General features: G+C 47.9%; 1 protein-coding gene and 1 pseudogene across 1 annotated transcript in view; both read left to right on the top strand.

Annotated features, from left to right (window-relative positions):
* LOC138667646 (EKC/KEOPS complex subunit TP53RK-like) overlaps nucleotides 1-504 on the top strand; it is a 749-nt gene extending 245 nt beyond the window's left edge. The window contains exon 1 of the mRNA XM_069755771.1: nucleotides 1-504. This exon is cut by the window's left edge and continues 245 nt beyond it. Within this exon, the coding sequence (XP_069611872.1) occupies nucleotides 1-415 (415 nt within the window). The 3' untranslated portion in view covers nucleotides 416-504.
* A 48,942-nt stretch (nucleotides 505-49,446) lies between these two features.
* On the top strand, nucleotides 49,447-50,389 carry LOC138666755 (EKC/KEOPS complex subunit Tp53rkb pseudogene; annotated as a pseudogene).
* Nucleotides 50,390-72,089: the final 21,700 nt, after the last annotated feature.

The raw sequence follows: 72,089 nt of genomic DNA, 5'->3' as shown, positions 1-72,089 counted from the left end.
GGAGGATATAGAAGGATCAGTCACTGTTCGGGACTTCATAATGACAGCGCAAGAACATGGCAGCAGCCTGTACAGCCTTGCAGAAAGGATTGGTCAGATATTGGCCTGGATGCATGATGAGGATGTCGTCCATGGGGACCTGACCACCTCGAACATACTCCTACGGCCTCCACATCCGGACTTAAACCTGGTGCTGATCGATTTCGGCCTGAGCTTCATCTCTGCTCTCCCAGAAGATAAAGGTGTCGACCTTTATGTCTTGGAAAAGGCTTTCCTCAGCACTCACCCCCAGACAGAGGACATGTTCAGAGCTCTGCTCCAAAGCTACACAGTCGCCTCCAAGAAATCCAGCCCCGTCATTAAAAAACTGGACGAAGTCAGACTGAGGGGCAGGAAGCGGTCCATGGTTGGGTAGACCGTCGTATATAGGACATCCTTTGGGTTGCATTTGATATTCTGTTTATGATGGTGATGAAAATACTATTAAATCTTGATACTTTTTTATGCCAGTGTGATATAGGACAGATGCAATGTTCCTCCAGCCAAAAAGGAAACTCCAACACCGCCATCCATAATCCCGCCCCTGATTTTCTTTCTTAATGGTTTATACTCCAAAGTACTGTTTCTGCCATCAACCATTATTGGCCATTAGGTCATTAAGCAATCATTGACCTGTCATCTGGTCACTCAGTTGTCCCGCCGTCTCTCTCAGCTGTCCCTAGAAGTCAGTGACAGTAAGGGTGTCTATTCGTCACTCATCTCTTCCTGGCAGATAGTCACAGTAGGAGGTCACCCCCTCATTCTTTCAGCTCTTTCTGGTAGTCAGTCATCCATCTTAGGCCTCCTTCACATGTCCTAATATTTACGGTACTGGAAAAAAACAGTATCAGAGATGCCCTGTGTTTCATACGTGTGCCGCATCAGTATCACGCGCATCTACACCTGAGACAAGCCAGCACACTTTGCTCTGTTCTCAGGCGCCGGGTGCTGAAGACAGCTCACATTGTCCTCTACTCTCCCTACAATTAGGCTAGGTTCACATTGCGTAAATGGGTTAACGCTAACGGACTGCGTTGCACGGCGAAAATGTCGCAATTAACGCTGTGCAACTGGTCCGGCTATATTCACCTGTCCCGTTCCACCGATGCACGCCACTCCGTCCTCCACATCCTCTGCCTTTGACGTTCAGTTCAGAGGGTGCGATGACACGCTTAATGCGCACCGCCCTCTGACTGAACAGTCACAGCCAGAGGACCCGGAAGACGGAGCGGCACGCAGCAGGGGATCAGGGCCAGGTGACTATAGCAAGTGCCGGGGGCCTGAGCTAGCGGCGACTCAGGCACCTGACCCCCACAGCTCGCCGGTGTCCCCGCCTGCTCAGGCCCCCCAGCACTCGGCACCCAGCGACGATAGGGGATTATGTTATTTTTTTTTTATTGCAGCAGCATACAGGGCATATAATACTATGGAGCATCTTATGGGGGCCATCAACCTTTATGGAGCAGCATATCAGGCATATACTATGGAGCATCTTATGGGGGCCATCAACCTTTATGGAGCAGCATATGGGGCATATGGATGGGAGCAGCAAATTACAGATCGGTGGCGCAGGATGAGAGCAGCACATGACAGAATAGGGCAGCACATGACAGAACGGGAGTGCAGGATGGCAGCAGCACATGACAGAACGGGGTGCAGGATGCAAGCAGCACATGACAGAGTGGGGGCACAGGATGGGAGCAGCACATGACATGATGGGGCGCAGGATGGGAGCAGCACATGACAATAGAGCAGCACATGACAGAACAGGGGTGCAGGATGGCAGCACATGACATGATGGGGCGCAGGATAGGAGCAGCATATGACAGAACTGGGGCGTAGGATGGGAGCAGTACATGACAGAATGGGGGCTCAAGATGGGAGCAAAGCATGATAGCATGGGGGCACAGGATGGGAGCAGCACATGACAGACTGGGGGAGCAGGATGGCAGCAGCACATGACAGGATTGGGGTGGAGTATGGGAGCACCACATGACATCATTTGGGTACAGGATGGGAGCACGTGACAGGATGAGTGCTCAGGAAGACAGTAGCACATCACAAGATGGAGGTACACAAAACAGGATGGGGGCTGCACATGACAGGATGGGGCGCAAGATGGTAGCAGCGCATGACAAGATTAGGGCCAGGATGAAAGCAACACATACCAGGATGGAGACCATATACCAATATAAATGCTCACCACCCAGGCGTAGAACGGGTTCAATAACTAGTTATGTGTAACCGCTTTAAGCTGTGGAGAGTCGGGAAGTTCCCGTGTACATTAGATTACCTATTGGCAGGTTTAGCAATTTAATCTATTAGTTATGAGAACTGTTACTGAGATATTAAATGTCTATAGCCAATTTTTTTACTTTGAACTATAAACAAGTGGGGGGGCTGTAATAAGTGCAGTGGGATTGGTTCAAAGGGGATAAAACGGGGCGGGTGCTTAGGCTGAGGAGGGGGTGGGTTTTGGGGCAAAAAGTGCGGGAAGGGACAGTGCACGTTGCATCCCACCCACCCACCCTCCTTTTTTGGGGTTGGGGCTTGGGTGATTAGTTTGGGTTGGGGCATCTGGGATTAACCGGGTTATTTACTTCTAGGGAGTTCATGTTCATATTGTCATCACAGTGGCTGGTTTGGCAGGGGGTGGGGTTCTTGGAGTTGAGGTTTTATGGGGTTGATCTGGCTTTGGTTTACGGGCTCTGGACGGAGAGTTTACCTCGGGAGCTTTGGAGTTTGTTTGCCCGGAAACGGGTTACATGGTGCCCTCGAGCTGGTGGTTACGGCTGAGGGTAAAGAAGGTTTTTGTTAAAAGTTTGTGGGGGGATGGGGGCTTTTGCCCATGGTGTGCCAGATTTTTTAGTTCCAAGAACCCTCCCCTCAAGTTTTTTTTTTTTACACAATTGTATAATTGGTGTTATTTATGTTTGATTTGTCAATAAAATGGCCGCTGTGGCCAATTTATCCAAAGAAAAGAATGGTCATGTCTTAATTCGTTCGGTACTAAGCATTGTTTATGGGGAATTTGGTATTGAGTGGGGTGGATGATGTCATTAGAATGAAGGACCAATCTTAGGCTACGTTCACATTAGCGTTGCGCCGCTGTTGCGTCGGCGACGCAGCGGCGACGCGCCCCTATGTTTAACATAGGGGACGCGTGCGTTTTTTTGGTGGCGTTTTTCGCCACGTGCGTCGTTTCCGAAAACGCTACATGCTACATGTAGCATTTTCTGTGCGTCCGATTTTCGTCCAAAACGACGCACGCTTTGCAAAACGCGCGCGTTTTTGCGCGCGTTTGCGCGCGTTTTTCCGTGCGTCGCGCGTTGCGTCGCCGACGCAGGGCGGCGCAACGCTAGTGTGAACCTAGCCTAAGTGATATGCAGTCAAACGTGGTGCTTATTTTGCATGCTAGACATGGGGAGATCACTGTTTGACTTGTCACATGTGCTATCACTTAATATAATTATCTCCTGGTAAAAGACAAATGTTAAGTGTGTTGGTGAATCAGGGAGACTGTGTACATTGCACAGACTGCTGAGATTGTGCACAGCAATATACATAAAGGAATTAAGCTGGCTCCATATCCATTATGTTAAAGTCTGCTAAGTTGGGATGGTGGCCTCCTGACTCTCCTACATTGGAAGATATGAGAAGAATCAGCTCTTGAGTTGAGCATTCATGTGTATGATGGAATCATTAGAGACACTATCAGAAGGCATTTTAACACAATTCTATGAGTTTCTGAGGAAGACAAATATAGCCTTTTGATAAAAAAAAATTCAGTTTCTTGAAAAGCAAGAGTTGAAGGGCGTTCATGTAATTAAATGCAACCTGTCACTTGATTATAGCTGCGCAAACTATGCACAACGTGAATCACTGCCTAAGTTTAAAGATTCGGCTGACAGAGATGGAATGAGTCTGATGCAACGTCTCACCGCCACACTACAGGAGATTGAGCAGTGTGGAGGGGTAATCCCATCACGTCTCACCTGACCGAATCTTTAAGGCTACGTTCACATTAGCGTTGCGCCGCCCTGCGTCGGCGACGCAACGCGCGACGCACGGAAAAACGCGCGCAAACGCGCGCAAAAACGCGTGCGTTTTGCGACTCGTGCGTCGTTTTTGACGAAAATCGGACGCACAGAAAATGCAACTTGTTGCATTTTCTTGCGTCCGACGCTAGCGTCGGAAACGACGCACGTGGCGAAAAACGCCACCCAAAAAACGCACGCGTCCCCTATGTTAAACATAGGGGCGCGTCGCCGCTGCGTCGCCGCTGCGTCGCCGACGCAACAACGGCGCAACGCTAATGTGAACGTAGCCTAAACTATGCTTCTTCTAAAACACTGAAAAGATTCAGAGAAAAAAAAAAAACCTGGTTGCAATTGTGCAGCTGTTTTCAACTGTGGAGTTGATTGGATGTAAGGCATGAACTGGCCGAACAGCACAGCTCTGTTCAACGTGTTCTGTCTATACCCAACTACTGTGGCAGAGATCATATTCACTTTTAATAGGAGGTTGAGGGAAGGTTCTGAAGTACCATGCTGAATGATGGTGAAGTCAGAGGACTAAGTAAGGGAAGACAGAAAATGTGTAGGAAGACGTTCCATGTATTAAGTGAAATGTTCATGAAGTTATGCACCCACTATCTTTTGTACATAATTCCGACCAAGTTATTGTTCGGTAAAAGACCTTTCCATTTTAAGTAGTGGTCTATCTCATTGAAGTTTGTAGGACCTGGTCCTGGCCAGCCAAAGTCACCGGCAACCATGCTGCCTGCAAGGGTGTGACATCCCGAAGCTAAGGTCCACACACCCAGCCAGGACCCCATCTTCATGTATTATGCCAGGGCAGGAAAGACTTCTCACAAACTAAATAACCAACAAGGGAAGAACACCGGTTTACAGGAAAAAAAACCCTGTAAAAATGTATATAACCTTTATTAAATATCGATTAAGAACAAATAGGTAGAAATACCCTAAAGTAGAATAGCCTATATGGTTTGGGCTATAGAAAATTATAAGGGAATATCTTCCCCTGGTATGACTAGGATGATATCTACCCAGGCACTAATAACCTCTATTAGAAAAGATAGAGATGTAAGCCCACCTTAAGATATCATGTAGTAGTACCTTGAACCAGTGACAAGAGAGTGCTGCCGCTTACTCATTCAATAGATGTGTAGAAATGGGTGATATTTCCCTAGACACTACAAAAGACAGCTACTGTATATATCTGCCTAGCTAGATGCGGAGGCTGGCACCCTAAGAAACACGAGAATGGCGCCCCCGCTTGTACGGTGGCTGTCCCTAATCTTCTGCTTATACCCTATAAGATGATAGTTGGAAATAGAAGGCCAGACGGCCTGTTACAATCGTGTAATGGTATATTGTGTCGTATAACATGAATGGGACCAACCAGAAATGTGATGTAAGAGAGGAGACAGAATATGTCATTCATCCCCCATGTACACAATATCAGGTGTATAAACACTTAGAGAATAGGCGTCTAGGGACTCAGCAACATCTTGATAGCACCATATCATTGGCCCCATATAAGTATTGGGTATTTACTGGTACTACTATAGAGCAACATGCTCAAAAAATGATATAGGTACCTTGCTATATCTCACCTGTTATGAACCACAATGGACCTAGTGGTTAAGAGCACACAAGTGACCTGATAGTTACTAACATAGCACGAGCTCTGAGACGTGGGAACTCTGCAGACCGCAATTCCTAATCCTATCATACCACACTAAAGGTAGCCGTGGAGCGTTCCTGACCAGACCTAGACGCCTCGGCACAGCCTGAGAAACTAGCTAGCCCTGAAGATAGAAAAATAAGCCTACCTTGCCTCAGAGAAATTCCCCAAAGGAAAAGGCAGCCCCCCACATATAATGACTGCGAGTTAAGATGAAAATACAAACACAGGGATGAAATAGATTTTAGCAAAGTGAGGCCCGACTTACTGAATAGACCGAGGATAGGAAAGATAGCTTTGCGGTCAGCACAAAAACCTACAAACAACCACGCGGAGGGAGCAAAAAGACCCTCCGCACCGACTAACGGTACAGAGGTGCTCCCTCTGCGTCTCAGAGCTTCCAGCAAGCAAGAAAAACCAATATAGCAAGCTGGACAGAAAGAAATAGCAAACAAAAGTAACACCAGCAAAGCTTAGCTTATGCAGGGCAGACAGGCCACAAGAACGATCCAGGAGAAAGGAAGACCAATACTGGAACATTGACTGGAGGCCAGGAACAAAGAACTAGGTGGAGTTAAATAGAGCAGCACCTAACGACTTAACCTCGTCACCTGAAGAAGGAAACTCAGAAGCCGCAGCCCCACTCACATCCACCAGAGGAAGCTCATAGACAGAACCAGCCGAAGTACCACTCATGACCACAGGAGGGAGCTTGACCACAGAATTCAAAACACTCACCCTCGGCTACCACCATTTGCCACGTTACACATGTTGCCCAATCCGTAGGCAGCATGTATCAGACACTGGTTAATTTAATTCAAACAGGTATGTCTGACTCTGAAACACTGCGGCGTTTCAGAGAAAAACATTCTTTAAAAGCCGATGGGGACCAAGTCCTCACTGTAGACTAGTCGGACATCACAGTGTTCCAGAGTGAAACATACCTGGCCGAGTGGATATATCTAGTGTCTGACACATGCTGCACACGGTGTATGCAGTACGTATCAGCTGAGGTTTACGTTAAGTTCTGAGAATACTATTTTCTGAAGCTAAAAAGGTATTAAATCACTGCTTTTAGTTTCATTTTATGTGTCTTCTAGCTTTATATGATTTTCTGGACCCAATTAAGACTGGCATTGTGCCCAGTATTGGCAGAGCTGGCAGAAACTAGTGTAAAAACAACAAACATCACAAAAGTTTTATATAACTTCGAATTGCGCAAAAGTTTTGTGACACTTCAAGATATGCATACTCCCGACTAGTGTTGAGCGATACCTTCCGATATCGGAAAGTATCGGTATCGGTTTGGATCGGCCGATATTCAAAAAATATCGGATATCGCCGATACCGATACCCGATCCCAATGCAAGTCAATGGGACCAAAATATCGGAATTAAAATAAACCCTTTCTTTCCTTGTAGGTTCATTCTACATGAAGGAAAACAACTAAGAATAATGCCGGATGTATTTGGGGAGGTGGCGGAGACATTAAAGTCATAGAGGTTTATCCCAATCAAATAGAATAGCATGTTTTTTGTTTTTTTTTAAGACGTTCGGAGTGACAAAGATATTGACTATGTAAATTTTTTTTTTATTTTGTCAGATATTGATGTTTCACTATTCCACGCCCTTCCCCTTCTTTTTTTTCTTTTTTTTTTTCTTTTCCCACACTTTCATCTTCATCATCATCAGCATCTTTGACATCAACTTCTTCACCTTATTCATCTTCTTCTTCATCTTCTACCTATTTTTTTTTTTTTATTACATTCTTCATATTCATTTTATTCAACTATTATTATTCTTCTTATTCTACATATTCTTTTTATTCCACTGTTATTATTCTTCCTATTCTACTTCTTCATCATATTCTCATTTGTGACAGGCATTCCCGTAGTTGTTATCTATAAAAGTTTGAAGATTACACCTTCCGTTCTGCCAGTCACAAAAGTTACATTTGTCCGCGTTCAGTTTGGCCTGCAGCATCAGGCTTTATCCAGGGGCACCACGAGGAGGAACGGACTCACCCCCATACACTGCTTAGTCTTCTTCTGCATATAATTTAGATAATATCTTTTGCTCTGATATTAAGTCTTATGCTTAATGTTCTTCTGCTCTTTGTTCTGCAGCCTCTTGTTCTTCTGCTTCTCGGTCTTCCATGTTGTCGTCTCCAGGGTCGTCGTCTCCAGTGTCGTCATCTCCGCCGTCGTCGTCTCCGCCGTCGTCGTCGTCGTCATCGGGGTGGTCTTCCGTGTCGTCGTCATCGTGGTGGTCTTCCGGGTCGTCGACGTTAGGGTCTTCAACTTGGAAATGTAGCAGAAGGTACAAGAAGGCTGAGAAAATGCCAAGAACCAGCTGATGGAACTGGAACTCGGATGGCTACCCGAAGGTTCAAGAGCCTATGGAACTACCGAGGACCAGCTGACGTTACTGGAACCCGGTTACTAAGCAGGAGGTACCCGTGCTAAAAAGCACTACCAAGGACCGCCTGACGTTGACGGAACTCGGATACCCAGAAGGAGGCACCTAAGCCAAAGGCTCTGCCCGGAACCAGCTGACGTTACTGGAACCAGGATGGGGAGCAGAAGGTACAAGAGCAAAAGACACTGCCGAGAACCAGCTGACGGTACTGGAACCCGGATGGGTAGCCGAAGGTCCAAGAGCCAATGGAACTACCGAGGACCAGCTGACGTTACTGGAACCCGGTTACTAAGCAGGAGGTACCCGTGCCTGAAAGCACTACCAAGGACCACCTGACGTTGGTGGAACTTGGATACCCAGAAGGAGGCACCTAAGCCAAAGGCTCTGCCCGGAACCAGCTGACGGTACTGGAACCAGGATGGGGAGCAGAAGGTACAAGAGCAAAAGACACTGCCGAGAACCAGCTGACGGTGCTGGAACCAGGTGGTGGACCCGAAGGCCCACAGGAGAGGAGAGAACAGCTAGGCCGCGAGGCAGCCGCAGTTACCGAACCCCAACAGTCCTACAGGGGGAGCTGGGCCTACTGGCACTACATAACCAGCCTTGACTACCAGTTCACGCAGCCCACATAGGAAGCTCCTAAACTGGAGGCACCCTGGAGTTGGCTAACTCGACCGCACCACGACGGGGCAAGCATAGGCGTCTCAGTGAAGTTGACACAACCCGGAAACAGCTGACGGTGCTGAAACCAGGCTTGGCACGAGGGAGTACCTGTGACAAGAACACTGCCGAGAACCAGCTGGCGGTGCTGGAACCCGGATGCGTTGCCCCAGTGTGCAAGAGCCAATGGCACGACCGAGGACCAGCTGACGGTGCTGGAACCCGGTTACTAAGCTGTAGGTGCCCGCGCTTAAAAGCACTACCAAGGACCGCCTGGCGTTGGCGGAACTCGGATACCCAGGAGGAGGCACCTAAGCCAAAGGCTCGGCCCGGAACCAGCTGACGGTGCTGGAACCAGGTGGTGGACCCCAAGGCCCACAGGAGAGGAGAGAACAGCTAGGCCGCGAGGCAGCCGCAGTTACCGAACCCCAACAGTCCTACAGGGGGAGCTGGGCCTACTGGCACTACAGAACCAGCCTTGACTACCAGTTCACGCAGCCCACATAGGAAGCTCCTAAACTGGAGGCACCCTGGAGTTGGCTAACCCGACCGCACCACGACGAGGCAAGCATAGGTGTCTCAGTGAGCTTGACACAACCCGGAAACAGCTGACGGTGCTGAAACCAGGCTTGGCACGAGGGAGTACCTGTGACAAAAACACTGCCGAGAACCAGCTGGCGGTGCTGGAACCCGGATGCGTTGCCCCAGTGTGCAAGAGCCAATGGCACGACCGAGGACCAGCTGACGGTGCTGGAACCCGGTTACTAAGCTGTAGGTGCCCGCGCTTAAAAGCACTACCAAGGACCGCCTGGCGTTGGCGGAACTCGGATACCCAGGAGGAGGCACCTAAGCCAAAGGCTCGGCCCGGAACCAGCTGACGGTGCTGGAACCAGGTGGTGGACCCCAAGGCCCACAGGAGAGGAGAGAACAGCTAGGCCGCGAGGCAGCCGCAGTTACCGAACCCCAACAGTCCTACAGGGGGAGCTGGGCCTACTGGCACTACAGAACCAGCCTTGACTACCAGTTCACGCAGCCCACATAGGAAGCTCCTAAACTGGAGGCACCCTGGAGTTGGCTAACCCGACCGCACCACGACGAGGCAAGCATAGGTGTCTCAGTGAGCTTGACACAACCCGGAAACAGCTGACGGTGCTGAAACCAGGCTTGGCACGAGGGAGTACCTGTGACAAAAACACTGCCGAGAACCAGCTGGCGGTGCTGGAACCCGGATGCGTTGCCCCAGTGTGCAAGAGCCAATGGCACGACCGAGGACCAGCTGACGGTGCTGGAACCCGGTTACTAAGCTGTAGGTGCCCGCGCTTAAAAGCACTACCAAGGACCGCCTGGCGTTGGCGGAACTCGGATACCCAGGAGGAGGCACCTAAGCCAAAGGCTCGGCCCGGAACCAGCTGACGGTGCTGGAACCAGGTGGTGGACCCGAAGGTCCACAGGAGAGGAGAGAACAGCTAGGCCGCGAGGCAGCCGCAGTTACCGAACCCCAACAGTCCTACAGGGGGAGCTGGGCCTACTGGCACTACAGAACCAGCCTTGACTACCAGTTCACGCAGCCCACATAGGAAGCTCCTAAACTGGAGGCACCCTGGAGTTGGCTAACCCGACCGCACCACGACGAGGCAAGCATAGGTGTCTCAGTGAGCTTGACACAACCCGGAAACAGCTGACGGTGCTGAAACCAGGCTTGGCACGAGGGAGTACCTGTGACAAAAACACTGCCGAGAACCAGCTGGCGGTGCTGGAACCCGGATGCGTTGCCCCAGTGTGCAAGAGCCAATGGCACGACCGAGGACCAGCTGACGGTGCTGGAACCCGGTTACTAAGCTGTAGGTGCCCGCGCTTAAAAGCACTACCAAGGACCGCCTGGCGTTGGCGGAACTCGGATACCCAGGAGGAGGCACCTAAGCCAAAGGCTCGGCCCGGAACCAGCTGACGGTGCTGGAACCAGGTGGTGGACCCCAAGGTCCACAGGAGAGGAGAGAACAGCTAGGCCGCGAGGCAGCCGCAGTTACCGAACCCCAACAGTCCTACAGGGGGAGCTGGGCCTACTGGCACTACAGAACCAGCCTTGACTACCAGTTCACGCAGCCCACATAGGAAGCTCCTAAACTGGAGGCACCCTGGAGTTGGCTAACCCGACCGCACCACGACGAGGCAAGCATAGGTGTCTCAGTGAGCTTGACACAACCCGGAAACAGCTGACGGTGCTGAAACCAGGCTTGGCACGAGGGAGTACCTGTGACAAAAACACTGCCGAGAACCAGCTGGCGGTGCTGGAACCCGGATGCGTTGCCCCAGTGTGCAAGAGCCAATGGCACGACCGAGGACCAGCTGACGGTGCTGGAACCCGGTTACTAAGCTGTAGGTGCCCGCGCTTAAAAGCACTACCAAGGACCGCCTGGCGTTGGCGGAACTCGGATACCCAGGAGGAGGCACCTAAGCCAAAGGCTCGGCCCGGAACCAGCTGACGGTGCTGGAACCAGGTGGTGGACCCGAAGGTCCACAGGAGAGGAGAGAACAGCTAGGCCGCGAGGCAGCCGCAGTTACCGAACCCCAACAGTCCTACAGGGGGAGCTGGGCCTACTGGCACTACAGAACCAGCCTTGACTACCAGTTCACGCAGCCCACATAGGAAGCTCCTAAACTGGAGGCACCCTGGAGTTGGCTAACCCGACCGCACCACGACGAGGCAAGCATAGGTGTCTCAGTGAGCTTGACACAACCCGGAAACAGCTGACGGTGCTGAAACCAGGCTTGGCACGAGGGAGTACCTGTGACAAAAACACTGCCGAGAACCAGCTGGCGGTGCTGGAACCCGGATGCGTTGCCCCAGTGTGCAAGAGCCAATGGCACGACCGAGGACCAGCTGACGGTGCTGGAACCCGGTTACTAAGCTGTAGGTGCCCGCGCTTAAAAGCACTACCAAGGACCGCCTGGCGTTGGCGGAACTCGGATACCCAGGAGGAGGCACCTAAGCCAAAGGCTCGGCCCGGAACCAGCTGACGGTGCTGGAACCAGGTGGTGGACCCGAAGGTCCACAGGAGAGGAGAGAACAGCTAGGCCGCGAGGCAGCCGCAGTTACCGAACCCCAACAGTCCTACAGGGGGAGCTGGGCCTACTGGCACTACAGAACCAGCCTTGACTACCAGTTCACGCAGCCCACATAGGAAGCTCCTAAACTGGAGGCACCCTGGAGTTGGCTAACCCGACCGCACCACGACGAGGCAAGCATAGGTGTCTCAGTGAGCTTGACACAACCCGGAAACAGCTGACGGTGCTGAAACCAGGCTTGGCACGAGGGAGTACCTGTGACAAAAACACTGCCGAGAACCAGCTGGCGGTGCTGGAACCCGGATGCGTTGCCCCAGTGTGCAAGAGCCAATGGCACGACCGAGGACCAGCTGACGGTGCTGGAACCCGGTTACTAAGCTGTAGGTGCCCGCGCTTAAAAGCACTACCAAGGACCGCCTGGCGTTGGCGGAACTCGGATACCCAGGAGGAGGCACCTAAGCCAAAGGCTCGGCCCGGAACCAGCTGACGGTGCTGGAACCAGGTGGTGGACCCGAAGGTCCACAGGAGAGGAGAGAACAGCTAGGCCGCGAGGCAGCCGCAGTTACCGAACCCCAACAGTCCTACAGGGGGAGCTGGGCCTACTGGCACTACAGAACCAGCCTTGACTACCAGTTCACGCAGCCCACATAGGAAGCTCCTAAACTGGAGGCACCCTGGAGTTGGCTAACCCGACCGCACCACGACGAGGCAAGCATAGGTGTCTCAGTGAGCTTGACACAACCCGGAAACAGCTGACGGTGCTGAAACCAGGCTTGGCACGAGGGAGTACCTGTGACAAAAACACTGCCGAGAACCAGCTGGCGGTGCTGGAACACGGATGCGTTGCCTTGCCTATTAAAGATTGTCTTCCTAGAGCCCCAACTAGCGGTGTTGGAGCAAAGGGTAAGCAGGGGGAGATGAGTGTAGGCCGAAGCCTGCACTGGAGGCAGCTTTGTGTCTGCGTTGCGTTTGCAGGACACTTTGCCGGCTACACACTGGGGGAACAGCTGGCGTTGCTGAACCCCACTAACACAATGGCGTGTGTTTTTCTCTGTGCAGCTAGCACTTGCGGGCAAAAACTAGCGATGTTAGAGCCCGTGTTGAAGCAGGAGGAGGAGGAGAGGAGCAGAGTGTAGGCCGAAGCTTAGTTGAACCAATTTCAAAGGAAACCTTTAACCCCCCCCTCAGGTGTTACAAAGTACAAGAGACACACCTTGTGCAGTATTAATGCTGCACAAGTGAAAGGTTGCTCTATTAATTTGTCTACTTGCACACGCTGAATGAAAGACATACACAATTTACCCCATTCTACAGTCAAACTGTAGTGGATGCGTGACTTGGTTTTTTGATGAGACGCAGCACAGGTGTCCAAAATAACGCCTTGGTGCTTGGAGCAGCTTCCTGAGCGTTGTTATTTGCTGTACAGGAGTCTGCGCTCTTGTGTTATCCCTTGGCAATGCCCTGTTAGCGCTGCCCATCTTATGACATCATTTCATGTTGGCCGGTGCGGTTAACGATGGCCATAAATCCCAGACCCACAGTGTCTTTTCATAAAGCCACACTGCGGTGCTGGGATTCGTGGCCTTGAGCAGTAAATATTTTGGCCGCTCACACACGTCCTTACACCTGCTTCAGACTGGGCGGCCTCTGCTGATCCCTTCTCGCATGCCGCGGCCATGAGGCTGCACAGTCTGAAGAAGGCTGAAGGAGATGAGTTAAGACAGGCGAAGATATGCACTGCTCGTGCCCATCAATCACACCCTCGCAGTCAAAATAATTAAGACAACGAGGAGCATTTTATTCAGGCAGGGCGGACGAACAGGCGCAAGTAGCCAACCAATGATGTCAGAAGACGGGAAGCGCTACCAAGGGGGGTGCTGCGTATCATTAGAAAGGAAAGTCACACCTCAGGGACAGTGGAATGGTCTCAAAGAGACACATTTTGTACGTGTTGAGTTCCACGTGGGCAAGGAGAAAACATCAGCCACCTTGTACAAATGCAGCAGTACTGCTGTACAAGGTGGCTGTTATACATAGAAACACCTGGGGGTGGGGGCCAGGCTCCCTTCAATTTCAGTTCATGTGCCTGCGTGGCGTTTGCAGGTCACGTTGCAAGCTGCACAGCAGGGGAACAGCTGGCGGTGCTGAACCCCACTAACAAATTGGCTGGTGTTTTTCTCTGTGCAGCTAGCATTTCCGGGCAAAAACTAGCGGTGTTTGAGCCCAGGGTCAGCAGGAGGAGGAGGAGAGGAGCAAAGTGTAGGCCGAAGCCTGCACTGGTGGCAGCTTTTGGTCGGTTGTGCCAGCGTGGCTTGTGCTGGACACGATGCCGGCTACACAGCGGGGGAACAGCTGGCGTTGCTGAACCCCACTAACACATTGGCTGGTGTTTTTCTCTGTGCAGCTAGCATTTCCGGGCAAAAACTAGCGGTGTTTGAGCCCAGGGTCAGCAGGAGGAGGAGGAGAGGAGCAAAGTGTAGGCCGAAGCCTGCACTGGTGGCAGCTTTTGGTCGGTTGTGCCAGCGTGGCTTGTGCTGGACACGATGCCGGCTACACAGCGGGGGAACAGCTGGCGTTGCTGAACCCCACTAACACATTGGCTGGTGTTTTTCTCTGTGCAGCTAGCATTTCCGGGCAAAAACTAGCGTTGTTAGAGCCCAGGGTCAGCAGGAGGAGGAGAGGAGCAGAGTGTAGGCCGAAGCCTAGTTGAACCAATTTCAAAGGTTACCTTTAACCCCCCCTCAGGTGTTACAAAGAACAAGAGCCACTCCTTCTGCAGCATTAATGCTGCACAAGTAAAAGGTTGCTCTATTAATTTGTCTACTTGCACAAGCTGAATGCAACACGTAGACTATTTAGCCCATTATACTGTTTAACAGTAGTGGAGGCGTGACTTGTCTTTTTAAAGAAAAGCAGCACAGGTGTCGAAAACAACACCTTTTTGCATGGGCGCAGCTTCCTGAGCGTTGTTAGTTGCTGTACAGGAGTCTGCGCTCTTGTGATCCTTTGGCCATGCGCTGTGAGCGCTTCCTGTCTTATGACCTCATTTCATGTTGGCCGTTGCGGTTAGCGATGGACATGAATCCCAGACCCACAGTGTGTTTTTAAAAAATCACACTGCGGTGCTGGGATTCGTGCCCTGGTGCAGTAAATATGTTTGCCGCTCACACATGTCCTTACACCTGCTTCAGACTGGACGGCCTCATCTGATCCCTTATCGCCTGCCGAGGCCATGAGGACACCCAGTCTGAAGAAGGCGGAAGGAGATGAGTGAACACAGGCAAACATATGCACTGCACATGCCCATCAATCACACCCTCGCTGTCCAAAAAAATAAGACACCGAGGGGCGTTGTTTCGAGCAGGGGAGATGCACAGGCGCAGCCAGCTAACCAATGATGTCAAAAGACGGGCAGCGCTAACAAGGGTGGTGCTGCGTGTCATTACAAAGGAAAGTCACACCTCAGGGACATTGTAATGGTCTCTAATGAGAAACATTTTCTACGTGTTGAGTTCCACGTGGGCAAGGAGAAAAAGTCAGCCACCTTGTACAAATGCAGCAGTACTGCTGTACAAGGTGGCTGTTATACATAGAAACACCTGTGGGTGGGGGGCAGGCTCCCTTCAATTTCAGTTCATGTGCCTGCGTGGCGTTTGCAGGTCACGTTGCAAGCTACACAGCAGGGGAACAGCTGGCGTTGCTGAACCCCACTGACACATTGACTGGTGTTTTTCTCTGTGCAGATTGCATGTCCGGGCAAAAACTAGCGGTGTTAGAGCCCAGGGTCAGCAGGAGGAGGAGGAGAGGAGCAAAGTGTAGGCCGAAGCCTGCACTGGTGGCAGCTTTTGGTCGGTTGTGCCAGCGTGGCTTGTGCTGGACACGATGCCGGCTACAAAGCGGGGGAACAGCTGGCGGTGCTGAACCCCACTAACACATTGGCTGGTGTTTTTCTCTGTGCAGCTAGCATTTCCGGGCAAAAACTAGCGGTGTTTGAGCCCAGGGTCAGCAGGAGGAGTAGAGGAGCAGAGTGTAGGCCGAAGCCTAGTTGAACCAATTTCAAAGGTTACCTTTAACCCCCCCCCTCAGGTGTTGCAAGGTACAAGAGCCACACCTTGAACAGCATTAATGATGCACAAGTCAAAGGTTGCTCTATTTAATTTTGCTCCTTGCACACGCTGAATTAAACACGTACACTATTTAGCCCATTATACTGTCAAACAGTAGTGGAGGCGTGACTACTAGTCTTTTTAAGGTGACGCAGCACAGGTGTACAAATTTACACCTAGGTGCTGTGCGCAGATTCCTTACCGTTGTTATTTGCAGTACAGGAAACTGCGCTCTTGTGTTATCCCTTGGCAATACCCTGTTAGTGCAGGCCGTCTCATGACCTCATTTCATGTTGGCCGCTGCGGTTAACGATGGCCATAAATCCCAGACCCACAGTGGCTTTTCATAAAGTCACACTGCGGTGCTGGGATTCGTGGCCTTGTGCAGTAAATATGTTCGCCGCTCACACATGTCCTTACACCTGCTTCAGACTGGGCGGCCTCAGCTGATCCCTTATCGCATGCCGCGGCCATGAGGCCGCACAGTCAGAAGAAGGCGGAAGGAGGGGAGTGAAGACAGGGGAACATATGCACTGCTCGTGCCCATCAATCACACCCTCGCAGTCAAAATATATGAGACAACGGGGGGCGTTGTGTCGGGCAGGGGGACGCACAGGCACAGCCAGCCAACCAATGATGTCAGGAGACGGGCAGCGCTAACAATGGGGGTGCTGCGTGTCATTAAAAAGGAAAGTCACACCTCAGGGACATTGTAATGGTCTGTAATGAGACACATTTTGTACTTGTTGAGTTCCACGTGTGCAAGGAGAAAAAGTCAGCCACCTTGTACAAATGCAGCAGTACTGCTGTACAAGGTGGCTGTTATACATAGAAACACCTGGGGGGGTGGGGGGCAGGCTCCCTTCAATTTCAGTTCATGTGCCTGCGTGGCGTTTGCAGGACACGTTGCCAGCTACACAGCAGGGGAACAGCTGGCGGTGCTGAACCCCACTAACACATTGGCTGGTGTTTATCTCTGTGCAGCTAGCATGTCCGGGCAGAAACTGGCGTTGTTTGAGCCCAGGGTCAGCAGGAGGAGGAGAGGAGCAAAGTGTAGGCCGAAGCCTGCACTGGTGGCAGCTTTTGGTCAGTTGTGCCAGCGTGGCTTGTGCTGGACACGTTGCCGACTACACAGCAGGGGAACAGCTGGCGTTGCTGAACCCCACTAACACATTGGCTGGTGTTTTTCTCTGTGCAGCTAGCCGTTCCGGGCAAAAACTAGCGGTGTTTGAGCCCAGGGTCAGCAGGAGGAGTAGAGGAGCAGAGTGTAGGCCGAAGCCTAGTTGAACCAATTTCAAAGGTTACCTTTAACCCCCCCCCCTCAGGTGTTGCAAGGTACAAGAGCCACACCTTGAACAGCATTAATGATGCACAAGTCAAAGGTTGCTCTATTTAATTTTGCTCCTTGCACACGCTGAATTAAACACGTACACTATTTAGCCCATTATACTGTCAAACAGTAGTGGAGGCGTGACTACTAGTCTTTTTAAGGAGACGCAGCACAGGTGTACAAATTTACACCTAGGTGCTGTGCGCAGATTCCTTACCGTTGTTATTTGCAGTACAGGAAACTGCGCTCTTGTGTTATCCCTTGGCAATACCCTGTTAGTGCAGGCCGTCTCATGACCTCATTTCATGTTGGCCGGTGCGGTTAACGATGGCCATAAATCCCAGACCCACAGTGGCTTTTCCTAAAGTCACACTGCGGTGCTGGGATTCGTGGCCTTGTGCAGTAAATATGTTCGCCGCTCACACATGTCCTTACACCTGCTTCAGACTGGGCGGCCTCAGCTGATCCCTTATCGCATGCCGCGGCCATGAGGCCGCACAGTCAGAAGAAGGCGGAAGGAGGGGAGTGAAAACAGGGGAACATATGCACTGCTCGTGCCCATCAATCACACCCTCGCAGTCAAAATATATGAGACAACGGGGGGCGTTGTGTCGGGCAGGGGGGACGCACAGGCACAGCCAGCCAACCAATGATGTCAGGAGACGGGCAGCGCTAACAATGGGGGTGCTGCGTGTCATTAAAAAGGAAAGTCACACCTCAGGGACATTGTAATGGTCTGTAATGAGACACATTTTGTACGTGTTGAGTTCCACGTGGGCAAGGAGAAAAAGTCAGCCACCTTGTACAAATGCAGCAGTACTGCTGTACAAGGTGGCTGATATACATAGAAACACCTGTGGGTGGGGGGCAGGCTCCCTTCAATTTCAGTTCATGTGCCTGCGTGGCGTTTGCAGGTCACGTTGCAAGCTACACAGCAGGGGAACAGCTGGCGTTGCTGAACCCCACTGACACATTGACTGGTGTTTTTCTCTGTGCAGATTGCATGTCCGGGCAAAAACTAGCGGTGTTAGAGCCCAGGGTCAGCAGGAGGAGGAGGAGAGGAGCAAAGTGTAGGCCGAAGCCTGCACTGGTGGCAGCTTTTGGTCGGTTGTGCCAGCGTGGCTTGTGCTGGACACGATGCCGGCTACACAGCGGGGGAACAGCAGGCGGTGCTGAACCCCACTAACACATTGGCTGGTGTTTTTCTCTGTGCAGCTAGCATGTCCGGGCAGAAACTGGCGTTGTTAGAGCCCAGGGTCAGCAGGAGGAGGAGAGGAGCAAAGTGTAGGCCGAAGCCTGCACTGGTGGCAGCTTTTGTTCTGTTGTGCCAGCGTGGCTTGTGCTGGACACGTTGCCGACTACACAGCAGGGGAACAGCTGGCGGTGCTGAACCCCACTAACACATTGGCTGGTGTTTTTCTCTGTGCAGCTAGCATTTCCTGGCAAAAACTAGCGGTGTTTGAGCCCAGGGTCAGCAGGAGGAGTAGAGGAGCAGAGTGTAGGCCGAAGCCTAGTTGAACCAATTTCAAAGGTTACCTTTAACCCCCCCCTCAGGTGTTGCAAGGTACAAGAGCCACACCTTGTGCAGCATTAATGCTGCACAAGTGAAAGGTTGCTCTATTTGTTTTGCTCCTTGCACACGCTGACTAAAACACGTACACTATTTAGCCCATTATACTGTCAAACAGTTGTGGAGGCGTGACTTGTCTTTTTAACGAGACGCAGCACAGGTGTCAAAATTTGCACCTAGGTACTGGGCGCAGATTCCTGAGCGTTGTTATTTGCTGTACAGGAGTCTGCGCTATTGTGATCCCTTGGCCATGCGCTGTGAGCGCTTCCTGTCTTCTGACCTCATTTCATGTCGGCCGTTGCGGTTAGCGATGGACATGAATCCCAGACCCACAGTGTGTTTTCAAAAAATCACACTGCGTGGCTGGGATTCGTGGCCTTGTGCAGTAAATAGGTTTGCCGCTTACACATGTCCTTACACCTGCTCCAGACTGGGCGGCCTCAGCTGATCCCTTATCGCCTACCACGGCCAGGAGGCCGCACAGTCTGAAGAAGGCGGAAGGAGATGAGTGAACACAGGCAAACATATGCACTGCACATGCCCATCAATCACACCCTCGCTGTCCAAAAAAATAAGACACCGAGGGCCGTTGTTTCGAGCAGGGGAGATGCACAGGCGCAGCCAGCTAACCAATGATGTCAAAAGACGGGCAGCGCTAACAAGGGTGGTGCTGCGTGTCATTACAAAGGAAAGTCACACCTCAGGGACATTGTAATGGTCTGTAATGAGACACATTTTGTACGTGTTGAGTTCCACGTGGGCAAGGAGAAAAAGTCAGCCACCTTGTACAAATGCAGCAGTACTGCTGTACAAGGTGGCTGATATACATAGAAACACCTGTGGGTGGGGGGCAGGCTCCCTTCAATTTCAGTTCATGTGCCTGCGTGGCGTTTGCAGGTCACGTTGCAAGCTACACAGCAGGGGAACAGCTGGCGTTGCTGAACCCCACTGACACATTGACTGGTGTTTTTCTCTGTGCAGATTGCATGTCCGGGCAAAAACTAGCGGTGTTAGAGCCCAGGGTCAGCAGGAGGAGAGGAGCAAAGTGTAGGCCGAAGCCTGCACTGGTGGCAGCTTTTGGTCGGTTGTGCCAGCGTGGCTTGTGCTGGACACGATGCCGGCTACACAGCGGGGGAACAGCAGGCGGTGCTGAACCCCACTAACACATTGGCTGGTGTTTTTCTCTGTGCAGCTAGCATGTCCGGGCAGAAACTGGCGTTGTTTGAGCCCAGGGTCAGCAGGAGGAGGAGAGGAGCAAAGTGTAGGCCGAAGCCTGCACTGGTGGCAGCTTTTGTTCTGTTGTGCCAGCGTGGCTTGTGCTGGACACGTTGCCGACTACACAGCAGGGGAACAGCTGGCGGTGCTGAACCCCACTAACACATTGGCTGGTGTTTTTCTCTGTGCAGCTAGCATTTCCGGGCAAAAACTAGCGGTGTTTGAGCCCAGGGTCAGCAGGAGGAGTAGAGGAGCAGAGTGTAGGCCGAAGCCTAGTTGAACCAATTTCAAAGGTTACCTTTAACCCCCCCCTCAGGTGTTGCAAGGTACAAGAGCCACACCTTGTGCAGCATTAATGCTGCACAAGTAAAAGGTTGCTCTATTTGTTTTGCTCCTTGCACACGCTGACTAAAACACGTACACTATTTAGCCCATTATACTGTCAAACAGTTGTGGAGGCGTGACTTGTCTTTTTAACGAGACGCAGCACAGGTGTCAAAATTTGCACCTAGGTACTGGGCGCAGATTCCTGAGCGTTGTTATTTGCTGTACAGGAGTCTGCGCTATTGTGATCCCTTGGCCATGCGCTGTGAGCGCTTCCTGTCTTCTGACCTCATTTCATGTCGGCCGTTGCGGTTAGCGATGGACATGAATCCCAGACCCACAGTGTGTTTTCAAAAAATCACACTGCGTGGCTGGGATTCGTGGCCTTGTGCAGTAAATAGGTTTGCCGCTTACACATGTCCTTACACCTGCTCCAGACTGGGCGGCCTCAGCTGATCCCTTATCGCCTACCACGGCCAGGAGGCCGCACAGTCTGAAGAAGGCGGAAGGAGATGAGTTAAGACAGGCGAACATATGCACTGCTCGTGCCCATAAACCACACCCTCGCTGACAAAATAAATATGACAACGAGGGGCGTTGTTTCTAGCAGGGCGGATGCACAGGCGCAGCCAGCTAACCATGATGACAAAAGACGGGAAACGCTACCAAGGGGGGTGCTGCGTATCATTACAAAGGAAAGTCACACCTCAGGGACAGTGGAATGGTCTCAATGAGACACATTTTGTACGTGTTGAGTTCCACGTGGGCAAGGAGAAAAAGTCAGCCACCTTGTACAAATGCAGCAGTACTGCTGTACTAGGTGGCTGTTATACATAGAAACACCTGGGGGGGTGGGGCCAGGTTCCCTTTTAATTTCAGTTCCTGTGCCTGCATGGCGTTTGCAGGTCACGTTGCCGGCTACACAGCAGGGGAACAGCTGGCGTTGCTGAACCCCACTAACACATTGGCTGGTGTTTTTCTCTGTGCAGCTAGCACTTCCGGGCAAAAACTAGCGGTGTTTGAGCCCAGGGTCAGCAGGAGGAGGAGAGGAGCAGAGTGTAGGCCGAAGCCTGCACTGGTGGCAGCTTTTGTTCTGTTGTGCCAGCGTGGCTTGTGCTGGACACGTTGCCGACTACACAGCAGGGGAACAGCTGGCGGTGCTGAACCCCACTGACACATCACCTAGTGTTTTTTTCTGTGTAGACAACACTTCCAGGTGGCAACTGACAGTGTTGAAACCCAGGGAATCAAAGAGGAGCAGAGTGTAGGCCGAAGCCTGCAGTGGAGCAAGTTGAAAGGGAACCTTTAACCCCCCCCCCCAGGCATTTGTTGCTGAAAGAGCCATCTTGTACAGCAGTAATACTGCACATGGAAAATGGTGGCTCCGAAAATTATGCTCCTTGCAAACGCTGAAGTACACACTCATATAATGTGTCCCCTCACACCGTCAAACCATCCCGGAAGTGGGACTTTCCTTTGTAATGTGACACAGCACAGCCGTCATTCCAACCCCCTTGGTGCCGGGCACCACCTCCTCAACGTTGTTTGGTTCTGTCACGGAGCCCGCACTGTAATGTTATCCCTTGGCCATGCACAGTTAGCGGTGCCCGTCTTCTGACATCATGTAGGTGTCAGGCTGGCAGTGCCTGTGCGTCCAAGCTGCCCGAGATCCAACCTTGCAGTGTCATCTAATGTAGTCCCACTGCGGGCCAGGGATCCATGGGCATGCGCAGTGCATATCATCGCCTCTCACTCACCTCCTTCCTGCTTCTTCAGACTGTGCGGCGTCACGGCCGTGGCATGCTATTAGGGATCAGCTGACGCCGCCTAGTCTGAAGAAGCGTGAAGAAGGGGAGTGAGAGGCTAGTATATGCACTGCGCATGGCCATGGATACCAGGCCCACTGTGGGATCACATTAGACGACACTGCGAGGTGTGATTTCGGGCAGCGTGGACGCACAGGCGCAGCCAGGACGACAACAAATGATGTCAGAGGACGGGCAGCGCAAACTGTGCATGGCCAAGGGATAACATAACAGCGCAGGGTCCATGACGGAATCAAACAACGCTAAGGAGGCAGCGCACGGTGCCAAGGGGGTAGCAATGACGGCTGTGCTGTGTCACATTGCAAAGGAAAGTCCCACCTCCGGGACGGTTGGACGGTGTGAGGGGACACATTACATGAGTGTGTAGTTCAGCGTTTGCAAGGAGCATAATTTCAAGAGCGACCTTTCCCTTGTGCAGTATTAGTGCTGCACATGGTGGCTCTTTCAGTAACAAACGCCTAGGGGGGGGGGGGACAGGTCCCCTTACATTTTAGTTGTGCCAGCGTGGCGGTCGCATGACACGTTGCCGGATACACAGCTGGGGATCAGCTGACGTTACTGAACCCCAATAACAGAGGAGCGACTGTTGACTGTGCACACAGCACTTCCAGGCACCAACTGGCGGTGTTAGAGCCCAGGGACAGCAGGAGGAGCAGATTGGAGGTATTGCCGCACACACAGCTGGGGATCAGCTGACGTTACTGAACCCCAATAACAGAGGAGCGACTGTTGACTGTGCACACAGCACTTCCAGGCACCAACTGGCGGTGTTAGAGCCCAGGGACAGCAGGAGGAGCAGAGGAACAGAGTGTAGGCCGAAGCCTGATTGGAGCAAGTTGAAAGGAAACCTTTAACCCCCCCCCCCAAGACGTTTGTAGCTGAAAGAGCCATGTTGTGCAGCACTAAGGATGCAAAAGGAAAAGGTTGCTCTTTTAATTATGCTCCTTGCAAACACCGAAGTAAACACTAAAAATGTGTCCCTTTATACCGTTAAACCGTTCCGGAGGTGCGAATTTCCTTCGTAATGGGACACAGCACAGCTGTCATTCCTATCCCCTTGATGCCGTGCGCTGCCTCCTCAGCGTTGTTTTAAGCTGCCACAGAGCCTGCGCTGTTCTGTTAGCCCTTGGCCATGCCCAATTAGCGCTGCCTGTCTTCTGACATAATTTGGTGTCAGGCTGTCAGTGCCTGTGCGTCCACGCTGCTCCAGATCCCACCTCGCAGTCTCATCTAACGTAATCCCACTGCGGGCCTTGGAACCATGGGCATGCACAGTGCATAACCTCGACTCTCACTCCCCTCCTTCCCTCTTCTTCAGACTGTGCGGTGTCACGGCCGTGGCATGCTAGGGATCAGCTGACGGCGCACAGTCTAAAGAAGGCGGAGGGAAATGAGCGAGAGCCCGAGGGGAAGATATGCACTGCGCATGCCCATGGATCCCAGGCCCGCAGTGTGACTCAATCAGAAGACACTGCGAGGCGGGATCTCGGGCACCGCGGCCGCACAGGCGCAGCCAGCCTGACACCAAATTATGTCAGAAGACAGGCAGCGCAAATAGGGCATGCCCAAGGGATAACAGAACAGCGCAGGCTCCGTGACAGCTTAAAACAACGCTGAGGAGGCAGCGCATGGCACCAAGGGGGTAGGAATGACGGCTGTGCTGCGTAACATTACGAAGGAAAGTCCCAGCTCCGGGACGGTATAACGGTATCAGTGAACACATTTTATAAGTGTTAAGTTCTGCGTGTGCAAAGAGCTAAAAAAAAAGAGCTACCTTTTCCTTGTGCAGCATTACTGCTGCACAAGATGGCTCTTTCAGTAACAAACGACGGGGGGGGGGGGGGGACAGGTTCCCTTACATTTAGGTTGTTGTGCCAGCGTGGCGGTCGCAGGACACATTGCCGGCTACACAGCTGGGGATCAGCTGACGTTACTGAAACCCAATAACACTGGGTCGTATGTTTTTACTGTGCAGCCTGCACTTCTGAGCCGCAACTGGCGGTGTTGGAGCCCAGGAATAGCAGTTCAGGTGGTAGAAAGATGAACACAGCAGAGACCTGGATGACACCCAATTACTTAATCAGGCAGAGGAGTGGCAAATTCCTGCGAGATCCAGGCCTGGTTCATTTTCAGGAAAGTAAGCCGGTCAACGTTATCGGAGGATAGTCGCATGCGACGGTCTGTTAGTACACCACCTGCGGCACTAAAGACACGTTCCGATAAGACACTAGCCGCAGGGCAAGCCAGCACCTCCAATGCATACTGGCTTAGCTCTGGCCATGTATCCAGCTTAGAGACCCAAAACTTGAACGGGGAAGAGCCGTCTGGGAGTACAGTAAGAGGGCAAGCCATGTAGTCTGTCACCATCTGACGGAACCGTTGCCTCCTGCTGACTGGAGCCGCCGGTGATGGTGTAGACATTTGGGGCGGGCACACAAAAGTGTGCCAGAGTTGTGCCATACTGGGCTTGCCTTGGGCAGAGGCACTGCTTCTGCTCCCTCTTTGGGCAGAGCCTCCCCCACTGCCTCGACGCACTGAGCTGCTTTGTAAAGCACTAGCAGCACTCCTCTCAGTTGGACAGGAGAAGATGATGGAATTCACCAGTGTGTCGTGGTACTCCCGCAATTTACGCTCCCGGGTCAACGCAGGGATGAGGTTTTGGACGTTGTCCCGGTAGCGAGGATCGAGGAGGGTGAACACCCAATAATCAGGCATGTTGAGAATGTGGTCGATGCGGCGGTCGTTTCTCAGGCACTGCAGCATGAAATCCACCATGTGCTGCAGAGTGCCAACCGGCCCAGAAACGCTGTCCCCTGCTTGAGACATGATCTCTGCCCGCTCGTCATCACCCCACCCTCGCTGTACACACTGACCACTGGACAATTGTGTCGCTCCCTCCTCTGGACGGAGCTCTTCCTCCTCCATTGACTCCTCCTCATCCTCCTCACAAATTGGCCCCTGCGTACCCCTTTGTGAGGAACCACGTGGCGCTGACTCTCCAGAAGCTGATGGAAAAGGTGACTCCTCATCCTCCACCTCTTCCACCACATCATCCCTTAACCCTTGCAAAGTTTGCTGAAGCAGGCAGATAAGGGGGACAGTCATGCTGACTAGTGCATCATCTGCACTTGCCATCCGCGTGGAATAATCAAAAGGACGCAAAACCTGGCAGACGTCCTTCATAGTGGCCCACTCTGTGGTTGTGAAGTCTGATCGGCGCTGACTGCGACTTCTTTGCGCCTGATGCAGCTGGTACTCCATAACTGCTTGCTGCTGCTCACACAACCGCTCCAACATATGTAACGTGGAATTCCACCGGGTAGGTAGGTCACATATGATGCGGTGTTCCGGAAGGCGGAATCGGCGCTGCAGAGCAGCAATGCGGGATCTGGCCAAGCTGGAACGCCGCAAGTGAGCACACTCTAGGCGGACCTTGTGCAGCAGGGCATCAAGATCCGGATAGTCCCTCAGAAAACTCTGCACAACCAAATTGAGCACATGTGCCAGACATGGGATGTGAGTGAGGTTGCCAAGGGCCAAAGCTGCCACCAGATTTCGGCCATTGTCACACACTACCATGCCTGGCTGGAGATTCGCTGGCAGTAACCACACATCGCTCTCCTGCTTTATGGCATTCCAGAGCTCCTGCGCTGTGTGGCTTCGATGCCCCAATGAAACTAGTTTCAAGACGGCCTGCTGACGTTTGGCCACGGCTGTGCTCATGTCGGTCATAGGTAAACGTTCACGGGTCCATGTGGGGGTGGACTGTGACGGATCCTGCAGAGAGGAATCAGAGGAACTGGTGTAAGAGGAGGAGTCGATGCGTACAGACTGGATTCCTGCAATCCTTGGAGTGGGCAGGACACGTCCTGCGCCACTCGCACGATCTGTACCTGGCTCAACAACATTAACCCAATGGGCAGTGAGGGAAACATATCGCCCCTGTCCATGCTGACTGGTCCACGCATCGGTGGTGAGGTGGACCTTGCTACTGACGGCGTTCAGTAGCGCATGTTTTATGTTTGCCTCAACATGCCTGTGCAGGGCAGGGACAGCCTGCCTGCTGAAGTAAAAGCGGCTGGGCACCTTGTACTGTGGGACTGCCAATGCCATCAAGTCACGGAAGCTGTCAGTCTCCACCAGCCTGAACGAGAGCATTTCCAGGGACAACAGTTTGGCAATGCCTGCATTCAGAGCCTGTGCTCGGGGGTGGTTGGCCGAGAATGCCCGCCTTTTCTCCCATGCCTGTACTACCGATGGCTGTAGAGTAGACTGGGAGTGTGAGGATGACTGGGAAGGTGGTGCTGTGGGTGGAATTACACAAGGTCTCTGGGAGGAAGCCAAACCAGCTGTGCGTGAGCTGGAGGAAGAGGCAACACGAGCTGAAGAGGTGGTAGCTGCCGCTGTTGGTTGGCCTACATCTTCAGTGTGTTTCTGTAACTCCACCGCGTGCCTGGTCCGCACATGTTTCCACATATTTGTGGTATTGAGGTTGCTGACATTTTTCCCTCTTTTTACTTTATGATGACACAGCTTGCATTTGACAAAACAAATGTCATCTGCAACTGTGTCAAAAAAGGACCAGGCACTGCAAGTCTTGGGAGCGCCCTTTTTGGCTTTGGAAAGAGACAGGCTCCTAACGGGTGCCAAAGTGGAGGCTACAGGCTCCGCAGTCTTCCCCCTCCCTCTCCCTCTTTGGCCCGTAAGAGGAAGCTCTTCCTCTGAGCTGCTCCCACCACCTTCCTGTTCCTCACGCCACGATGGGTCAAGGACCTCATCATCTCCACTACCCTCTGCCACCAACTGCTCCTCCTGGGTAGTCTCAGCAGCACAGTACGCACGAGAAAGCGGCACCTGAGTTTCATCATCAGATGCGTACTGCGCTGTGGTCACCGGAGGCACTGGCCCACCTGCCTCTTCAGAGTCAGAGAGAAAAAGGTGTTGGGCATCACTGCACACTGCCTCTTCTTCCATTTCTCCAATGCTGCTTGGCTGGCCCCCTGTTTCCAAGCCAAGAGATTCAGAGAACAGAAGTAGAGACGGCTCCTGTCCTGGGCTCTCTGACTGCCTGGCCAATTTGGCAGGTGGTGAAGAGACAGATGGCTGCTCTCCAGTGCTCTGTGCCTGAGAGGATGTGGCACTAACTGAAGTCGATGCCGAGGCGTTAGCTGCCATCCACCCGACAACGGCTTCAATTTGGTCTTCACGCAGCAGCGGTGCACGGCGCTCTCCGACAAAGCTGCGCATGAAGGACTGTTCCCTGCTGAAACTGAGTGACGACGAGTCACCGGCGCCCGCAGCAGGCACAGAATCACCACGTCCTCTCCCTGCTCCTCTCCCTGCTCCGCGCCCACGCCCACGTGCCTTACTCCCTGCCCTCTTCATCTTGGTTGACAGATAAAGATAAGCAGAAAAGTACTAAGGCCTTAGTGTGCTTATTCCTGTAATGCTCCTCCTAACAGGTGTAAGAAACACTAATGTTGTAAATTGTGGACTAAACTTTATTATTTTTCAAATGTGGCCTACACAAGTGTAAGTTGTGTTTGGTGAACTTAACCTTTTTTTTGGTGCAGATCGGGCTACAGAGCTAGTTTAAATCACACGGAGACCGTGCAGACAGCCGTAAACGGCGCTGCAAGGCCAAGAAACCCTCCTCTAGGTTATCCTATATAGTGTTTTTCCACTATTTAGCTGGATACAAGTGGAAAGACACTAATAGGAATTTTTTTTTTCAAATTTTAAACTGGCTGCACTATTTGAAAAAAAGGAAATTGTTTTTCAAGGTATGAGGCAGTAACGCACCCTGAGCTGAATCCAACCGGCTATGGCTGCACACAGACTACAGGGCGAGCTGGGCTCACACGGAGACCGTGCAGACAGCCGTAAACGGCGCTGCAAGGCCAAAAAACCCTCCTCTAGGTTATCCTATATAGTGTTTTTCCACTATTTAGCTGGATACGAGTGGAAAGACACTAATAGGAATTTTTTTTTTCAAATTTTAAACAGGCTGCACTATTTGAAAAAAAGGAAAATTTTTCTCAAGGTATGAGCCAGTAACGAACCCTGAGCTGAATCCAACCGGCTATGGCTGCACACAGACTACAGGGCGAGCTGGGCTCACACGGAGACCGTGCAGACAGCCGTAAACGGCGCTGCAAGGCCAAAAAACCCTCCTCTAGGTTATCCTATATAGTGTTTTTCCACTATTTAGCTGGATACGAGTGGAAAGACACTAATAGGAATTTTTTTTTTCAAATTTTAAACAGGCTGCACTATTTGAAAAAAAGGAAAATTTTTCTCAAGGTATGAGCCAGTAACGAACCCTGAGCTGAATCCAACCGGCTATGGCTGCACACAGACTACAGGGCGAGCTGGGCTCACACGGAGACCGTGCAGACAGCCGTAAACGGCGCTGCAAGGCCAAAAAACCCTCCTCTAGGTTATCCTATATAGTGTTTTTCCACTATTTAGCTGGATACGAGTGGAAAGACACTAATAGGAATTTTTTTTTTCAAATTTTAAACAGGCTGCACTATTTGAAAAAAAGGAAAATTTTTCTCAAGGTATGAGCCAGTAACGAACCCTGAGCTGAATCCAACCGGCTATGGCTGCACACAGACTACAGGGCGAGCTGGGCTCACACGGAGACCGTGCAGACAGCCGTAAACGGCGCTGCAAGGCCCAAAAACCCCCCTCTAGGTTATCCTATGTAGTGTTTTTCCACAATAGAGCTGGAGACTGGTGGAAAAACACTAATAGGAAATTTGAGAAAAAATGTGCAGCAGGCTGCACTAAGAGCAAAAAAGAACAACTGTGTGAGGCAGTGTGAACCCCCCCTGAGCTGAATACAACCGGGTATATGGCTGCACACAGACTACAGAGTGAGCTGCACACACACACACACAGAGACCTTGCAGAACGCTGTTAAAACAGCGCTGCAAGGCAAGAGCAAGGTGAACAGTGAAGAACACACAGCGTTTTGCTAAATTAGCCTTTGGAAAGGAAAATAAAGCAATTAGCTAGCTCAACTGGCCCTCAGTTAGAACACAGCGTCCTGTCCCTAACTGAAATCACAGCAGAGTGAGCGCAAAATGGCGGCAGCGCTTTTTTATAGTGCAGAGTGACATCATTTCAGCAGCCAATCCAAGCCTTGCCAGTACTTACATGCCCACCATGCTAAACAGGATGTGCCCACACTTTCATTCATTCCTCATTGGCTGCTGCGTTCAATTTGAATTCTGGGAACTTCCGATTCCGGTATCCGATACGCGGGAAGTATCGGAATTCAGTATCGGAATTCCGATACCGCAAATATCGGCCGATACCCGATACTTGCGGTATCGGAATGCTCAACACTACTCCCGACTCGACGGTTTCTGGCTTGACTCAATTCACTTGCATTGAGCGAGGCCATGGCCATGAGTATGCAGATTACATTCTTTAGGTTACATGACCACCGGCTCCCTGTGTCGGCGCTGGAGAATCCTCACCGCGTGCAGAAGATTCACAAGTCTGTAGTCACAGGACTGAACAACCCCTTTAAGACATATTAAAAAATCTGCTTAACTTATTACAGCTAATTTTTAATTCATGGAAATATATAAATGTGAAAAAATATATAGAACCAAAAAGTGACGCCCCCGCCCCCACCCCTCCATTCTATATGGAACAATTGCTGCCGGTTATTACACGCAGGGATATTCGCATGTGTTCCCTGAAGCGTGCAGATTCACCGCCCCTAATACATTGTACGGGTGAAATTTCTCTTGCGGAGGCTCGAATCTCAGAAAGATAAAAAGACATGCTGCGTCCTGGAAAGACGCGCCGCATGTTCGTCTGATAAACAGGCATAGGTGAACGCATAGTGGGCAGGCTCGGACTGGCCCACAGGGTAACAGGGGAATCGCCCGGTGGGCCCCTGTGCCCCACTGTATGAGCAGTACTTGGCATAATTCACATGATTTACTCTGTACAGAAAAAATAGCATATCATCATTCAGTAACCAAACTACCTAGTTTACAAAAAAACCCTGTTTAGGAGACAAGAACAGACAAATTGCGGCGCCCTAAGTGCGTAAACACAATATTATAGTCTTTAAAGGGTGCACAATTTTATGCACTCACCTGATGAAAGACTGAAATGGCTTTAGATTATGTATCCTCAAAATTCCCTTCTGAGATACTTTTCAATATACAGGGCTTGCAGCTTGCCTCGGGTGGATCCAAGTGAAAGAGCCAGAGTCAGGCTCACACAGGATGAGTAATTCAAGAAAAGCACATCCAGCCCATGAATGGCAGTGCTTCCCAGGACTCACATCCAAAGATGATATTTTATATTTTTTTATTTCATAACTTAAAATAGAAGAGATACAATGCGTTTCGGATACAGTACATATCCTTCTTCAGGTATCATAAAAACACAGTACAAATCCTACTAGTATAAAATTCAATTACACTTATATATAGTATCAAACCTTTTATCCCAGCCTCAGAAACTTGATTTGGGGTGTGGACCAAGTTCAGGAAAACACCCACTGATTGATACATCCTTGTTAACATTGATGCAAGAAAGAGAGAAAAAAAAACAACCTTTAAACTCTCTCTATGGCTACGTTCACATTAGCGTTGCGCCGCCCTGCGTCGGCGACGCAACGCGCGACGCGTGCGTCGTTTTTGACGAAAATCGGACGCACAGAAAATGCTACATGTAGCGTTTTCTTGCGTCCGACGCTAGCGTCGGAAACGACGCACGTGGCGAAAAACGCCACCAAAACGACGCACGCGTCCCCTATGTTAAACATAGGGGCGCGTCGCCGCTGCGTCGCCGCTGCGTCGCCGGCGCAACAGCGACGCACATTGGCGGAACGCCAATGTGAACGTAGCCTTAGATATCATTCAATCCATTTGGAAATAATGTTCCCAAACGATATATCCAAAACGTTTCTTTCCTGTTTAAAAGAGCATTCCTGTTTGCAACTCCAGAGGGTATCTGCTCCACTGGAGTTACTTTTATGTTAAAAATTTTATTATGTTTAAGTAGCAGATGCCTTGAGAGATTGTTTTAAAAAGCCGTTTTTTGCTCTATTTCTGTGGCCATTAATGCGGGAGCGCAGTGTCTGTACAGTGCGTCCCACATATTGCAAACCACAACTGCATGTGATGACATACACAACATGATCACTACTACAGGTGAGTCTTTGTGAGATTTCAAAGACATCACCAGTATTATTGCATTTGATAGTTTTAGCTCCATGATCTAGGATCCCACAGGTACAACATTTTTTGGAGTTACATTTAAAAACTCCGGTGCCTTGAAGAACTCCACATAAAGTTTGATCCTTACTTTTATAAATGTTTTTTCTTTTTGAATCCAACTTTTTTTTTTAATTTACTGGGTGCCACCAAATTTTTCAAAGTTTTCCCCCTTCTATATGTAATCCCTGGTTTATCAGGGAGATGTTTTCCCAAGACAGGGTCACGCTTCAAGATATACCAATATTTAGAAAGCACAGTTCTTATGACTTTATTTCCCCTATTGAATGTTGTCACAAAATTAATTTTCCAGCGATCATCACTTTTTTCCTTATGTTCTGTCTCCGCCATCTAATATTGTTACCCTGATTATTTGCTTGCATAATTGCAGTTTCCTCAGTATACAGTATTGATATATTCATGCCTTTATTCATCTGTGATGCTTTGGCTCCCTCTAGCGGCCAGAGTTATGTTGGCAGTTCAATCTTGTTTTTGTATTATCCATGTATGATTCTCCTCCTCTTTTGCAATGCATTATGGTAGCTCAGCCTCCATTTCCCTCCATTTTTCCTTTCACTTTCTTCAGTTTGCCTTCAAAGAAAGACGCTTCACTTCATCCCCCTTGCGATTGCATTGCCGGTATGTCTTTATGCCTTCTCTAGATAATCCCTGCTCTATACTAGCCTAGCTTAGCCAGTTGTACTCCCAGTTCAGTTACTAGCCTTCTAATGTTATGCATAATGTATATCATGTGTATTATGTATTTGTTCTATACCCTGCACTGATACTATGTATATCATTGTTCACAGTTTCACCGCATCAATATACCACTACGTTTAATAAAGCACAGACTCAACCACAGTCTCCTTATTGGACCCCGGTATAGCGGTTTAGCTGACTGTATAGCTACGTATGAGCCTGCCTCAGCTAGTGAGGACAGAACACCTTACCAGTAGTCAAAGTATCCCCCTTCCTGGTTTTTCCTTTTAAACATTCCTCCTGTGTTTTTATTTTGTTGTCCCTATATGCACCATTTATCAAATTTTTCGGGTATCTTTTTTCCTTAAATTTTCTTTTTAAAATTTTAGACTGAGCTACATAATCAGATTCTCTCGTACAATTCTTTCTGATGCGATAAAATTGGCTGTGGGGTATATTGACCTTCCACTTCTTGTAACGTGCACTATTGAAATCTAAAAAGCCATTTGAATCCACTTTTTTGAAGTGGGATTTGTTGATGATTTTTTTCCCGTTATGGCTGATCTCTAAATCAAGAAACACCATTTTTTCTTTATTAATTTGTGATGTAAAGGTAATCCCCCAGGTGTTATTTTTGAGCTCCTTTATTAATTGTGCCACTTCCTCCTATGTCCCCTTCCATATGATGATCAGATCATCTATGAAGCGCTTATAAAGCCTTATTTTGTCATAAAAAACAGGCTTAGAAAGACTCGAATCGCCCCATGAATAAGTTTGCGAAACTTGGCACAAATTAATAAAGAAAAAATGGTGATTCTTGACCCCAGTGCCTTTTGCATTGTCACTGGAATGTGACGTGAACAAATTCTGGTAAAACATCAATCTGATCATATTACTTGAAGAGTAGAGATCATAAAAGAGCATTGTGTTTGGGGATCTGTCAAAAAGTCAATAGTATTTTCCAAAAACGCTATAAAAACCATTTTGCCACAAGGCACTGTGCACATCTTGACTTACAGTCCCTACAAGTAGTAGTCAACCCCCTGCAGATTTAGCAGGTTTACACATTTGGAATTAACTTGGTATTGTGACATTTGGACTGTAGATCAGCCTGGAAGTGTGAAATGCACTGCAGCAAAAAAGAATGTTATTTCTTTGTTTATTTTTTTTTTAAATTGTGAAAAGTCTTTTCAGAGGGTCATTTATTATTCAACCCCTCAACCCACCAGAATTCGGTTTGGTTCCCCTAAAGTATTAAGAAGTAGTTCAGGCACAAAGAACAATGAGCTTCACATGTTTGGATTAATTATCTCTTTTTCCAGCCTTTTCTGACTATTTAAGACCCTCCCCAAACTTGTGAACAGCACTCATACATGGTCAACATGGGAAAGACAAAGGAGTATTCCAAGGCCATCAGAGACAAGATCGTGGAGGGTCACAAGGCTGGCAAGGGGTACAAAACCCTTTCCAAGGAGTTGGGCCTACCTGTCTCCACTGTTGGGAGCATCATCCGGAAGTGGAAGGCTTATGGAACTACTGTTAGCCTTCCACGGCCTGGACAGCCTTTGAAAGTTTCCTCCCGTGCCGAGGCCAGGCTTGTCCGAAGAGTCAAGGCTAACCCAAGGACAACAAGCAAGGAGCTCCGGGAAGATCTCATGGCAGTGGGGACATTGGTTTCAGTCAATACCATAAGTAACGTACTCCACCGCAATGGTCTCCGTTCCAGACGAGCCCGTAAGATACCTTTACTTTCAATGCGTCATGTCAAGGCTCGTCTACAGTTTGCTCATGATCACTTGGAGGACTCTGAGACTGACTGGTTCAAGGTTCTCCGGTCTGATGAGACCAAGATCGAGATCTTTGGTGCCAACCACACACATGACGTTTGGAGACTGGATGGCACTGCATACGACCCCAAGAATACCATCCCTACAGTCAAGCATGGTGATGGCAGCATCATGCTGTGGGGCTGTTTCTCAGCCAAGGGGCCTGGCCATCTGGTCCGCATCCATGGGAAGATGGATAGCACGGCCTACCTGGAGATTTTGGCCAAGAACCTCCGCTCCTCCATCAAGGATCTTAAGATGGGTCGTCATTTCATCTTCCAACAAGACAAGACCCAAAGCACACAGCCAAGAAAACCAAGGCCTGGTTCAAGAGGCAAAAAATCAAGGTGTTGCAGTGGCCTAGTCAGTCTCCTGACCTTAACCCAATTGAAAACTTGTGGAAGGAGCTCAAGATTAAAGTCCACATGAGACACCCAAAGAACCTAGATAACTTGGAGAAGATCTGCATGGAGGAGTGGGTCAAGATAAGCGCCGGCCGTAAAGTACAGCGGTGACGTCACCGCTGTGCTCTGCTTTATGGCTCACCAGTCAGTGCGGGAAGCTGAAGGCGAGGGACCTGACCAGACACCAGGAATGTAGGTATGTAGTGTTTGTTTTTTTACATTTACAACGGTAACCAGGGTAAACATCGGGTTACTAAGTGCGGCCCTGCGCTTAGTAACCCGATGTTTACCCTGGTTACCAGTGACGACATCGCTGAATCAGCATCACACACACCGATTCAGCGATGTCAGCGGGAGATCCAGCGACAAAATAAAGTGCTGGACTTTCCCCAGTGACCAACGATCTCCCAGCAGGGGCCTGATCGTTGGTCGCTGTCACACATAATGATTTAGTTAACGATATCGTTGCTACATCACAAAAAGCAACGATATCGTTAACGATATTGTTATGTGTGAAGGTACCTTAATATCCCATTTAAATAAATAAAGCCACAAGAAATCAGCACTAATTTCAATACTAAAATGACCCTCGGAGTTTGTTCATGCAGTGTTTTGTTTTTTGTTTTTTTTTATTGTGATTGCCTCATACACTCTTTGAATAAGCTTTTGGTGGATTTTGAGAGACTTTGTTCATATAGTAAGTTTTTTTATAATGTGGTTGCAAAAAGCATATTGCGTTTAAAAAAAGTTGTGTGTTCCTAGTGGAATTTACTGTAATATTGTCAATTAAGCCAAAGCGCAACAAAAAAAGCTGTAAAAACTGTTATCTTAAAAAAAGAACTGAAAATTACATTAACAATCTGCAAGGATTTCTGATACGGATTTCTTTTGAAATTACTGGACTTTTCCATCTCAAAAAACACTGATCATACTGTGTTTTGATGAGTTTTTAGACCAGAAACGCACTAAATTCTTCCTCTGTAACTCAAAACTCCTCAAAAACACTTGGCAAATTTTGGGCAATTTTTAGTCATATTATTAACACAACTGAGTAATTGAAACACAAATGTTATTAATATTCTCTACTCTAGATTAACTACTAGAGGCTCCGTGATTTACCTTTATATCATAGATGAAGCTGGTGCCCGCTCCACAAAACGCTGAGACCAGCTGAGCTCCAAACTCTGCTATAAATCCCTTTCATGATACTGTCAATCACTGAAAGCTGCATTTATGACTGCTACCAAAGATTTAGGGTATGTGCATACGTTCAGGTTTTTTCGCATTTTTTCGCGATAAAAACGCTATAAAAACTCATTTAAAATGCATACATTATGCATCCTATCATTTAGCATGCATTCTGCATGTTTTGTGCACATGGTGCGTTTTTTTCCTGCGAAAAAAATGCATCGCGATAACAAAAGCAGCATGTTCATTAATTTTGCGGATTTTCCACGTTTTTCCCACAATTCTATGCATTTGGGAAAAAACGCACAAAAAAAGTGTCAAACGCATGAAAAACGTGAAAAAACGCATGAGTTTCTGGCAGAAATGTCTGGTTTTTGTCAGGAAAATTTCTGCTAGAAATCCTGACGGGTGCACATAGCCTTACAGTACTGCTGCCAGTGACTGACAGGTCTACTGTTAGCGATTGGCAGTACTGCGGTTAGCGATTGGCAGTACTGCATTTATGACCGCTACCATGGTATTCCAGTATATACAACAAGCGATCAAGCTTTTTCAAATTGATGTCTTCAATAGGGACTTAAAGTGAAAAGTAAAAAAAATACATATTTAAAAACAACAATTATCGCTCCTTCATTTCCCCAGTAAAAAATATATAAATGTAAAAAAAAAAAAATCTACATATTTGGTATCACCACGTCGATAAAAGTCTATTAAAATATAAAACAGTAACCTGTACAGGTGCATTCACCAAAAAAAGCAATAAAAAACCTAGTATGCAGCCTGAAATTATACCAATAAAATCTATAGCTCAGCATGCGAAATTGAAGCCCTCAGACAGTTTGGAAAAATGGCAGCTTACAACAAATTGCTTCTCTGCACTGACTGTGAGCGCCGCTGTGCTCTGCTTTCCGGCCGGCGCTTACACAGTGCAGAGAAGCACAGCGCCGGGGGACAGACACCGGAATGTAAGTATGTAGTGTTTGTTTTTTTTTAACGTTTATGCTGGTAGCCAGGGTAAACATCGGGTTACTAAGCGCGGCCCTGCGCTTAGTAAACCGATGTTTACCCTGGTTACCAGTGAAGACATCGCTGAATAGGCGTCACACACGCCGATTCAGCGATGTCTGCGGGAGTCCAGCGACGAAATAAAGTTCTGGACTTTCTGCTCCGACCAACGATAGCACAGCAGGATCCTGATCGCTGCTGCGTGTCAAACTGAACAATATCGCTAGCCAGGATGCTGCAACGTCACGGATCGCTAGCGATATCGTTCAGTGTGAAGGTACCTTAACTTCTGCACTGATATGCTGGTGCCAGCTAAAAAGATTAGGTGTTTTGCAAACAAGCCATGGATAACAAAGGAATTGAAGCATTTGCTCAACAGGAAAAAAAGGCATTTAAATTAGGCGACAAAGAGGAAATTAAAATGATACAGTATGAATTGAAGTATAAAATAAAGGAGGCCCAGTAAGCCTTCAGAATTAAAGTTGAAAAGAAACTGTCCCACAATAATACCAGGGAGGTTTTGTCAGGAATGAAATTACTGACTGGGCTTAAGGTAAGGTCTGAACACGGTGGAGGAAAACTGGACAAGGCAAATGAGATGAACGAGTATTTCAATAGATTTAGCAGTACATGTGTACTGCCAACTGGAAGTGGAGGGGAATTGGGTGCAAATTCTGCAACATCGATATTGGAGGAGGAGCAGACTAATTTTACAGTATCCGAAAATGATGTGAGGAGGCAGTTTAAGTCACTTAACATTGGTAAAGCAGCAGGACCAGATGGACTCCGCTCACGTGTCCTTAAAGTTTGTGCAGACCAGCTGTGTACTGTCTTTACACTCCTATTTAATGGAAGTCTACAAACACAGAGGGTACCAGTGTTATGGAAAACTTCCTGTCTGGTGCCGGTACCCAAGACTTTTTCTCCTGCAACCCTAAATGACTATCGTCCTGTAGCCTTAACATCTCATGCTATGAAGGCCTAGGAAAGATTAGTTCTTGCTCACTTAAGACCAAGGGTTAACGCTTTTATTGATCCCCTTCAGTTTGCTTACCGACATAGATTGGGGGTGGACGATGCTATTCTCTCTCTGTTACATAGTGTACATTCATTTCTGGAGATTGATGGAACCACGGTGCGAGCGATGTTCTTTGATTTCTCGAGTGCATTTAATTCCCTGCAGCCACCTTTACTACACAAAAAGATGACTGATATGAAGGTGGAGGTGGGGATGAGAAATTGGATAACTGACTATCATCAGATCGGCCACAGTTTGTACAGATGGGAGCAGTTGTGTCAAGCAGATTACAGTATCCGCTGAACGCGCACGCAAGGATAGGGGAAAGCGGACATGACACTGGAAGAGAGTTAGTGGTTTGGAATAGACAGGGAGGTGGAGGGGATGGGGGGTGGGGCTGGGTGAAAGGGACAGCAGGGAAGAAATGACAGAGGATAATGGGAGGTGGGGTCTCAGGGAAGGGTTAAAAGGACTGGGCAGGACCTAGGTGTTCTTTGACCACAGACAGACGGCTGGATAACAAGTACTCAGTATGGAGTACCTGATAGGTAAATTGCAGGCCGCTGCATCCATTCACCCTCCGGGCTGGTTAGAGACGACCATTAGTGGGATCTTAGGTGGTAGTAGTGGGGGTAGCCCAGCTATGTCGACTGGGGCACGTAGATCCAGAGCGGGGACAAATAGACGTCGGATCGGTGCAGCTGGGCGTAGGTCCGGTGCTCTGAGAGGCCCATGTGCCAGCACGCCCGGGACGGGATCCTCACGTAGCGGGGGTCTCGGAGATGGGCTGCCAGAGGGCATCCCCGGTGGCTCCAACGGTCAAGAGAGGCAGGCAGAGAGCTGGGGCCCCCCCCTGTGCAGCCTGTGCGGCCTGGAAGAGTGCAGGCCAGGAGAGGTGCGGGTGTCGACCCCCCCGCAGAGCCGTCCGAACCGGCAATCCCCCAGCGCGGCAGCCACATAGCAGTGAGGCGCAGCGATCCCCCTGCAGAGCATTCGGCAGCGGTAATTCCCCAGCGCGGCGGACCCCCTGCAGGGCGTTCAGCAGCAGTAATCCCCCAGCACGGCAGCTATATAGCTGGGAGACGCAGCGACCCCCCCGCCGCTCAGCCTGCAAATGTCAGGCAGCGATCCAGTGGGCTAGCGGTACAGGGGCAGCGCTGCGAAGCCAGGGAACACGTGGAGGAATGGGCGCCGCCATCTTGCTTCCGGGGTCCTTCACAAAGGACCCTGGAAAACGAGCTGGCTAGCACGGTGCCTGTTAAATCTAACAAACATAGGGGGCTGGCTGTTATGAACAGGTGATTCAGAACCACAATGGACCTAGTGGTTAAGCGCACACAAGTGACCTGTTTAGTTACAAAAAAGGACGAGCTCTGAGACGTGGGAACTCTGCTGACCGCAATCCCTGATCCTATCATACCACACTAAAGGTAGCCGTGGAGCGCTCCTGACCAGAACCTAGGCGCCTCGTCACAGCCTGAGAAACTAGCTAACCTGAAGATAGAAAAATAAGCCTACCTTGCCTCAGAGAAATTCCCCAAAGGAAAAGGCAGCCCCCCACATATAATGACTGTGAGTAAGATGAAAATACAAACAAAGAGATGAAAATAGATTTTAGCAAAGTGAGGCCCGACTTACTGAATAGACCGAGGATAGGAAAGATAGCTTTGCGGTCAGCACAAAAACCTACAAACAACCACCCAGAGGGGACAAAAAGACCCTCTGCACCGACTAACGGTACGGAGGTGCTCCCTCTGTGTATGTCCCTCTAAGTAGTATGGTCTGACATTGTGCCTAGAAAATTCTGGCGAGGAGCGCGGTCAGTGCCGAAGGTTAACAAAGCACGCATGAAGGTTAATAAAGCAATATCCAAATTCGTAGTGCAGAGAGGGGGAGTGGCGGTTCGCCGTGCGGGCCTGGAGGATGTGCATAGGGCATTTTGGCGAGCTGACGGGGTACACCTGAATGCAGCCGGGATGGATGTGTGGATCGCAGGGCTGCAAGGAGGGATAATGAAGGCCACAGCATTGCTAGTTGGTGGGGTCTCGAGCTCCTGAGGCGAGGTGCTCTCGGTGTGGCGTTGGTGAGTCCTCAAAGTCGGTAAAAATTTGAAGTGGGGATTCTTTAAAAGGCCACAAACCCCCTTCATTGGTTGGTTACCTGGTGGTGGTCTGGTGGTAATGGGTGGCATCCGGCGATGGTATGTCGGGGTCACATGGTCGTGAGTTTTGAGTGACACCTGGCGATGGAACATCGGGGTCACGTTAACAGAATGGAGGTAACCTCTTCCCCTGGACTCGCGGTGCTCCTGAGCTAAAATTAAACGCGGCTAGGAGTAAAAAGCGGGGGGAAGAAGGGGCAATGCCATGGAAACATAGACCACCAGACTTTAGAATTTTTATGACTTCAAGGACCCTACCAAGAGTCTTGGTAATTACTAATAAATTGGCTGCTGTGGCCGTTTAATATCCAAAAGAAAATGTGTCTGTCATTTTTCAGGGGAGTGAGGTCAAAAAGGGAGGATAATCGATCTGTCCAGGGTCATGAGCAGTGTAGGTGACCCCCAGGGAACGGTGCTTGAACCCTTTCTATTCACACTATATACATCAGACTTTCAGTATAAATCTGAACTTTGCCACCTTCAAAAATTTTCGGATGACTCCGTGGTTGTGAGATGTATTAGGGGAGATTGGGTGGATGAAGAATATAGAAGGGTGGTGTCGAATTTCGTGGATTGGTGCAATGGTAACTATCTACAACTAAATGTTAAGAAAACCAAGGAGTTGGTGGCCAACTTGTTATGACCTGGTGGTTAGGACAACAGTGGACCTGGTGGTTATGAGCACACAAAATGACCTGATAGTTATAAATAACATAGGACAAGCTCTGAGACGTGGGAACTCTGCTGACCGCAATCCCTAATCCTATCACACACACTAGAAGCAGCCGTGGATTGCTCCTAACGCTCCCTAGGCAACTCGGCACAGCCTGAGAAACTAGCTAGCCCTAAAGAAAGAAATATAAAGCCTACCTTGCCTCAGAGAAATTCCCCAAAGGAAAAGGCAGCCCCCCACATATAATGACTGTGAGTAAAGATGAAATCACAAACTCAGAGATGAAATAGATTTAGCAAAGTGAGGCCCGACTTACTGAACAGACTGAGGATAGGAAAGGTAACTTTGCGATCAGCACAAAAATACTACAAAAGGACCACGCAGAGAGCGCAAAAAGACCCTCCGCACCGACTCACGGTGCGGAGGCGCACCCTCTGCGTCCCAGAGCTTCCAGCAAGCAAGAAAAATCAAAATAGCAGGCTGGACAGAAAAATAGCAAACAAAAGAAACACAAGCAGAACTTATATGAAACCAGAACACATGAGCTGCGCGCACAGTGAACAAGCCCGTAGAGACATGTTCACACCACCAAGAGACTTGAAAACACAAAAAAGCACAGTAAAACCAAAAACACACTGTTGCAAAAAAATCACAGTGGACAGCAAGTGCTAGTAAAAAGATGGAAAAAACAGGGTATTTGGTTGATACGTTTTTTGCAAAAAATGTATATTAAGCCGCTCTACCAAACGTCAAGGTATACCCATATCAGAGCAGTCCTAACTAATGTATGTAATCCCTATCTGATGTATTTAAAACCTGGTCATATGTACAATACCTGTATGAGCAGGATTCAGAAAAGGAATGTCCATGTGGACACGCTGGACAGAACGGCTCCTGTGCGCACAGCTCAAAAAAGAGGGGTGGAGGCCTCCCCAGTCTTGTGGACACAAGAAAACAATTATATGAAACCAGAACACATGAGCTGCGCGCACAGTGAACAAGCCCGTAGAGACATGTTCACACCACCAAGAGACTTGAAAACACAAAAAAGCACAGTAAAACCAAAAACACACTGTTGCAAAAAAATCACAGTGGACAGCAAGTGCTAGTAAAAAGATGGAAAAAACAGGGTATTTGGTTGATACGTTTTTTGCAAAAAATGTATATTAAGCCGCTCTACCAAACGTCAAGGTATACCCATATCAGAGCAGTCCTAACTAATGTATGTAATCCCTATCTGATGTATTTAAAACCTGGTCATATGTACAATACCTGTATGAGCAGGATTCAGAAAAGGAATGTCCATGTGGACACGCTGGACAGAACGGCTCCTGTGCGCACAGCTCAAAAAAGAGGGGTGGAGGCCTCCCCAGTCTTGTGGACACAAGAAAACAATTATATGAAACCAGAACACATGAGCTGCGCGCACAGTGAACAAGCCCGTAGAGACATGTTCACACCACCAAGAGACTTGAAAACACAAAAAAGCACAGTAAAACCAAAAACACACTGTTGCAAAAAAATCACAGTGGACAGCAAGTGCTAGTAAAAAGATGGAAAAAACAGGGTATTTGGTTGATACGTTTTTTGCAAAAAATGTATATTAAGCCGCTCTACCAAACGTCAAGGTATACCCATATCAGAGCAGTCCTAACTAATGTATGTAATCCCTATCTGATGTATTTAAAACCTGGTCATATGTACAATACCTGTATGAGCAGGATTCAAAAAAGGAATGTCCATGTGGACACGCTGGACAGAACGGCTCCTGTGCGCACAGCTCAAAAAAGAGGGGTGGAGGCCTCCCCAGTCTTGTGGACACAAGAAAACAATTATATGAAACCAGAACACATGAGCTGCGCGCACAGTGAACAAGCCCGTAGAGACATGTTCACACCACCAAGAGACTTGAAAACACAAAAAAGCACAGTAAAACCAAAAACACACTGTTGCAAAAAAATCACAGTGGACAGCAAGTGCTAGTAAAAAGATGGAAAAAACAGGGTATTTGGTTGATACGTTTTTTGCAAAAAATGTATATTAAGCCGCTCTACCAAACGTCAAGGTATACCCATATCAGAGCAGTCCTAACTAATGTATGTAATCCCTATCTGATGTATTTAAAACCTGGTCATATGTACAATACCTGTATGAGCAGGATTCAGAAAAGGAATGTCCATGTGGACACGCTGGACAGAACGGCTCCTGTGCGCACAGCTCAAAAAAGAGGGGTGGAGGCCTCCCCAGTCTTGTGGACACAAGAAAACAATTATATGAAACCAGAACACATGAGCTGCGCGCACAGTGAACAAGCCCGTAGAGACATGTTCACACCACCAAGAGACTTGAAAACACAAAAAAGCACAGTAAAACCAAAAACACACTGTTGCAAAAAAATCACAGTGGACAGCAAGTGCTAGTAAAAAGATGGAAAAAACAGGGTATTTGGTTGATACGTTTTTTGCAAAAAATGTATATTAAGCCGCTCTACCAAACGTCAAGGTATACCCATATCAGAGCAGTCCTAACTAATGTATGTAATCCCTATCTGATGTATTTAAAACCTGGTCATATGTACAATACCTGTATGAGCAGGATTCAAAAAAGGAATGTCCATGTGGACACGCTGGACAGAACGGCTCCTGTGCGCACAGCTCAAAAAAGAGGGGTGGAGGCCTCCCCAGTCTTGTGGACACAAGAAAACAATTATATGAAACCAGAACACATGAGCTGCGCGCACAGTGAACAAGCCCGTAGAGACATGTTCACACCACCAAGAGACTTGAAAACACAAAAAAGCACAGTAAAACCAAAAACACACTGTTGCAAAAAAATCACAGTGGACAGCAAGTGCTAGTAAAAAGATGGAAAAAACAGGGTATTTGGTTGATACGTTTTTTGCAAAAAATGTATATTAAGCCGCTCTACCAAACGTCAAGGTATACCCATATCAGAGCAGTCCTAACTAATGTATGTAATCCCTATCTGATGTATTTAAAACCTGGTCATATGTACAATACCTGTATGAGCAGGATTCAGAAAAGGAATGTCCATGTGGACACGCTGGACAGAACGGCTCCTGTGCGCACAGCTCAAAAAAGAGGGGTGGAGGCCTCCCCAGTCTTGTGGACACAAGAAAACAATTATATGAAACCAGAACACATGAGCTGCGCGCACAGTGAACAAGCCCGTAGAGACATGTTCACACCACCAAGAGACTTGAAAACACAAAAAAGCACAGTAAAACCAAAAACACACTGTTGCAAAAAAATCACAGTGGACAGCAAGTGCTAGTAAAAAGATGGAAAAAACAGGGTATTTGGTTGATACGTTTTTTGCAAAAAATGTATATTAAGCCGCTCTACCAAACGTCAAGGTATACCCATATCAGAGCAGTCCTAACTAATGTATGTAATCCCTATCTGATGTATTTAAAACCTGGTCATATGTACAATACCTGTATGAGCAGGATTCAGAAAAGGAATGTCCATGTGGACACGCTGGACAGAACGGCTCCTGTGCGCACAGCTCAAAAAAGAGGGGTGGAGGCCTCCCCAGTCTTGTGGACACAAGAAAACAATTATATGAAACCAGAACACATGAGCTGCGCGCACAGTGAACAAGCCCGTAGAGACATGTTCACACCACCAAGAGACTTGAAAACACAAAAAAGCACAGTAAAACCAAAAACACACTGTTGCAAAAAAATCACAGTGGACAGCAAGTGCTAGTAAAAAGATGGAAAAAACAGGGTATTTGGTTGATACGTTTTTTGCAAAAAATGTATATTAAGCCGCTCTACCAAACGTCAAGGTATACCCATATCAGAGCAGTCCTAACTAATGTATGTAATCCCTATCTGATGTATTTAAAACCTGGTCATATGTACAATACCTGTATGAGCTGCTCTGATATGGGTATACCTTGACGTTTGGTAGAGCGGCTTAATATACATTTTTTGCAAAAAACGTATCAACCAAATACCCTGTTTTTTCCATCTTTTTACTAGCACTTGCTGTCCACTGTGATTTTTTTGCAACAGTGTGTTTTTGGTTTTACTGTGCTTTTTTGTGTTTACAAGCAGAACTTAGCTTATGCAGAGGAGACAGGTCACAAGAACGATCCAGAAGAGAGCAAGACCAATACTGGAACTGTTGTGAACTCTGTGGTCAGGCTCCCTCCTGTGGCCAAATGTGGTACTTCGGCTGATTCTGTTTATGGGCTTCCGTTGGTGGACATGAGTGGTACTGCGGCTTCTGAGTTTCCTTCCTCAGGTGATGAGGCTAAGTCATCAGCTGCTGCTCTATTTAACTCCACCTAGTGCTTTGATCCTAGCCTCCAGTCAATGTTCCAGTGTTTGTCCTTTTGCTTCCTGGATGTTCCTGTGGCCTGTTTCTCCAGCATAAGATAAGTTCTGCTGGTGTTTCTTTTGTTTGCTATATTTTTCTGTCCAGACTGCTATATTTCTTTTTCTTGCTTGCTGGAAGCTCTGAGATGCAGAGGGAGCACCTCCGTACCGTGAGTCGGTGCGGAGGGTCTTTTTGCTCCCCTCTGCGTGGTTCTTTGTAGGGTTTTGTGTTGACCGCAAAGTTATCTATCCTATCCTCGGTCTATTCAGTTAGTCGGGCCTCACTTTGCTAAATCTATTTCATCTCTGTGTATGTATTTTCATCTTTACTCACAGTCATCATATGTGGGGGGGCTGCCTTTTCCTTTGGGGAATTTCTCTGAGGCAAGGTAGGCTTATTTTTCTGTCTTCAGGTCTAGCTAGTTTCTCAGGCTGTGCCGAGTTGCATAGGGAGCGTTAGGAGCAATCCACGGCTACCTCTAGTGTGGTATGATAGGATCAGGGATTGCGGTCAGCAAAGTTTCCACGTCTCAGAGCTCGTCCTATGTTTTGATTATTGACAGGTCACTTTGTATGCCCTGTACCTCAAGGTCCATTTTGGTTCTGAACTACCTAATCATAACATGGAACATTGACTGGTGGCATGGAGGAAATATCTAAATGGAGTCAAATAGAGCCGCCACCTAACGAATTAACTTCGTCACCTGTGGAAGGAAACTCAGAAGCCACATCCCCACTCACTTTCGTCAGAGGAAGCTCATGGACAGAACCAGCCGAAGTACCATTCATGACCACAGGAGGGGGCTTGGCAACAGAATTCACAACACCAACTATAGCAGGATTAAGTTGGAATGCTTACCGATCACTATTGCTGGTCAGGAGGTAGTGCAGGTGGAGAGTTATAAATATTTGGGGGTCCATTTGGATAGCAAACTGGACTGGAGATGCCACTCAGAGACTGTCTACAAGAAGGGGATGAGCAGATTTTATTTCCTAAGGAACCTGAGGTCTTTTAATGTGTGCAGCAAAATGTTAGAAATGTTCTACCAGTCTGTAATGGCAAGTGCCATCTTTTTTGCAATCATATGCTGGGGTAATAGTGTGCAGGCCTCTGATGCTAATAAGCTGAATAAGCTTATCAAAAAGGCAAGCTCTGCTGTCGGCTGCAATCTGGACTCTCTTGAGGAGGTAGTGGAGAGAAGAACTCTGAGAAAGTGTAGGGCAATTATGAACAATAATGCACATCCACTATATGAGCTATTCATGAGACAGAAGAGCACCTTCAGTAACCGGCTAATACTTCTGAGGTGTAAGAAGGAAAAAATTAGGAAATCGTTTGTGCTAACTGCTATGGGTATGTACAACAATAACATTAGGGTTAAATCATAAAGGTGATTGTCTACTTTATTTCTCCTACTTTTCAGTTCACCCGCTGAGTATGTCCTATTCTAATGTATAATGTCCTTCTGTCAACAAACCGTCATGTCAACTAAGTAATTCATTTTATGATTCTTATGATGTAAGTTGTGCTGCTGTGATACCATAATTTCCCACGGAATTAATAAAGTGCATCGTATCGTATCGCAAGTACAAAATGGACAGCAGAAGCACAAAATGGACAGCAGAAGCACAAAATGGACAGCACAAGCACAAAATGGACAGCACCAGTACAAAATGGACAGCACCAGTACAAAATGGACAGCACCAGTACAAAATGGACAGCACAAGTACAAAATGGACAGCACAAGTACAAAATGGACAGCACAAGTACAAAATGGACAGCACAAGTACAAAATAGACAGCACTCGGACCAATGTTATTCTAGAGGGCGCTGCAGAGGAGCGATTATTTTCTGAATGTGAAAACATGGCAGCATGCACAAGTTTATTCTAAAAATGGGATGAGACTCGCCCGTTCAGGTCTATAGGGGCACAAATCAGATGCCATACCGAGCCACAGTGCAACATCCGATATTTAGGAAAATATTGCAATTCTGTACCTTAGGAAACTGTAAATGGGTATTAGACGCTGCGGTAAAAAAACGGATTGTATATGGATAAGTGAAAAAAAAATCGTCTCACTTTTCTTGATGACTTTTTATACCTACTCTAGGACATACATCTATTTCTCAGGCTATGTGCACACTGATTTTTTTTTAATGCGAGTTGCTTCAAGAAACAATATTTTTTAGAGACATTTTTTTCTGAAGAGGTTTAGAAGAGATTGCGATAGATTTTGAAGTAAAACTCTTCAAAAACTTATTTTAAAAAAAATGTCATGCGCTTTTCCACCCTTCAATAATTTTTCAAATTTCGAGGAAAAAAATGTTGAGAAAAAAAAATGTAAAAAAATCTCCTCATGTGAAACGCAAAGAGGAGATGACGAATTGTGAGGTGAATTTTGGAGGATTGTGTGTCAGTGAATGTTTCTATAACCTGAGAAATCCCATATTTGCTCCAGAACTGTATCTATGACAGAAAACTGACTGGATGTCATCACTTCTCTACATATTAAGGCATACTTGGCTCATGGGTGCCACACACAGGACAAATTTAACTCAGGCATGTAAGGGGAGGATGCAGGAGTGGGGGAATTCCTGTTTTACACACTTCCCCACACCACCAGGGCTGAAGTAGGGCTACTACCATGTCTGCATGATAAAACACAGGCAGCCAGCTGGGGACCAAGTGTATTCAAAACATTGGGAACAATTGCATACCATTGCATACCAATAGATAAAGAATTCCAGGATAAAGAATTCCAGGATAGCAAGTGACAAGAAGTTGACACCATGAGCCTCCCAGAGCACTGGCCAATCACAGCACGGGATTCAAACACTATCCCCCCCCCAAAACCTGGAGAGTCAGGGGATAAAGCTCAGTCGAGGAGTTCAAGAGAGGCCTGGATGTCTTCCTAGAGCAGAACAATATTGTATCTTACAATTATTAGGTTCTGTAGAAGGACGTAGATCAGGGGATTTATTATGATGGAATATAGGCTGAACTGGATGGACAAATGTCTTTTTTCGGACTTACTAACTATGTTACTATGTTACTATGCTTCCCTGCACTGTAAGCGCCGTCCGTAAAGCAGAGCGGTGATGTCACCGCTGTGCTCTGCTTTACGGCCAGCCAGCGCTGACACAGTGCAGGACAGCAGAACGCCGGAGGACGCCACAGATACCGGAATGTAAGTATGTAGTGTTTTTTTTTTTTTACATTTACACTGGTAACCAGGGTAAACATCGGGTTACTAAGCACGGCCCTGCGCTTAGTAACCCGATGTTTACCCTGGTTACCAGTGAAGACATCGCTGAATCGGCATCACACACGCCGATTCAGCAATGTCTGCGGGAGAGCCAGCGACGAAATAAAGTTGTGGCCTTTCTGCTCTGACCAATGATGTCACAGCAGGATCCTGATCGCTGCTGCGTGCCAAACTCAATGATATCGCTATCCGGGACGCTGCAACGTCACGGATCGCTAGCGATATCGTTCAGTGTGAAGGTACCTTAAATCTACCCTCCCCATGGGGAATACAGGAATGCTCAGCTGAGTTGCTGTGTAGGGCGTAAGGAAGATAGCTGTCAGAGCCAATGGTTTTCAATATTTTTGCATGGCCAGCCTTTATACGGTGACAGTCGACCAATGATTGTCTGTTTACTTATAGGAGTCCCATGAGATTAGTAGTTTACATACTTCTATTTTTCACTATTTTATTCTTTCTATGTTTTATGGCTTATGCACATGATATTGCCTTTTAAGACCCATATCTATCAAATATTTATGGTGTATCCTTTAGGTATGTGATGTCTGATTGAAGGAAGTCTAGACAATGCTAAGTAGGATGACCCTCATGTGTAAATGAAGCCCCTCACCACTCTCTGGCCATTTTCAGGAAGAAACCAGACTCCTGTAGTGCAGTGATGCCTTTCAGTCCTGGTAGATTGTTCATGACGGCCATTTCTACACTATGTAGAACATACATTTTTCATGCTGTGTATATCTCTACCATTGTTTGACCCAATGTTTCTCACCACAGGACCAATTATGGCCAACATAAAGGAATGTATCCTGACTGACAGTGAGCATGACAGCGTGGAGCTGGAAGTTCCCGGGTCAAAGAGGAAGCGCAGAGGCAATCTGCCGAAAGAGGCTGTGAAAGTCCTACACGACTGGTTGTATGAGCACAGACACAATGCTTATCCCTCAGACACGGAGAAAGATATGTTATCTCTACAGACTCGTCTCACAGTGCTGCAGGTACGACCCCCAATGATTTCTTATATATGAGTACATAGTGGTTCTCCTTTGAAGCCAGTATTTTAGGATAGTTGTATAATAATGACACAATAGCGGTGATAGGGGTAACAAAATTGGTTTTCTGGAACCAGTCAATGTTTTTGTACTTGTTGCAAAAAAAAAAAAAAAAAGATTGAAAGAAAAATGATTTGCCCCCTTAAATAGTGCCTCTCTTGACTTTGTGGTATTGCAGCGTGGCCTTATTGCCTTACATGGGGCTGCTCTGCAATACCATGCAAAGTCTTAGCAGTGCTGTACATGTAGATTTCCAACTGGTTTATAAATGCTCAAAGACAGACCTTGCCGGACATGCTGCGTAAGGATGGTAAAGACCCTAACCAGTACACAATCTCTCGGAAGGGAAACCAAAACCCCGAGTCTCCCCCAATTCAGCAAAGATCAATTGCCTTCTCGTCAATGACACAGATGGAGCACCATACCATACCTGGTATGCTGGCTGTCCCCACTATGGCTGGTAACTTGGTACCTCTGCCTCTGATCTACCCTGTTAGACAACCTGTTCATGCTTTCACTACAGGATGCTTGGGTTTACCCTTTACCATGAATGCTGTGGAGAACAGCGTGGACAGCATAAGCAGGGAGCGGACTCGGCGGTACCTGGGGGGCTGCAGCTCATGAAGCAGGGGGCTGAGGCTCGGATGTACCGGGGAAGTTTCCTGGGGAAAGCGGCTGTAGTGAAGGAGCGTTTCCCCTGGACGAGAAGCTGACACACCGGCGGACCGCCCAGGAGGTGCGCTCAATCTTCAGGTGCAGGAAGGCAGGTATTGCCACTCCTGTGGTTTATTTTGTTGATTATGTCTCTAACTGCATCTACCTGGAGGATATAGAAGGATCAGTCACTGTTCGGGACTTCATAATGACAGCGCAAGAACATGGCAGCAGCCTGTACAGCCTTGCAGAAAGGATTGGTCAGATATTGGCCTGGATGCATGATGAGGATGTCGTCCATGGGGACCTGACCACCTCGAACATGCTCCTACGGCCTTCACATCCGGACCTGAACCTGGTGCTGATCGATTTCGGCCTGAGCTTCATCTCTGCTCTCCCAGAAGATAAAGGTGTCGACCTTTATGTTTTGGAAAAGGCTTTCCTCAGCACTCACCCCCAGACAGAGGACGTGTTCAGAGCTCTGCTCCAAAGCTACACAGCCGCCTCCAAGAAATCCAGCCCCGTCATTAAAAAACTGGACGAAGTCAGACTGAGAGGCAGGAAGCGGTCCATGGTTGGGTAGACCGTCGTATATAGGACATCCTTTGGGTTGCATTTGATATTCTTTTTTTGATGGTAATGAAAATACTATTAAATCTTGATACTTTTTTATGCCAGTGTGATATAGGACAGATGCAATGTTCCTCCAGCCAAAAAGGAAACTCCAACACCACCAGCCATAATCCCGCTGCTGATTTTCTTTCTCAATGGTTTATACTCCAGAGTACTGTTTCTGCCATCAACCATTATTGGCCATTAGGTCATTAAGGGATCATTGACCTGTCATCTGGTCACTCCGTTGTCCCGCTGTCTCTCTCAGCTGTCCCTAGAAGTCAGCGACAGTAAGGGTGTTTATTCGTCACTCATCTCTTCCTGGCAGATAGTCACAGTAGGAGGTCACCCCCTCATTCTTTCAGCTCTTTCTGGTAGTCAGTCATCCATCTTAGGCCTCCATCACATGTCCTAATATTTACGGTACTGGAAAAAAACAGTATCGGAGATGCCCTGTGTTTCATACGTGTGCCGCATGAGTATCACGCGCATCTACACCTGAGACAAGCCAGCACACTTTGCTCTGTTCTCAGGCGCCGGGTGCTGAAGACAGCTCACATTGTCCTCTACTCTCCCTAAAATTAGGCTAGGTTCACATTGCGTAAATGGGTTAACGCTAACGGACTGCGTTGCACGGCGAAAATGTCGCAATTAACGCCGTGCAATGGGTCCGGCTATATTCACCTGTCCCGTTCCACCGATGCGCGCTGCTCCATCCTCGACATCCTCTGCCTTTGACGTTCAGTTCAGAGGACGCGATGACGCGCTTAATGCGCGCCGCCCTCTGACTGAACAGTCACAGCCAGAGGACCCGGAAGACGGAGCGGCACGCAGCAGTGGATCAGGGCCAGGTGACTATAGCAAGTGCCGTGGGCCTGAGCTAGTGCCGACTCAGGCACCTGACCCCCACAGCGCGCCGGTGTCCCCGCCTACTCAGGCCCCCCAGCACTCAGCGCCCAGCGACGATAGGGGAGTATGTTATTTTTTTTTTTATTGCAGCAGCATACAGAGCATATAATACTATGGAGCATCTTATGGGGGCCATCAACCTTTATGGAGCAGCATACAGGGCATATACTATGGAGCATCTTATGGGGGCCATCAACCTTTATGGAGCAGCGTATGGGGCATATGGATGGGAGCAGCAAATTACAGAACAATGGCGCAGGATGGGAGCAGCACATGACAGAATAGGGCAGCACATGACAGAACGGGGGTGCAGGATGGCAGCAGCACATGACAGAACGGGGTGCAGGATGCAAGCATCACATGACAGATTGGGGGCACAGGATGCGAGTAGCACATTACAGAACTGTAGCGCAGGATGGGAGCAGCACATGACAGAATGGGGCAGCACATGACAGAACAGGGGTGCAGGATGGCAGCAGCACATGACATGATGGGGGCGCAGGATGAGAGCAGCAAATTACAAAATGTGGCCGCAGGATGGTAGCAGCATATGACAAAACTGGGGCGTAGGATGGGAGGAGTACATGACAGAATGGGGGCTCAAGATGGGAGCAAAGCATGATAGCATGGGGTCACAGGATGGGAGCAGCACATGTCAGAAAGGGGAAGTAGGATGGGAGCAGCATATGACAGAATGGGGGAGCAGGATGGCAGCAGCACATGACAGGATGTGAGCAGCACATGACAGGATGGGGGCACAGGATAGGAGCAGCACATGGCAGGATAAGGGCACAGGATGGGAGCAGCACATGACAGAAAGGGGGCGCATGATGGTAGCAGCACATGACAGGATTGGGGTGGAGTATGGGAGCACCACATGACAGGATTGGGGTACAGGATGGGACCACCACATGACAGGATTGGGGTACAGGATGGGACCACCACATGACAGCATTGGGGTACAGGATTGGAGCACATGACAGGATGAGTGCTCAGGAAGACAGTAGCACATCACAAGATGGAGGCACACAAAACAAGATGGGGGCTGCACATGACAGGATGGGGGCGCAAGATGGTAGCAGCACATGACAAGATTAGGGCGCAGGATGAAAGAAACATACCAGGATGGAGACCATATACCAATATAAATGCTCACCACCCAGGCGTAGAACGGGTTCAATAACTAGTTATGTGTAACAGCTTTAAGCTGTGGAGAGTCATGAAGTTCCCGTGTACATTAGATCACCTATTGGCAGGTTTAGCAATTTAATCTATTAGTTATGAGAACTGTTACTGAGATATTAAATGTCTATAGCCAATTTTTTTACTTTGATCTATAAACAAGTGGGGGGGGGCTGTAATAAGCGCAGTGGGATTGGTTCAAAGGGGATAAAACGGGGCGGGTGCTTAGGTTGAGGAGGGGCGGGTTTTGGGGCAAAAAGCGCGGGAAGGGACACTGCACGTTGCATCAGCAAGGAGAGAAGACCCACCCACCCTCCCTTTTTTGGGGTTGGGGCTTGGGTGATTAGTTTGGGTTGGGGCATCTGGAATTAACCAGGTTATTTACTTCTAGGGAGTTCATGTTCATATTGTCGTCACAGTGGCTGGTTTGGCGGGGGGTGGGGTTCTTGGAGTTGATGTTTTATGGGGTTGATCTGGCTTTGGTTTACAGGCTCTGGAAGGGGAGTTTACCTCGAGAGCTTTGGAGTTTGTTTGCCCGGAAACGGGTTACATGAGCTGGTGGTTACGGCTGAGGGTAAAGAAGGTTTTTGTTATAAGTTTGTGGGGGGGCCCATGGTGTGCCAGATTTTTTAGCTCCAAGAACCCTCCCCTCAAGTTTTTTACACAATTGTATAATTGGTGTTATTTATGCTTGTTTTGTCAATAAAATGGCCGCTGTGGCCAATTTATCCAAAGAAAAGAATGGTCATGTCTTAATTCGTTCGGTACTAAGCATTTTTTATGGGGAATTTGGTATTGAGTGGGGTGGATGATGTCATTAGAATGAAGGACCAATCTTGGTGATACGCAGTCAAGTGTGGTGCTTATTTTGCATGCTAGACATGGGGAGATCACTGTTTGACTTGTCACATGTGCTATCACTTAATATAATTATCTCCTGGTAAAAGACAAATGTTAAGTGTGTTGGTGAATCAGGGAGACTGTGTACATTGCACAGACTGCTGAGATTGTGCACAGCAATATACATAAAGGAATTAAGCTGGCTCCATATCCATTATGTTAAAGTCTGCTAAATTGGGATGGTGGCCTCCTGACTCTCCTACATTGGAAGATATGAGAAGAATCAGCTCTTGAGTTGAGCATTCAGGTGTATGATGGAATCATTAGAGACAGCTATCAGAAGGCATTTTAACACAATCCTATGAGTTTCTGAGGAAGACAAATATAGCCTTTTGATAAAAAAAAAATTCAGTTTCTTGAAAAGCAAGAGTTGAAGGGCTTTCATGTAATTAAAGGCAACCTGTCACTTGATTTTAGCTGCGCAAACTATGCACAACGTGAATCACTGCCTAAGTTTAAAGATCCAGCTGACAGAGATGGAATGAGTCTGATGCAACGTCTCACCGCCACACTACAGGAGATTGAGCAGTGTGGAGGGGTAATCTCAACACATCTTGCCGAATCTTTAAACTATGCTTCTTCTAAAACACTGAAACGATTCAGAGAAAAAAAAACCTGGTTGCAATTGTGCTGCCAGGCCCTAAGTCATGCTGTCTGAAAATTGAGCAATGTGAATCAAGCGTCAGGTTCTCTTTAAGATACTGATGGCCTCCAGATCAGATAGCTTTATCTTATCAGATAGATGGGGGTCCATCATCCAGCACCCACACTACACAGCTGTTTTCAACTGTGGAGTTGATTGGATGTAAGCAATGAACTTAGCAGAACAGCACAGCTCTGTTCAACGTGTTCTGTCTATACCCAACTACTGTGGCAGAGATCATATTCACTTTTAATAGGAGGTTGAGGGAAGGTTATGAAGTACCATGCTGAATCATGGTGAAGTCAGAGGACTAAGTAAGGGAAGAAAGAAAATGTGTAGGAAGATGTTCCATGTATTAAGTGAAATGTTCATGAAGTTATGCACCCACTATCTTTTGTACATAACTCCCACCAAGTTACTGTTCGGTAAAAGACCGTTCCATTTTAAGTAGTTGTCTCTCTCATTGAGCTTTGTAAAACCTGGTCCTGGCCAGCCAAAGTCACCGGCAACCATGCTGCCTGCAAGGGTGTGACATCCCGAAGCTAAGGTCCACACACCCAGCCAGGACCCCATCTTCATGTATTATGCCAGGGCAGGAAAGACTTCTCACAAACTAAATAACCAACAAGGGAAGAACACCGGTTTACAGAAAAGAAACCCTGTAAAAATGTATATAACCTTTATTAAATATTGATTAAGAACAAATAGGTAGAAATACCCTAAAGTAGAATAGCCTATATGGTTTGGGCTATAGAAAATTGTAAGGGGATATCTTCCCCTGGTATGACTAGGATGATATCTACCCAGGCACTAATAACCTCTATTAGAAAAGATAGAGATGTAAGCCCACCTTAAGATATCATGCAGTAGTACCTTGAACCAGTGACAAGAGAGTGCTGCCGCTTACTCATTCAATAGATGTGTAGAAATGGGTGATATTTCCCTAGACACTACAAAAAACACCTATATATCTGCCTACCTAGATGCGGAGGTTGGCACCCTAACACGAGAATGGCACCCCCGCTCGTACGGTGGCTGTCCCTAATCTCCTGCTTATACCCTATAAGATGATAGTTGGAAATAGAAGGCCAGACGGCCTGTCACAATCGTGTAATGGTATATTGTGTTGTATAAAATGAATGGGACCAACCAGAAATGTGATGTAAGAGAGGAGACAGAATATGTCATTCATCCCCCATGTACACAATATCAGGTGTATAAACACGTACAGAATAGGCGTCTAGGGACTCAGCAACATCTTGATAACACCATATCATTGGCCCCATATAAGTATTGGGAATTTACTGGTACTACTATAGAGCAACATGCTCAAAAAATGATAGATGCAATTCAGATGTCATAACATGCCAGCATACCACCCAGCTAGCAGAAAAAAGCCAATAGGTGCATAATGTGCCCCTATGATATAGGTACCTTGATAATACAATTTATACTCATCTGTTAGTCTGTGGTGTATAGACAGTTTAGGGTCCCGATGAAGAGACTCCTCACATGAAACAAATAGACTCTCGACGTGTTTCCCCTACACACGGGTTCATCAGGAGAGATTCAATAATCACATGACAGTAGAGAGTTGTCCAAAAAAAAGGCTGCAGACTACACATAGAAACATCCTCCTTAATGTGGTATGCCAGCTGCTTCCTGTTTGGCGGGTATACCCAGATTCGCCACTCCTCCAAACGGTCTATGAGAGAGCCCTGCATTGGGGTGAGCAGCGCCATTACCTTGAAGACAAGTCGCACCAATCTACAGTGCACATGCTCCCCCTCCTGGGAGATGCTAGATGTACAGGTCACATGAACCGATAAGATCAGTACACACTGCATACAGCGCATGCGTCAGTCTTACATCAGCTATATTATGGCAAACAGCCAAACACTACAGCGCATGCGCTGCCAACAGGGAAACTGCGTAATTAAGCACAGTGTTAACCCATGTGTATAGCAGCCAACCAGTGTGTAGGGCCCACGCTTTGTGTCCGGATCATCCCCCCAAGGCAACATATCCTGCTAAAGTATAGACATTGCCCTATATGCACCAACATACAAACGCAATCTATTACACACACTGCCACCCGGACTACATTTAAACACAATGTTACAAGAAGGAGCATATATTTGCATTCTAAAGCTGCAATGTTACAAACAGGAGCACATATTTACACAGATAACCATACATTTTTTTTTAAAATCAGAATAGTGCCCCCATAATACCAGGTATCTAAGACAAGGAAAGAAAATAATGCCAAAGATTAACAAAAGATATATAGAAAGATATGCGATATAATGACTGGATAAAACCTAACAGTCCTGATTCTGGCTAGTGATAAAGGACATTTGAATCATAAAGCAACAATAATTTTGTTGCTCATTTAAGCCATCCGGCACAAGAGTTCGTAGTTTGAATATCTATTGACATTCTTTTTGAAGAAGTTTATTTAAATTCCCACCCCATGGGTTCCGTCGCACTACCTCAAGGACACAGAATGACAGCACCTTGGGATCATCTTGATGAACAAACCTAACATGTTTTGCTAGAGGTGTATCCCTTTTGTGCTTGATGTCACCAAGATGTTTGCCAATGCGCCTGCGTAGGTCCCTTTTTGTTTTCCCGACATAATTGAGTGGACACAAGCAGGAAGCCATGTATACTACCCCTTCTGTCTTACAGTTTGCAAAGTCTCAAATAAAATAGACCCTTTCTGATGTGGTACCCCAAAAGGATTTCTCCCTTCTAACCCACGGGCAGAACTTACAGTCTCCACATCTAAAAGTACCACACGGTTTGCGGTCTAACCACGTGCCAGGTGGTTTCCCTTTTTCGTAGAAACTGTGGACCAATCGGTCTCTGATGGATCTAACCTTCCGGTAAGTAATTTTAGGGGTTGGTGGGATGAAATCTCTTAACTCGGGATCAGCTCTTAGTATCCCAGTGTTTCCTGAGGATTCTTTGTACAACATTGGATTTGTTGTCAAACATGCCAATAATTCTTGGAACATCAGGCCTATCAGCTCTGGGTGATGGATGCATCAAATCATGGCGGCCACACCCTGCCACACTCAGCAACATCTTGATAACACCATATCATTGGCCCCATATAAGTATTGGGAATTTACTGGTACTACTATAGAGCAACATGATCAAAAAATGATAGATACAATTCAGATGTCATAATATGCCAGCATACCACCCAGCTAGCAGATAAAAGCCAATAGGTGCATAATGTGCCCCTATGATATAGGTACCTTGCTATATCTCACCATCGGCTACCACCATTTGCCACGTTACACATGTTGCCCAATCCGTAGGCAGCATGTATCAGACGCTGGTTAAATTAATTCAAACAGGTATGTCTGACTCTGAAACACTGCGGCGTTTCAGAGAAAAACATTCTTTAAAAGCCGCTGGTGATAAAGACCGCACTGTAGACTAGTCGGACATCACAGTGTTCCAGAGTGAAACATACCTGGCCGAGTGGATATATCTAGTGTCTGACACATGCTGCACACGGTGTGGGCAGTACGTATCAGCTGAGGTTTACGTTAAGTTCTGAGAATACTATTTTCTGAAGCTAAAAAGGTATTAAATCACTGCTTTTAGTTTCATTTTATGTGTCTTCTAGGTTTATATGATATTCTGGACCCAATTAAGACTGGCATTGTGCCCAGTATTGGCAGAGCTGGCAGAAACTAGTGTAAAAACAACAAACATCACAAAAGTTTTATATAACTTCGAATTGCGCTAAAGTTTAGTGACACTTCAAGATATGCATACTCTGACTCGACGGTTTCTGGCTTGACTCAATTCACTTGCATTGAATGAGGCCACGGCCATCTTGTCAGAATGTGGCCAGGAGTATGCAGATTACATTCTTTAGGTTACATGACCACCGGCTCCCTGTGTCGGCGCTGGAGAATCCTCACAGCGTGCAGAAGATTCAGAAGTCTGTAGTCACAGGACTGAACAACCCCTTTAAGACATATTAAAAAATCTGCTTAACTTATTACAGCTAATTTTTAATTCATGGAAATATATAAATGTGAAAAAATATATAGAACCAAAAAGTGACGCCCCCACCCCTCCATTCTATATGGAACAATTGCTGCCGGTTATTACACGCAGGGATATTCGTATGTGTTCCCTGAACCGTGCAGATTCACCGCCCCTAATACATTGTACGGGTGAAATTTCTCTTGCGGAGGCTCGAATCTCAGAAAGATAAATAGACATGCTGCGTCCTGGAAAGACGCGCCACATGTTCGTCTGATAAACAGGCATAGGTGAACGCATAGTGGGCAGGCTCGGACTGGCCCACAGGGTAACAGGGGAATCTCCCGGTGGGCCCCTGTGCCCCACTGTATGAGCAGTACTTGGCATAATTCACATGATTTACTCTGTACAGAAAAAATAGCATATCATCATTCAGTAACCAAACTACCTAGTTTACAAAAAAACCCTGTTTAGGAGACAAGAACAGACAAATTGCGGCGCCCTAAGTGCGTAAACACAATATTATAGTCTTTAAAGGGTGCACAATTTTATGCACTCACCTGATGAAAGACTGAAATGGCTTTAGATTATGTATCCTCAAAATTCCCTCTGAGATACTTTTCAATATACAGGGCTTGCAGCTTGCCTCGGGTGGATCCAAGTGAAAGAGCCAGAGTCAGGCTCACACAGGATGAGTAATTCAAGAAAAGCACATCCAGCCCATGAATGGCAGTGCTTCCCAGGACTCACATCCAAAGATGATATTTTATATTTTTTTATTTCATAACTTAAAATAGAAGAGATACAATGCGTTTCGGATACAGTACATATCCTTCTTCAGGTATCATAAAAACACAGTACAAATCCTACTAGTATAAAATTCAATTACACTTATATATAGTATCAAACCTTTTATCCCAGCCTCAGAAACTTGATTTGGGGTGTGGACCAAGTTCAGGAAAACACCCACTGATTGATACATCCTTGTTAACATTGATGCAAGAAAGAGAGAAAAAAAACAACCTTTAAACTCTCTCTATGATATCATTCAATCCATTTGGAAATAATGTTCCCAAACGATATATCCAAAACGTTTCTTTCCTGTTTAAAAGAGCATTCCTGTTTGCAACTCCAGAGGGTATCTGCTCCACTGGAGTTACTTTTATGTTAAAAATTTTATTATGTTTAAGTAGCAGATGCCTTGAGAGATTGTTTTAAAAAGCCGTTTTTTGCTCTATTTCTGTGGCCATTAATGCGGGAGCGCAGTGTCTGTACAGTGCGTCCCACATATTGCAAACCACAACTGCATGTGATGACATACACAACATGATCACTACTACAGGTGAGTCTTTGTGAGATTTCAAAGACATCACCAGTATTATTGCATTTGATAGTTTTAGCTCCATGATCTAGGATCCCACAGGTACAACATTTTTTGGAGTTACATTTAAAAACTCCGGTGCCTTGAAGAACTCCACATAAAGTTTGATCCTTACTTTTATAATTGTTTTTTCTTTTTGAATCCAACTGTTTTTTTAATTTACTGGGTGCCACCAAATTTTTCAAAGTTTTCCCCCTTCTATATGTAATCCCTGGTTTATCAGGGAGATGTTTTCCCAAGACAGGGTCACGCTTCAAGATATACCAATATTTAGAAAGCACAGTTCTTATGACTTTATTTCCCCTATTGAATGTTGTCACAAAATTCATTTTCCAGCGATCATCACTTTTTTCCTTATGTTCTGTCTCCGCCATCTAATATTGTTACCCTGATTATTTGCTTGCATAATTGCAGTTTCCTCAGTATACAGTATTGATATATTCATGCCTTTATTCATCTGTGATGCTTTGGCTCCCTCTAGCGGCCAGAGTTATGTTGGCAGTTCAATCTTGTTTTTGTATTATCCATGTATGATTCTCCTCCTCTTTTGCAATGCATTATGGTAGCTCAGCCTCCGTTTCCCTCCATTTTTCCTTTCACTTTCTTCAGTTTGCCTTCAAGGAAAGACGCTTCACTTCATCCCCCTTGCGATTGCATTGCCGGTATGTCTTTATGCCTTCTCTAGATAATCCCTGCTCTATACTAGCCTAGCTTAGCCAGTTGTACTCCCAGTTCAGTTACTAGCCTTCTAATGTTATGCATAATGTATATCATGTGTATTATGTATTTGTTCTATACCCTGCACTGATACTATGTATATCATTGTTCACAGTTTCACCGCATCAATATACCACTACGTTTAATAAAGCACAGACTCAACCACAGTCTCCTTACTGGACCCCGGTATAGCGGTTTAGCTGACTGTATAGCTACGTATGAGCCTGCCTCAGCTAGTGAGGACAGAACAGTGAAACGGCAGCCATCCAACTAGTGGGATTCAAGTCACCGGCTACTCAGAGACTAAATACAGCTGCAGCAATCTCTGCACAGCCAAGCACTTTCCCAAGACACCATGTCTCACAAATCGCATAGGACAAGATCTGTTACTTCCGTCTCCTCAAAGACAACATCCATCAGCAGCGCGGTCGCCATTGCCCGCGCAAATGCTGAAGCCGCCAAAATACGAGCGAGCTTTGCTGACCAAGAGATACAACTTAAATTAGAAAAAGCACGCCTAGATGACGAAGAGAGAAGGTCGCAGTTAGAGAAAGCACGCATAGATCATGAGAGAGCCGACCAAAAGAGAAGGTCGCAGTTAGAGAAAGCACGCATAGATCATGAGAGAGCCGACCAAGAGAGAAGGTCGCAGTTAGAGAAAGCACGCATAGATGATGAGAGAGCCGACCAAGAGAGAAGGACGCAGTTAGAGAAGGCACGTGTGGATGCCGCCTTAGAAAGCCTAGCAGCAAAAAGGGAAGCTGCCGCAGCCCTCGCCGAAGCAGAATCGCTAGAAGCCGCGCAAAATCCCAAGCTGCATAGCCAAAGCAGTACGTCGAGTCTGGAGTTTCCACTGCAAGACTCACCACAAAGCACATCTCAGTATGTTAATGAACTTCCTGATCCAAACTATAACCCTGAACCAGTACCAAAACCAGAATACGATGTCTCCAGCGAAGTAACCAACATGAATCACCCTGCTGACACACCGTATGTCAGACCGAAGCAATACGACACCGGCTGGCACCACCCTGAGGACACTAACAGGTACGAACGCACCTCACATCACTATCAGGGCGACCCATCACCAGTATACTCTGCTGACAACCGGTTCACGACAGAATTTGCCAAGTTCTTCACACGACGTGAACTGGTTGCCAAGGGACTCATGAAATTCACTGACCAAGCTGAAGGTTACAGAGCTTGGAAAGCTTCCTTCCAAAATCTCATTAGAGACTTGGGGCTACAACACAGGGAAGAGATAGACCTGTTAGTCAAATACCTGGGAGAAGAGTCAGTCAAACACGCAGTAAGGATCAGAGACATTAATATAAACCGCCCTGAGACTGGTCTCAAAGAAATCTGGAAAAGGCTGGATGAGTGTTACGGCTCAGCAGAAGTAATAGAAAGAGCCTTGTTCAAAAGAATCAATGACTTTCCTAAAATATCTAACAAAGGTCTCCAGAAACTTAGAGAGCTAAGCGACCTGCTAAAGGAAGTCCAAGTTGCCAAATACGAGGACGACCTACAGGGACTTGCATTTCTCGACACAGCCAGAGGTGTTAACCCTATAGTCCAGAAGTTGCCCTACAATCTTCAGGAGAGGTGGCTCACACATGGTTCCACGTACAAATACAAACACAGCGTTCCATTCCCTCCCTTCTACGTTTTTGTAGACTTCATACACCAACAAGCAAGAAATAGAAACGATCCCAGCTTTGACTTTGCAATACCATATGCCACACCATCACCACCTGCAAATCCACGCAGAACATCTGTAGCAGTACACAAGACTTATGTTTCTTCTTCAGATTCTAATTACAGGTCTGCTGGCTGCTCCCAATCAGAGACAAAGGTGCAGGACTCTGACAAGCAGTGCCCACTTCATCAGAAGCCTCATACTCTCCTGAAATGCAGAGCCTTCAGAGGAAAATCTATGCCAGATCGCAGAAGCTTCCTGAAAGAAAACGGTATCTGCTACAAGTGCTGCTCGTCCACAACTCATCTCGCCAAGGATTGCAAGGTCAGTGTAAAATGCACAGAATATGGCACAACAGATCATAACACCGCTCTACACCCTGGCCCAGCTCCATGGAGTACACAAAACGCGCCAGCTGACAGTGAGCATGGCGGGGAGGAAAGGAACACTGATACAGCTACGCCAGAGATCACTTCACAATGTACCGAGGTCTGCAAAGGGACAATAGACAGTAGGTCCTATTCAAAAATATGCCTCGTCAGAGTATACCCAAAGGGCCATAGAGACCAAGCTGTAAAGGTACCGTCACACTAGACGATATCGCTAGCGATCCGTGACGTTGCAGCGTCCTCGCTAGCGATATCGTCCAGTGTGACAGGCAGCAGCGATCAGGCCCCTGCTGTGCTGTCGCTGGTCGGGGAAGAAAGTCCAGAACTTTATTTCGTCGCTGGACTCCCCGCAGACATCGCTGAATCGGCGTGTGTGACACCGATTCAGCGATGTCTTCACTGGTAACCAGGGTAAACATCGGGTAACTAAGCGCAGGGCCGCGCTTAGTAACCCGATGTTTACCCTGGTTACCATCCTAAAAGTAAAAAAAACAAACACTACATACTTACCTACAGCCGTCTGTCCTCCAGCGCTGTGCTCTGCACTCCTCCTGTACTGGCTGTGAGCGTCGGTCAGCCGGGAAGCAGAGCGGTGACGTCACCGCTCTGCTTTCCGGCCGCTGTGCTCACACAGACAGTACAGGAGGAGTGCAGAGCACAGCGCTGGAGGACAGACGGCTGTAGGTAAGTATGTAGTGTTTGTTTTTTTTACTTTTAGGATGGTAACCAGGGTAAACATCGGGTTACTAAGCGCGGCCCTGCGCTCAGTTACCCGATGTTTACCCTGGTTACCGGCATCGTTGGTCGCTGGAGAGCGGTCTGTGTGACAGCTCTCCAGCGACCAAACAGCGACGCTGCAGCGATCCGGATCGTTGTCGGTATCGCTGCAGCGTCGCTAAGTGTGACGGTACCTTAAGACTGTATGCTATCTTGGATGATCAAAGTAATCGATCCTTGGCTAGATCAACGTTCTTTGACCTATTCAACATCAAAGGGCCAAGCACTCCCTACTCCTTAAAGACGTGTGCAGGTACTGTGACAACAGCAGGCAGGAAAGCTACTGACTACCAGATCGAGTCTTTAGATGGACAATTCTGCCTACCGCTACCTACGATCATCGAATGTAACCAGATCCCAGACAACAGATCTGAAATCCCGACGCCAGATGTAGCAATCCATCACGCTCACTTAAAACAAATAGCACACCTTATACCGGAACTCGACCATCAGGCCCAGATAATTCTGCTGTTGGGGAGAGATATCCTACAGGTTCATAAAGTGAGACGTCATATCAATGGACTTCACAATGCTCCCTATGCCCAAAGGCTAGACCTAGGATGGGTCATAATTGGCAACGTATGCTTGGGACGCATGCACGCCCCATCTTCTGTGACAAGCATGCTGACGAATACATTGGAGAAAGGACGTCCATCTCTGTTTCAACCTTGTAACAATGAGTTCCATGTCAGGAAACTGCCACACAGCATCAAACTGCCTAACCATTTAATAGACTTTACTCACGAAAGCAGTATAGTGTCGGGAAGCTATGAGGATCAGTTAGGGTGCACAGTCTTCCAGAGAACTAAGCAGGACAACCAAGTGGCAATGTCGGTAGAGGACAAGTTGTTCTTAGAGGTAATGGACAAGGGACTCGGTAAAGAGGAGACCAACAGCTGGGTCGCACCTCTTCCCTTCAAAACCCACAGACCACGTCTACCGAAGAACAGAAATCAGGCATTACAACGTTTCTCCTCTCTCATTCGTAATCTGCAAAAGAAACCAGAGATGAAAAATCACTTTTTCTCCTTCATGTCAAAGATTTTTGAAAACCGTCACGCAGAACTAACTCCCACTCTCAAAGACTCTGAAGAATGCTGGTTCCTACCCATGTTCGGAGTATACCACCCTAAAAAACCAGGCCAGATCAGAGTAGTGTTTGATTCCAGTGCTAAGTTTAATGATGTCTCCCTGAATGACGTTCTACTGACAGGACCAGACCTCAATAACAAACTACTGGGTGTACTTATGCGCTTCCGTAAGGATTCCATTGCCTTCATCGCTGACATCCAGCAAATGTTCCATTGTTTCCTTGTGAGAGAGAGAGACAGGAACTGCCTAAGATTCTTCTGGTACAGAGACAATGATCCTACTAAAGAAGTCACAGAGTATCGCATGAGAGTGCACATCTTTGGCAACAGTCCTTCACCTGCAGTCGCCATTTACAGACTCAAAAGGTCAGCTCAGGAAGGAGAACCAGAATACGGAGCAGATGTCAGACAATTCATATAAAAGGACTTATGTCGACGACTGTCTAAAAGCCATGCCTTCAAATGAGACTGCCATCAGACTTCTCAGGAGAGCCCAGGACATGCTTGCCTGCTCAAACCTTAGGCTTCATAAAATAGCCTCAAACAGCCAAGAACTCATGGAAGCGTTCCCTTCTCAAGACCTATGTAATGGTCTCAGAGACCTGGACCTGGGGTCAGACCCCGCACCAATGCAACGCAGCCTTGGGCTTCTCTGGAACCTACAATCAGACACTTTCACTTTTCAGGTCAGCCAGGAAGAAAGGCCTTTCACACGTAGAGGCGTCCTGTCTACCATCAACAGTCTGTACGATCCCTTGGGTTTCGCAGCTCCTGTTACTATACAAGGCAAGGCCCTACTAAGAGACTTAACTAGGGAAACATCTGACTGGGATGCACCTCTGCCACCTGATAAGAGGATCCAGTGGGAAGAGTGGAAGAACTCATTAGCGGCACTCTCCAACCTGCATGTGCCAAGACCATACACCCCTGTGCCATCTACTGAGATACAGAGCCAAAGACTGTACGTATTTGCAGATGCTTCTGTCAAAGCAATTGCCGCTGTTGCCTACCTCAAAACTGTAGACTCCAAATGTCAGTGCCACATTGGTTTCATCATGGGAAAGGCCAAACTCGCACCACAACCAGAGCACACTATACCCAGGTTAGAGCTTTGTGCCGCAGTCTTAGCCGCTGAGTTAGATCGCCACCGATCGCCCCCCCAGCCCTCCGATCTGTGGTCTGCTCCCCTCCATCCTGTGCTCCACTCCCCGTCCTCCTGTCCACTCCCCCATGCTCCAATCCCACCCCCCGTGCTTCAATCCAACCCCCCTGCACTACGATCCACCCCCCGTGCTCCGATCCACCACCCCGTGTTCTGATCCACCCCCATGCTCTGATCCACCCCCCCGTGCTCTGATCTCCCCCCTTATACTTACCTAGCCTCCCGGGGTCCGTCCATCTTCTTTCCTGGGCGCCGCCATCTTCCAAAATGGCAGGCGCATGCGCAGTGCGCCCGCCGAATCTGCCGGCCGGCAGATTCGTTCCAAAGTGAATTTTGATCACTGTGATAAAACCTATCACAGTGATCAAAATAAATAAAAAAAAAAAAAACAGTAAATGACCCCCCCCCCTTGTCACCCCCATAGGTAGGGACAATAATAAAATAAATATTTTTTTTTTTCCACTAAGTTTGGAGTTAGAACTAGGGTTAGGGTATGTGCACACGTATTCTGGTCTGCTGCGGATTTTTCCGCAGCGGATTTGATAAATCCGCTGTGCTAAACCGCTGTGGATTTATTGCGGATTTACAGCGGTTTTTCTGCGCATTTCACTGTGGTTTTACAACTGCGATTTTCTATTGGAGCAGTTGTAAAACCGCTGCGGAATCCGCAGAAAGAAGTGCTGCGGAATGTAAACCGCTGCGTTTCCGTGCAGTTTTTCTGCAGCATGTGTACAGCGATTTTTGTTTCCCATAGGTTTACATTGAACTGTAAACTCATGGGAAACTGCTGCGGATCCGCAGCGTTTTCCGCAGCGTGTGCACATACCTTTAGAATTAGGCTATGTGCACACGGTGCGGATTTGGCTGCGGATCCGCAGCAGTGTTCCATCAGGTTTACAGTACCATGTAAACATATGGAAAACCAAATCCGCTGTGCCCATGGTGCGGAAAATACCGCGCGGAAACGCTGTGTTGTATTTTCCGCAGCATGTCAATTCTTTGTGTGGATTCCGCAGCGTTTTACACCTGTTCCTCAATAGGAATCCGCAGGTGAAATCCGCACAAAAAACACTGGCAATCCGCGGTAAATCCGCAGGTAAAACGCAGTGCCTTTTACCCACGGATTTTTCAAAAATGGTGCTGAAAAATCTCACAGGAATCCGCAACGTTGGCACAGCCTTAGGGTTGGGTTGGAATTAGGGTTGTGGTTAGGGGTGTGTTGGGGTTAGGGTTGTGGATAGGGGTGTGTTGGCGTTAGGGTTGTGATTAGGGTTACGGTTACAGTTGGGGTAGGGGCGTTTGCTGCAGGGAAGATATGAATAATAGTGTTTAAAATAAAGATCTATCTTCCACCCGCCCCCCACCCCCTGTGTGCCCCCCCCCCACCCCCACTGTTCAGAAAATACTCACCCAGCTCGTTCCCTCGCCGGCGCTGCTTCCTGGTCTGGCCGCAGGTTCTCCTGTATGCGGTCACGTGGGGCCGCTCATTTACAGTAATGAATATGCGGCTCCACCCCTATGGGAGGTAGAGCCGCATATTCATGACTGTAATCGGCGGCCCCACGTGACCGCATACAGGAGAAGCTGCGGCCAGGAGAGGAAGCAGCGCCGGCCAACGAGGGAGGCGGGTGAGCATTTTCTGAACAGCGGGGGGGCGCACAGGGAGCGGGGGGGCGCACAGGGGGTGGGAGGGCGAGGGGAAGATAGATCTTTATTTTAAACAGTATTATTCATATCTTCCCTGCAGCAAATGCTGCTGCAGGGAAGATATGGATCGCGGCTTCAGCACCAGTGGGGGGGACAGCGCTTAATGTAGCGCTGTCCCCTGCATGGCACACGGACTGCACACGGACAACGTCCGTGTGCGGTACGTGTTTTACACGGACCCATTGACTTTAATGGGTCCGTGTAATACGTGCGCTCCCACAAACACTGACATGTCTCCGTGTTTGGCACACGGCCAAACACGGAGACACGGTCCGCAAAAAAATCACTGACATCTGAACAGATGCAGTGATTTTTATGTGTCTACGTGTGTCAGTGTCTCCGGTACGTGAGGAAACTGTCACCTCACGTACCGGAGACACTGACGTGTGAAACAGGCCTAACATGAAGCCCAATATATCACGAAAAAACAATCTCAGAACTGCTAGGATCCATTGAAGCGTTCCTGAGTTATTACCTCATAAAGGGACACTGGTCAGAATTGCAAAAAACGGCCAGGTCATTAAGGTCAAAATAGGCTGGGTCATGAAGGGGTTAATTAAAGAAATGGAAAAACAAGCGAAAACAAAAAAGGAAAATTAGGGGGTAAAAAACAATGCTATAAGTCTGTATGTGATCAATTTAAATCCATTATTGAAAAGGTGTAATGTATAGCTGATATAGGAAATATATAGTTCATTGGTTTATATTTTGGCTCATTTTAGGATCCATTTCCAGTTTTGACTAATACACAAGTGCACGCTCAAATGCAAGAAATTAAGTCTTTTTGACAAGTTATTGTAGTGAGAAACAAAGTATGACACATTTTATTGGAGAGAAAGGGAAACAAAGAGAACATAGGAGGGCTTGAATGAACGAGCACTCCTGTATGTAGGAAAGCTGGCCGGGATGGGAACATTTTGTCACTTTTTTTTATTTATTTTTTTAAACATTTTATTATCCTTTCACATTAACTAGTAATGGCGCCAGTTATACCTTCGTTTGTGATAAGTTCAAAATAATAAAAAGACTTTCTGAATCCACAATATCGCATCACTGAAATTTGCATCAATTTATTGAATGCTGTCCTACATTTTCTTTTTTTGTCAAAATGGCTGACATCACAGAAAAGCAGTGTTTTTTCACTACAGTGATTTCATCAGGCACGTATCATTTCTATTTGTAACCGATGATAACCTGAGCAAACGCTAGATCCCTGGAAAAGTGTAATGGAGACATTTTGGGAGAATCAAGTATATTACAAATATAAAATATGCCATCATTAGTCCTTAGCACCAGTAAATGTTTGTATAGATGGAGAAATATCCATTTATTATTTTATTCCTACAAGGACTTGTTCACACGACCGTATTTTCAGTCCAAGTACAAAATGGACAGCACATTATTTTGGACTTAAGGTACCTTTACACTGAACGATATCGCTAGCAATCCGTGACGTTGCAGCGTCCTGGCTAGCGATATCGTTCAGTTTGGCACGCAGCAGCGATCTGGATCCTGCTGTGACATCGCTGGTCGGAGCTAGAAGGCCAGAACTTTGTTTCGTCGCTGGACTCCCTGCAGACATCGCTGAATCGGTGTGTGTGACGCCGATTCAGCGATGTCTTCACTGGTAACCAGGGTAAACATCGGGTTGCTAAGCGCAGGGCCGCGCTTAGTAACCCGATGTTTACCCTGGTTACCAGCGTAAAAGTGAAAAAAAACAAACACTACATACTTACATTCCGCTGTCTGTCCTCCGGCGCTGTGCTTCTCTGCACTGTGAGAGCCGGCCAGCCGGCAAGCAGAGCACAGCGGTGACGTCACCGCTGGGCTTTCTGGCCGCTGTGCTTACACAGTGCAGAGAAGCACAGCGCCGGGGACAGACAGCGGAATGTAAAGGTACCGTCACACTAAGCGACGCTGCAGCGATACCGACAACGATCCGGATCGCTGCAGCGTCGCTGTTTGGTCGCTGGAGAGCTGTCACACAGACAGCTCTCCAGCGACCAACGATGCCAGTAACCAGGGTAAACATCGGGTTACTAAGCGCAGGGCCGCGCTTAGTAACCCGATGTTTACCCTGGTTACCAGTGTAAAGGTAAAAAAAAAAAAAACAGTACATACTTACCTACCGCTGTCTGTCCCCGGCGCTGTGCTTCTCTGCTCTGGCTGTGAGCACAGCGGCCGGAAAGCAGAGCGGTGACGTTACCGCTGTGCTTTCCGGCTGCCCGGCGCTCACAGTCAGAACAGAGAAGCACAGCGCCGGGGACAGACAGCGGTAGGTAAGTATGTAGTGGTTGTTTTTTTTACTTTAACCAGGGTAAACATCGGGTTACTAAGCGCGGCCCTGCGCTTAGTAACCCAATGTTTACCCTGGTTACCAGCGAAGACATCGCTGAATCGGCGTCACACACGCTGATTCAGCGATGTCAGCGGGAGAGCCAGCGACGAAACAAAGTTCTGGCCTTTCTGCCCCGACCAGCGATATCACAGCAGGGGCCTGATCGCTGCTGCCTGTCACACTGGACGATATCGCTAGCCAGGACGCTGCAACGTCACGGATCGCTAGCGATATCGTCTAGTGTGACGGTACCTTTAGTATGACGTGTGTTTTTTTTTACTTTTACGCTGGTAACCAGGGTAAACATTGGGTTACTAAGCGCGGCCCTGCGCTTAGTAACCCGATGTTTACCCTGGTTACCAGGGGACCGGCATCGTTGGTCGCTGGAGAGCTGTCTGTGTGACAGCTCTCCAGCGACCAAACAGCGACGCTGCAGGGATCGGGATCGTTGTCTGGATCTCTGCAGCATCGCTAAATGTGAAGGTACCTTTACTCTATGCGAATGTCAAGAATGCTTATTCATTGTCTACCCTGCCGCCCTTGGGGAAATCTGATCACAATCTTATACTATTGTCACCAGTCTACCAACCTGTTGCTCTTTACACTCTACTGAAACTGCCCTCACTAAAGTCTCTAATGACCTACTAACAGCTAAATCTAATGGTCACTACTCCATGCTAATTCTCTTGGATCTCTCTGCAGCATTTGATACTGTGGATCATCAGCTCCTCCTCACTATGCTCCGCTCCATCGGCCTCAAGGACACCGTTCTCTCCTGGTTCTCCTCCTATCTCTCTGACCGATCCTTCACTGTATGTTTTGCTGGTTCCTCCTCCTCTCACCTTCCCCTTACTGTTGGGGTTCATCAAGGATCAGTCCTAGGCCCCCTCCTCTTCTCTTTGTATACTGCCCCTATTGGACAAACAATCAGTAGATTTGGCTTCCAGTACCATCTCTATGCTGACGACACCCAATTATACACTTCTTCTCCTGATCTCACGCCTGCCTTATTAGAAAACACCAGTGATTGTCTTACCGCTGTCTCTAGCATCATGTCCTCCCTCTATCTGAAACTAAACCTGTCAAAAACTGAACTCCTCGTGTTTTCTCCCTCTACTAACCTACCTTTGCCTGACATTGCCATCTCCGTTTGCGGTTCCACCATTACTCCAAAGCAACATGCCCGCTGCCTTGGGGTCATCCTTGATTCTAACCTTTCATTCACCCCCCACATCCGATCACTGGCTCGCTCTTCTTACCTGCATCTCAAAAACATTTCTAGAATTCGCCCTTTTCTTACTTTCGACTCTGCAAAAACTCTTACTGTTTCACTTATTCATTCTCGTCTGGACTATTGTAACTCTCTACTAATCGGCCTCCCTCTTACCAAACTCTCCCCGCTCCAATCTGTCCTGAATGCTGCTGCCAGGATCATATTCCTCACCAACCGTTACACCGATGCCTCTACCTTGTGCCAGTCATTACACTGGTTACCCATCCACTCAAGAATCCAGTACAAAACTACTACCCTCATCCACAAAGCACTCCATGGCTCAGCACCACCCTACATCTCCTCTCTGGTCTCAGTCTACCACCCTACCCGTGCCCTCCGCTCCGCTGATGACCTCAGGTTAGCATCCTCAATAATCAGAACCTCCCACTCCCGTCTCCAAGACTTTACACGTGCTGCGCCGATTCTTTGGAATGCACTACCTAGGATAATACGATTAATCCCCAATCCCCACAGTTTTAAGCGTGCCCTAAAAACTCATTTGTTCAGACTGGCCTACCGCCTCAATGCATTAACCTAACGATCCCTGTGTGGCCTATAAAAAAAAAAAAAAAAAACTTAGTTAACTGGTTCATGCAGCTTTACATGAACACCCGAGCCTTACACTATGGCTGGTCCGAATAACTATAGCAATTGTTACCATCCACCTCTTGTGTCTCCCCTTTTCCTCATAGTTTGTAAGCTTGCGAGCAGGGCCCTCACTCCTCTTGGTATCTGTTTTGAACTGTATTTCTGTTATGCTGTAATGTCTATTGTATGTACAAGTCCCCTCTATAATTTGTAAAGCGCTGCGGAATATGTTGGCGCTATATAAATAAAAATTATTATTATTATTATTATTGTTAGTAAACAGCCTGCTATGATTAAATCAGTTAAGTCCAACAAATGAACAGGCTTTGCAGGATTGCTTTCATCTTAGGCTAGGTTCACACTAGCGTTGCGCCGCCCTTTTGACGAAAATCGGACGCACAGAAAATGCTACATGTAGCGTTTTCTTGCGTCCGACGCTAGCGTCGGAAACGACGCATGTGGCGAAAAACGCCACCAAAAAAACGCACGCGTCCCCTATGTTAAACATAGGGGCGCGTCGCCGCTGCGTCGCCGCTGCGTCGCCGACGCAACAGCGGCGCAACGCTAATGTGAACGTAGCCTTACAGACTGGGATGTGCTGCTTGGGATAATGGATGAGTATACAAATGTTAATGAAGTGGTTGGTAGAGTGACTGACTACATTAACTTCTGCACTGATATGCTGGTGCCAGCTAAAAAGATTAGGTGTTTTGCAAGCAAGCCATGGATAACAAAGGAATTGAAGCATTTGCTCAACAGGAAAAAAAAGGCATTTAAATTAGGCGACAAAGAGGAAATTAAAATGATACAGTATGAATTGAAGTATAAAATAAAGGAGGCCCAGTAAGGCTACGTTCACATTAGCGTTGCGCCGCTGTTGCGTCGGCGCCGCAGCGGTGACGCA

Source organism: Ranitomeya imitator, chromosome 2 (assembly GCF_032444005.1).
Source record: "Ranitomeya imitator isolate aRanImi1 chromosome 2, aRanImi1.pri, whole genome shotgun sequence".
NCBI lineage: Eukaryota > Metazoa > Chordata > Amphibia > Anura > Dendrobatidae > Ranitomeya > Ranitomeya imitator.
Note: the sequence above shows the minus strand (reverse complement) of the source record. Positions and strands in the feature narration are given on the sequence as shown.